Below are 72,089 nucleotides of genomic sequence, written 5' to 3' on the forward strand. Positions count from 1 at the left end.
TTTTTTTTTTTGTTTGTCAAGCTTATTTTTTTTTATAAAACATAGAATTTGTTTATTTTAAGATTTCAATTAGTACTATTAAAATAATAGTAGTGCCACACTAAGTATTAGAATTAAAGTATGTAACTATACAATTTTATAAATTATGAATTGTACAAACAATATAAGGAAAGAAGATAAGAAATCAAAAGTAGTTGATAATGATGATGAAAATGAAAGCATTTATGACGAACAAGAAATTCAACAAAATTATGACAATTTGAGTAAACATGATAAGGAATCTATTAGCTATGAAAACGACAGTATAGTTAGCAACAAGCGAAAAATTGTTGAGAACGCAGTCAACCATCAATTGAAAAGATATACCCGTGAAAACCAATTGAAAGTAGGAAACTGCAAGAATTCCAATGCATATTTGGCTGACAAAAACTGTGTACGCTGTAGGCAACCCACTGAATATTTTGATAGAAAGTTTATGGATGATAGTTACCATGGAAATAGATTAGCTTTTAACAACAAGGATCCCATGGACAACAGAATGAATTTTTATAACGAAGATGCCATGTACCACAGAATGAATTTTAACAACAATGATACCATAGTCAACAGAATAACTTTTAACAACAATGACACCATAGTCAACAGAATGACTTTTAACAACAAGAATAACATGGACAACAGAATGAATTTTAAAAACAATGATACCATAGACAACAGAATGACTTTTAACAACAATGATAACATGGACAACAGAATGAATTTTAAAAACAATGATACCATAGACAACAGAATGACTTTTAACAGCAATGATAACATGGACAACAGAATGACTTTTAACAACAATGATACCATAGACAACAGAATGACTTTTAACAACAATGATAACATGGACAACAGAATGACTTTTTATAACGAGGATGCCATGTACCACACAATGAATTTTAACAACAATGATAACATGGACAACGGAATGAATTTTAAGAACAATGATCCCATGGACAACAGAATAACTTTCAACAACAATGATACCATAGTCAACAGAATGACTTTTAACAACAAGAATAATATGGACAACAGAATGACTTTCAACAACGTGGATGCTATGGACAACAGTGATCCGAGAGAAATGGGTCCAGTATATGGAGCTGAGGACAGAAGATTAAATTTTTTTTATTAAGTAAAATATTTAGACTTTAGTAAATTAAACAATGACAGCTGGCTGTTTTTTGTTTTTAACAGTCGTATTTATCAATGTCACTCAAAAGCTTAAAAATAGTTTATGTAAAATTTAGATATATTAAATTTTTGAATTTTTTGATTTAAAAAATGCTTGTAAAAGATAAGAAGATAAATCCTAATTGGTTTACCGTTTTAAAACTTATTTTCTTCAATCTATTTATATTTACTGCTTTTTTATCATAAAGACTATGGTAAACTCTTTAAAAAGTTTAGGTTAAGACTTTCTACGAGATAAATCTCAGTACCGTTTTGAAATTCATAATTATTAATACTTTGAAACAAAAAAAAAGAATAAAGTTATTTAAATGTTTTTAGTTTTTGATTTAGATGCTGTTTAATTAAGTAAAGTGTTCTATTTATAAAAATTTTTAAATGATTTTAAAATCAATAAACGTTTACTTTTTTGTTACATGAAAACTTTCAACCACAATACAAATTATTTTAAAAAGCTTCGCCGAATAATAAATTCACTACTAAACTAATAAAACACTTTTAATTAAATTTACTTTTAGCTTTTTTTCAAAATAAACGACAGAAATTTTTACTTATGTCTACATTTACACATGAGTTCTGATCTTTTGTTTGTACAGTTATTGTTTGCTTGTAATATCAAAAGTGCTTCTTTTTAGCAAAGCCAAAATGTGTGTTTTTGCCTGTTTTAGGTCTACTTACTATTTTTATAGTCATCCAAAATAGATTTTAGTCTAAGTCTTGTTGTTTTAGTTTGCGTATTAGCTTTGAAAGTTCTGTTGAATACACATAAGATTATTGGATTTTAATTCAAACTGTTTACTTGTTAGCATTAGTTTAAAAGGTTACATATATACAACAATTACCAGTTTGAAATATTAATATTAGAAAATAGGGTTAGCTTAAGTAGGTTGCAAAAAAACCTGTAAAAACCAAGAATTTCGAACAACTTTTACATGTAAAGTAGTAAAATTTTAATTGACACGAAAAATCTAGTACATAGTTGAAAATAAATTGTTATCAACTAAAATTTTTTTTATTTAAAAACACTTTAAAGTAGCTTTACAGTATCTTTTTAACGTTGTATTACTACTTAAACAGATTTTATCCTTAAAATTAGCTTTAGACTAAAAATAAACTTAAAAACGTGTAATTAAAAAACCGGAAAGAAACTTCTCAAAAAATTTGGTAACCCTGGTTTTATAAACTAAGATTTTTATTAAGAACATTTACGTAACTATTATGGCAGATTATACTACAGCGTAACGTTTCATGCGCCTAGGCAACGATCATAAATAAAACATAAATTTTGAGTTCACCATGTTTATTAAGAAATTTTACGATTATTTTACTTCTAATAAAACTGCAACAAAACAGAAAAATTAATATAAAGTGAAAATCTCAAACTTGAAGCTTATTGTAACTGACTAAAACATTACTTTCGTAGCTTCTATCTTACTTTTTTTTATAACCTATCTAACAGTTCTGCTAAATAATCGAGAAAATAAAACAACGTCAAAAGTAACTTTCCGAGCTTGTATTAAAATAAAGTAACAAAAAAGCAAAACAACTTCTTGATTTCAATTTAAATGTCCATTAACTTTATTTAGCCTCTTTACTGCATCTATTTTCAGACTATTTTTTCAAAACGATTTTTTATTATTCAAACAAGTTCATCTTTAAATAAAAAGAAGCTGTTACTAATTTGAATTGGTTTATCTCTTAGGCCGATTTTAAAGACTAAAATAAGAAAATTCTTCAACAAAACAATTTAAATTAATTCATTTTAAATCAATTTAATACTTTTGCAAACGGTGCGGTACTCTCCATAAATCTTACTCACAGTAGTAAGGGCTAATAGTAGGTACATTACAAATTTCATTCGTAGGGTCCTGCAAGTTAAGCAATCTTTTTTTATATATTTTCGTTGTATTTTTCAGGTAGTTATAAGTTGTACAAAACTGGTGAAAGTTTCTTATTTTTTGAATTAAAATTACAAATCTGCTGTTAAAATGTCAGTGATTAAGCAATTGTGTTAACTTGAAGGTTGAATTGATATTTTTTTATGTTTTTTTTTTTCATATAAATTCACAAGATTACGACGGTATTCAAAGACTATGTCTTATAAATCAGGCTCATTACTTGTAAAAAACTGCTAAAAAATTAAAGTAGTGGAAACAATTAATGGAAAGTTTTAAATTATAATAAGTTGGTTTTGTTTTTTCAAGGATAAACACATTGAGTTTTATATTCGGTAACAAAGCAATTATTACTGTATACTAAAATCCACTGCAGTTTTTAGACTAAAATAATCAATTTATACCTATGTTTAACTAGATATTGCATAATTTTTTTAAATTTAGTTCAACATATAACTTAACTATGTGAAAAGTGTTTATTATTTTTCGTCATAATGATAAAAGGGCCATTATAAAAAGTTTAAAAAAAGTCTTGTAAGTACACCAAAAATTTTTTTTAGTTTTTATAATAACTATTATATTTTCTAATTTTACTTTATGATTATTTCTCTAAAAACTGACACATATGTTTTATATATTTCTTACAGTTAGTATTAAACTATTGTTAAAAACTCAACAAGTAGAAATAAAATAATTTATTTGGCAGTAAAATAAAAAAACTAAGTTACAAAAAATTATAAAAATTCATTTGTCACCATATTATTAAAACTTTAAAAAAGTAGTACTAAACTAAATACTTCTAAGTAAAACAGATACTGAGATTCTACGAAATTTTTGTGAGCTTCTGTAGAAGTCCCACTAAAAGATCTACTTTTTCGTCCAACTTTGAAAAACTTTTTGCGCTCAAAATATTTCTGTTTAGTCCCTGGTTTCCGTTTATCAAAACCTAAAGAATTAGTCCATTATTGTTGTAAATTCGTAGTAGTTTAGACTTGATAAAAAAAAATATATGGAATTTATTCTGTACAACGCATAAATAGCTGTTTAATTAAAAACGTGGCTGGTCAGAAGTTTAAAATTTTTAAGTAAAAACTTAAGTTATAAATAACTTTGTTAAAACAAAATAAATATTTATGAACTAAGTTAGACAGAAAATTCAAAGTTGAGAGAAAAAATAAAATAAATACAATAGTGAATTGATCCTAAAAGCTAAACAAATGTAATATTCATTAAATTTATTTGAAGCACTTTTCCAAGGGATTTTCTATTTGAGAACAATAAAATAATGTTTTTTGCTTTATGAAAAAGCACTGGACTGACAAACGTTAGTGCAACTTACTTGCAATTCTTTTTTTCTGTACTGATCCACACCTACACCTATCATATTTACTTCGTAAGTTTGCGATAGTCTGTTACTCGTTTTTAAATATCGACTGTCTGATGCTCTGTTAAAAATTGGTTTATATGATTAGTTTGGTACAAATTTTCAACCAAAGAATCGACAAATTTTTTTTTGCATATAACTAAATTTACTTTTAGTAAAGCGAATGTCTAGAAAATAATATGATTGAAAGTATAAAAACAAAACATTGTATGTTTTTAATCAAAATTTAACCTAAAAGTTGTCTATGGTATTTATAACGTAAACAAGTCAAAATCGCATTTAATCGTAATACTTTGTAATTTTTTAAAATAAATCATAATTATTTTGAGATTAAACTTAAGGTAACAATAAAAAAGGTTATGTTTAACTTCTATTGTTGTATGCAAGTTTATAAACAGAGATACATAATTTTTAGATGAGTTTATTTCTTTACAAACAGTTCCATGCTTACAAGATGATAGTAGACATAAGTTAAAAAAGCATAAAAGTATGTTTAAGTACGTTTATTTCTTTGAACATTGCGTTAGCGCGAAAAAAGTTTAAAGAAATAAACTCATCTAAAAAATTATGTTTCCTTATAATGCACACTACTCCAATTAGTCTTACTCTTTTTAAACTGAATCTAATTAATTTTCATTTTAATTTACACTTTATGTCATTTTGTTTTGTCTTACATTTTAACACATAAAAAATAAAGAGTTAATTTTTTATTAAAAATAGATTTCCAACATTCTATTATTTATGAAGTACCTAATTTTCTAAATAACTAAAATGTCAACATACGGGTAATTTCAAAGAATATATATCTTGTTTTCTCGTAAACACAAAAACTAGCTTTCCGTCAATCACAACGACGATTGCTTTCTTCGTGCAGTCTCGCAAGAACCGGTGAGATTTCGTCAAGTCCTCCACAATTGCCTTTTCCACGGCGTGCCCCACGTACGCCGTGAAACCGTGCGGTCGTATCTGGTCCATCGAGTCCTTGAAAAAATATTGATGGTCAACATGCCTTTTAATTTATGTTAAAAAATTTAAAACAATGTTTACTCGTTGAATACCTTCGTGGTTAAGCACGTTAAGTTGTTAGATCTAATAATGTTGAAAACATGTTTGTTATGATTAATTAAGTGCTCAAAAGGTTATTAACAGTTTAAATTAAAATATATTGTAAAAGTTTATCAAAGTGAAGAACATTTGTTTTAACAACGATTAATAATCAATGTATCAAAATAGCTTTTTGACACATTTTTCAAAAGCATTCTAATGTAAGGTCTTACTTAGAGAGCTTAAGTAATTAAAAATAAAGTTTTCACTTTATTTAAAGAAACGTCTGGTTTTGAGGTTAACCTAAAGAACGTAAAAGTTTTAAGAATTTAAACTCATTCACTTCGTCAATATACTTATATAGAATAACCTTTAAAAGCTTAAAAGTAAACAGTATGTGAAATACATGCTTGTAAGTTACTTACAGAAAACTCCTGAAAGTTTTGAGGTTGACCCAATGGTATGTGCGTTTCGAAAAACGTTTGATCTGCCGACGTCATTGACCTTTGAAAGTTTTTTTAGTTAGTTTAGTTTTATTCAAATTTAATGATCAGACTTAGTATATCTGAGCACTTTGTTTTTTAAGAAAAAGTTTTCTGTTCAAATAAAGTTTATGCAAGTTATTAATTTACCTTTCCAAGCGCACTTGCACAGGTGAATATAAGTATTGTTTAAAATTTTAAACTTTTAGAGTTATATTATGAAAAAAAATTATAAAAGTTTTTTTCATAATGTTTCTTGTTCAATAACTTTTTAGCTCGCTTTAATAGTGTTTAGTAAAAATCATTTGTTTAGTTGTAGAAAAGTTTTGATACGTTTATTTTAAAGGATAGTATAAGTAAATCATAAAGCTGTTACCTTTTATATTAAACTTTGTTAGATTATGTACACAAGTTTTTTTTGATTAGTTTATTTACTAAATAAAAAACTTGAAAAAAGCACATAATTTCAAATCTAATTTTAAACCGTTTTATTTTTTAACAAGCTATACAAAATTAGTTTAAAGCTTTACTTAAATAAAAATTACCACAGAACATTTATAAACACGAACTACTTTTTAATTTTCTTAATAATGTACAATTTACGTTACTGAAATACCTCCATTTAAACCAGTGGGAATACTGCATGACACCGATTTGATGCTTGGCGAAGTCGAGTTGCAGAGCGCTCTTCTTAACGAACTCCTTCTGCAAGTTGAACTCCGACTCCGTGAGCGACCCGGATCCATCCAACAGGAACATCAAGTCCAAGTTGTACCCGCTGCACCCTTGATTTTAGTTTATTAGATTAAGATTTTTATTGGTTAATTAGAATTAGTATAATCTGTTAAAATAGTTTAACACAAAACAACAGAGTTAATAATTCATCTCAATATTAAAAAAAACTGTAAGTTTGTTTTGATTATACATTTTTTAATGAAACTGAGCTAGTTAGACCTACTACGGTACACATTAACAAAGTATACTTTTTCAAAAAACAAAAGGATTCTTACAGTCTTTATTTTGAAAATTTATATTTATGTAAATCATGTATGTTTACTTATTCTGCGATCTACTTTTGTGAGAAAAGTTATCAATTTGACAAGTAATTAAGTTAAAAAAACTAAAAAATTCAAATAAAATACAAATAATTTAGTAATAGTAGCATTATAAAAAACTAAACTTGCAATTTTGCTAAGCATAGGGAGATTATATACAATTAACAAAAATTTTTATTTTTTTTTTAATTTACTGTAAAAAAAAGTACAACTAAAATAAAAATAAAACATTGGTAACGTTGAGTTAATCTTAAACATTTGAAATAAAATTTCAAACAAACTCCTTTAAACTATAAAAGCACGAATATATACCACAGAATATTTGCTCTTTTTTCTAACCGAAACTCACCGTTTTCAGTTTTTGCTGTTTGTTTCGAGTTGCAAAGCTCCCCGGAGCAGCATGAGATTTCGCACTTTGCCGACGAGCTGCTTTCAAACGAATAATTTCCGATGCTCAAAGTTGGTAAGAACTTATCACATGACAGATCATCGCAAACGTCCGCACTTATGCAACCGCCGTAAGCTAATCTTTCTGTTGTTTATTGTTTTGTTTTTTAACATAGTTAAACTACTAAAATAAATAGACTAAATTTAATAATGTTTGTAAAATAATACTAACAAAAATTAGATTTTTTTATTTTATTGAGTCTTAGATAACAGGTAAAAGCTTTTATTGGTATTTAGTTATATTTCTTCACGTGGAGATAATTTGACAAACTAAAAAAATCTTGTAAAAGTATGAATAACAGTAACATCTCGAAGAAGTGTTCTTAGAAACTAAATTTTGAACAAAACTAAATTTAAGAATAGGTACCTGAGTAAGTTTTTCTTTCTAAAGAGCTAACAACGTTAATATTTTCAGCTTCAAGGCTCAAACATTTCGATTTGATTGGACAAACTTCATTTTTCTCCTCTTCTAAGCTCATGCTTCCAGCGTTTAAGTTTACAACTTTTTTGCACAAGCTGGAGTAAGAGTTATCATTTCCACCTATAACAAATTGAAAGTTTTACGTTTTTTTTGATTTATTATTAAAATGCTAAGAAAAAAAACTGTTTTCTATTCTGTTTGTTAAAATTTCTTAACAATCAAATTTAGTTAAATAGTAATTTACTATTAAATTAATTTACTTTTGATTTAAAAACGATTTGACGTTAAAATAGTGAGAGCAAAAATATATATTATTTTTTTTTTTTAATAATGTAACTTAGTCAAGTAGTTGTTTAATATTAAATAACAATTAGAAATTAAGAGAAATTAAGAGAAAAATAAATTGTGACATTTTTTTACAATCAAAAAAAAATCACTTAAATAGTACAACAAATTACAGTTCAAAATATTTGCTTTTATTTGTTTCCATATAAAACAACAGTAACACGCACTCAAGTAGTACAATGAGGTGAATCCCCGGAAAGTTCCCGACGAATCGGACTGAAGCGTGACGTGAAGAGCGCCTCTGGTGGATTTGAAAACTTTGCCTTCGCTGCCCACGTGACTGTCGATCATTCCCACTACTTCCCCGTCCACGCTCGTTCCGTCCCGAATCTTCAGTTGTTGGTTGAAAATGTTGTTTAATAAATTTCATCGTAAGTATTAGCCATACTTGCAAAGATTCGGGCAAAAATTCAGAAAGTGCACTTTTAAAGTGTGTTTGTGTGTGAGTGTTGGCTTTAAAGTTCGCAAAACATTGCGTTGCGTTACGATTTAAAGAACAATGGTATCATAAATATAGCTTAATAACATTTTTAAAGTTAACATTTTGTTTAGAATTGTTATCGGTTTTGTCAACTTGACTTTAAATTTAAGAAAGTTCGCTGTGACCTTTATATAAAACTGTTTAAATAAAATATTTGTTGATATCGCAAAGAAAAGGTATTATAGTTAGCTAAAAAGCTCAAACGATTTTTTTAATTAAGAACGGTTAAGTAACCGTTAAAAGTTGTTCACATCATTTGAAAAAAACACAAACTGAATATTTTCTGAAATATCGTTAATAACATCAATTTAGCTTTTACCAGAAAAGTTGTAATTAAGTTTATAAAACTTACTTTGTAAGTAAATAAATATAAATATAAAATCTATATAGCAAATATAATATAAACATACGTAGTTAAGTATACACCACATATGTATATATATTGAACCATATAAGACTTTTTTGATCTATTTATATATACTACTAACAAGGTAAAAAGGTTAGTTTTCCAACAAAAAAACCGTGGAGAAGTTTAAAAACTACATTTTGTTGATAAATAAATTGATACACACATGTATGTTATAATAAATAAATAACAAAATACAAAAACCTGTACGGAGTGTAAATTATTATGTAATATAATGTATTTTATATAATATCAATTTATTACACATGTATAACAAATCTATACAATTACAGATTGATACCTGCACGGAGTCGCAGCATTCCTCCACTCTCGCGTCCTGCACCCTCAGCTCCACCTGCCTCCCCTCTTTCTCCGCCAACACCACCCAGTGGCAGTCCACGTTCACCGGGTAGTTCCCCGGGTAGTTGGGAGAAACTAACGTTTTTATCTGCCCCTCGCTCACATAAGAAGTGAACCCACACGCGTTCGCGTCCCATTGAGGTTGGACTGTTAAAAATTTTTATTTATTTTAATATCTTTTTTAGTTTTTTATCTTCAAACAGTTTTTATCATGTGTTGGTATACTATAAAAGGGTATGTTTTATAAACTTGTTCAAGTTCTTTTTATACAAGTTTTTGAATTAACACAACAGTACAAGTCTGTATAAAAATGCTGATCATTTAAATAACTCAAACTAATGTTTTAAACAATCTTTTTTTATCATAGTTTTCTTTTTAATAAAATGTTAGTAATTATATCTATTCCGTAGGTAAAAAACATTTTTTGTTCAATAAAAGTATTTTTCAGAGCGAAGTAACAAAAACAATCAAAAACGAGTCAAAAAAGAAGTCAAGAGACTTAAACACATCTTTAAGCAAAAGTTTTATACTAGTTACCCGATTGGAAGTATGATTTGAACCCCCTTCCGCCGATCGACCTGTCAGAATACAACCTGACGTTCATCGTGTTGGTGGTGGACCTGAAGGTCATCGTTTTGTTCACAAGCTTCATCTGCCTCACCGTTTCCATCAGCCTCCTCTCTTTGCCGTCCGTGATCTGAGGAATGTTGTGCATGAAGCACTCACACTTTAGTTTATTTCATTACGGGAAACTTAAAAGGTGTTAAAATTTTTGGCGCAAGTTTTTAGTTGAGCAGTTAAGAATAGTCCTCAACAAAAAGCGCGACTGGTCCTGTAAAACTCGAGTTTAGTTTTTGAACTTGAAGAGGTACAAAATAGCTGCCATCACAAAGCTTAAGTTGTTAGAACGAATACAAATTTGACAAGTATATCTTTTTAAAGTGAAACAGCCTAGCATTAAAGAGTATACCCTTTTAAGCTAAAAATTGACAAAAATCGTTAAATTTTGAAAGCCGCCATTTGGCTTGTATTTCACAGCGTAATTTGAATTTTATTTTAAAATCGTTTATGAACACAGCGTCGAATCTAACTTCCAAATAATCACAGCAAGCCTCCAAGTCCAAGTCCTCGATGACCAGTTCGACCCGTTTGCCCTCATTGGCCACCAGCGTCCACGAGCAGTCTGATTGGTGGGGATAGACATCCGGGTATCCCTTTGAAATGAGGGGGGTTTTCACGTCTAGCGCCTTCAACTTCAACCCGCATTCGTTCCGGTCGAGCGAATCTGTTCGTAATAAAGTAGTAATAATTAAATAGAGTTTTAAATCAAGCAATGATTCCGAAATTCTAATTAAAAAGTTTTATTTGTTGTGATTAGTTCATATCACTAAAAGTTTGAACAAAACTTTCAGGTAAATACAGGTTGCATTAACGTGAAAAAGTGAGGTGGATGTCATGTTTAAAGATGTTTTTAGGAAAATTTACATTTACTAAATTAATAAAGTTTTAATCGAAAAAAATAACCTTGAAAAAAAGAACCGAAAAACTTTCCAAATGCTTTCTGCTCGTCAGATTTTAGAACGATGTATAATGAATTAGAAGAAGAATAAAAAAAGTCTTCTGGAATATTGTACTTGTCAAAAGTTTCCATCAACTTGCTGTTTTCATTCGGTCCATCGTATATCTGGTACATAACAAAATAAAAGTAAACATTTTAATCGTTGTTTAGACAAATTTAAAAAAAAAAACAAATTGTTTGTGCGTTTTTTTATATTTAGCTTACAGTAATAATATCATAGAATTTTCAATATCTTAGTTTTTCAAGTTTTCCTTGTATATCACCCGTTGTTTGTTTTTTTTTTGTTTTTATCATTTACCAAACGTTAAAAATATAAACGTCATAAACGCTTTGTATCTTTTGAATCTGTTTAATTTAATGTTATTTCTGTTTTTGTTAAACAACATATTTTAAAACATGTGAGTTCATTTTAAACTATTCATAGAAGTAATAAAATAAAAAGTTCATAAACCAATTTTATAATAAGGATTATAATAAAGAAAATTTACTTACTTATTTTAACTTTAGTCTAAATACGTTTTTGATTAGTATGTTATCTGTAAACTTTAATTATTTAACAAAAAGTATACGTAACAATTAAAGTATTACAGTTTAAACATTTTGAGCAAATTAGTGATAAAGTTTAATTAATTGTAAAAACAAAAATTATTATAACAAGGTTAAAATTGTATGTAATCTTTTGTCACAATGCTTTTAAAAAAACGGAAACCTATCTTAGGTTTCTAGGTTATCTGAGCATTGTCATAAAAATGTTTTTCCCTTTGATTTGTTTAACTTTTGCAAAAGTTTCATGGATTATACTGATCATATAGTTAACTAGCCATATCTAAAATAAATTATAACACCTATTTATAACATAAAACAAAAATTAGATTTCACAACATCAATATTGAAAGAACTCACATTTACAGTTTTAAAACCAGCAGTTTTTTGTTTAAAAAACCAGTTAAATATACACAAATGCCAAAACAACTGTTCAACAAATCACCTTAATTTCGCTGCCGGCGTCCTCCATTTCGATCTCGTCGAAGAAGAAGCTGACGATCTTCATTGGATCCTCGGTCCGGATCAGCCAATGGCAGTTGAGATTTTCGCCGAAAGACAGGGGATACTGTGGGGAGAGGAGGACTTCCTCCTCCTTGTCGACGGTGATCGTCGATCCGCATCCCTTCTGCTCGAAAGTGCTGTACGTTGCTGTGATTGTTTATTTTCATATTTATAATTTATAAATTAAATATTTGTTTTTTATTTGTAGTTATTGTAATTTATTTTTTAATTTGCATGATGCGCTTTTAATATAATTTTCAATTTGTTTTAGATACAATTGGTTGTTGTTATCGTTATTTATTTCTTTAATTTTAATTTTTGATTAAAGCTGTTGTCTATTTTTGCTGTAATTGTTTATTTTTGTTTTTAATTAACTAATACATTTTTTACTTTTTGTTAATGTTAGTTGTTGTTTTTAAAGTTTGCACAATACATTTTTTTATGATAAAAGATTTTTCTTTTAACTTTAAAAACAATTGTTTGTTTATTGTTTCAAGTTTTCATTAAACACGTACATTGCTGTATCATATATTTTTGGTTGTAATTAAGGTGAATTAATTTTTTCTTGAATTGCATGCTGAGTTTATTGAAAATAAAATTTTGTTTTATAAACAACAGGGTTTTCTAAACTCATTTCCATAATAAAGGTGTACGAACGAAATCGCCCTCCGTAATAAGATATCGTTCCTTTGAAAATTAACTACCCAGTTACTTTTTTTGTCCCCTTTGAAACATGTAAACAATGAAAAAACATTGAATAAAAAGTTAAATGGTAGACAACTTTTAATTTTAAGCAGTACAAAAATAAGTAATAAAAAATAATTAAACAATATAGTTGAATTGTTTTCTTTGTTTTAAAATTTTTTAACAAAATTATTGCTTTTCGATAGCCTAAATCGCTTATTTTAAAAAGACACTGTTGTATACACGGTTTATTTTTAAATTATATTATTATATTTATATATATTTACTTTATATACACGATTAACTGGTGTTGTCATCACCCTTTGTTTCTTCTGTTTTAAGTTTTGATTAAATCAGTAAGATGTTATCTACTTCTCAAGAAGACAAGTTAACTGAAGGTGTTTTGCTTAGCAATCTCTTGAAAAATTAATGTGTATAAACTCATAAAAATAAGTTGCATTCACATAATTTTGTTTATTTTGTTAATATCTTATCATTTTCAAGTTATGAACAACTTTTAAAAATCACTTAAATAACTGTAGTACAACATTTTGTACATGGCTCTACATAATAATCACAACAAGGTTCAACTCAAAGTTTTATACGAAATACCTTTAAAGGTGTTGATGTTTGCAGAAAAGCCCTTGTCGGAACCAGACTCGTCAACAAGCATTTTTAAAGTGATCACGTTTGAAGAAGTTTCGTAAATGTACTTGCTTTCATCATTTGACAGTTTGACCATAAAACGCTCCTCGTAACCATCGAAAAGCTAAAGATAAAACAAAAACTTATTAAAAGCGTTTATACAAGTTTATGATTTCTTATTAGAGTCAGAATTGTTTTTAACCATGTGAACATACCAAACAAATGATTATCATATTTTTATCAACTTTTAGTCACTGTAGATATAAAATTAAACATTAGTTTCATTTTAAATCACCTTTAAGCTATCGCAGCATTTTTCCATTGATATCTCGTCAAACTTAATTCTTAATTGCAGATTAGGATCGTCGCTTAAAATTTTCCATGTACAATTTCTACTAGGATATTCGCTCGGGTAACTTTGTGAAGTCAACTTGATATCTCCATTAGTCGGTATCACAAATGTCTTGTAGCAATCTTCTTCTATATTTGATTTAAACTAAACTTAGTCGGTTGTTTTAACTTTATGTATTTTGTTTTACTTTTTGTATATTTAACAAGTGCATCTTTCTTTTTTGAAAAACAGTTTTACATTAAAGAAATAACTATCTTATATATTAGACTATTTGACAATGGTTAAAAATTAAATATTTTAAATTGTATTAAGAATTCTTATAAAAATTTAGTATAATTCATAATAGCATAGTTATTATATATTCTTAATTTTTAAATCAAATTTAAATTTATAAATTTTTTAAATATGTAAAATATACACTTAATAAAAACATATAATTGTTTTAAAGTTTATCTTTTTTTTAAATCTTTATATAGTTGTTGAGTATCTCACGTAAATTAGTAGTTTTTATCTTTAATTAAAAAATTATTTGTCGTACAGTTTTGTTCATATGTCGCTAGACAAAATTATAAACTTGTTAATTTTTCTACCTGGCAAAATCTCCACAGTCGCAAAAAATCCCTTTAAGTTCACGTTGTGGTCAGAAACCATTCTAATTGAAATGCTGTTACTCATTGGTATGTAGCTCAAACTTTCTTGCAAACTTTCCTGATTGAATTTTGCCAAACGCTTTTTACTCGGTTCCTCAATGACCTTTAAATTTGTTAGTTAGTTTTTGCTATAAAACTTATTATTTCTGAAAATCTAAAAACATATCTCTAACTAACGATAAGGTTTTTAAAACTAATCATACGTTTTAATAGTAAAATAATACTTTTTCTTAATAACTTTTTCATAAAAACTCATGCAGTTTTATATATCTTTAACATCTTAAGTAGACGGAAAGACCATATATTAAGCCATACGATCAAAAAATAATATATACCATAGCAAATTACTAACAAAATTAAATAATTTTATCAAGAGCTATAAAGTAGTTAAAAAACTTGACAATATTGTTTTCTTTTAAACTAACATCTATATAGTCGCAGCAAGGCTCCATAGAGACTTCTGTGAAAGTTATGTTTAGTCTTCTTTTGCTTTTTGTCGTAATAAAAGTTTGACAGTTAAAGTTTGAATAATAAAGGTTTGGGTAATTTTCGGAAGCGATCTGTATTTTTTCATCTTCAACAAATATCGTTTCGTCACATTGTACATCTGTTTGAATTATTAATACTGAGATTAAAAGCTGTTATCCTTTTTGAATTTGTAAAGTTGAAGTTTTATTTTAGTCAAAGGAAATTCATGTAGCTTTTTTTTTCATGCATTTAACAATTTTGTTTAGTTCTAAGTTTAACTATAAAAGTAAACTAATACAAACTATAAAGATAGAAATACTGACATTTTGTTTCCAGAGTAAGGGTTTCATTTTTGTTAATACTTTTTTCATCTGAAGCAACTTCCTTGACTTTTGTTTCGGGTGAGTAAACTGAACAAGTTTTTTTACGTATATTAATCACGTTAAGTTAAATTATGTATCACAAAAATCATTTAAGTGTTATTTAGAACTATCATGCTAAGTTTAGTTCATTTTTCATTTTAAGATTTACTATAATTCAATTATTAGGTTTTAAATGAATTAATTTTGAGTTAATTTTTTAAACGAGTTCTACTAAAGCTGTAAACGAAATGTCTGACGGAGATTGATCAGATTATTTAAGTAAACTTGATGTGCGCAAATTAAATATTTTTTATTTCATGTAAACATAAAAGGGCTATATTAACCTGATTTATACTTTGCCCTAAAACCTTGCATGTTAACACTTTTGTCTGTCTTCAAATTGACTAATACTTGATTTGTGGTGGACAGAACTGAATAAAACTTAATCGTTCCGCTTAAATTTGCTACTAAACTATTGCCATCGAACACCTGGTTGTTTAAAATTTTTAAGTTATTCATTTAGTAATTATTTACCACCGCGGAAAAAGCATACAAAAACGTTATTTAGTTTTAATATAAGTTTTAAACATGACTTTAATATTGAATATTTTTTAGAAATCAAAAATATAAGTAAGTTACTTCAACAAAATCACAGCACTCTTCCGTCTGAATGTTTGTGAAATTGAGGCTTATTTTGTTGTTGGCGGGCGACTTAAGTTTCCAACTACACTGCGAATTGCTGCTGTACAAAAGTTTTCCCTGAGACGAGGAAAACTGTTTGACTTCATTTGATGCTTCAAATTCTTCGTTGCAGGCTTTCAGACAATTTAAAATGTTGCGAATTTATTTAGAACATTTTATACAAGTGCATAACTTTGTGTTTAAGAGGTTTTATAATTGAAGCTTAGATTTTCAAAAACTAAAATATATATATATATTTTTTTTAATTTAAAAGAGATTATAAAAACGATTCTACTGTTTTTTAAAATGTAATATTTTATTTTATGCTTAATATACCTATTTTATTTCTGTATTTAAGTGCAATCTTGCTTTTAGTGGATGTATTAATCTAAAATTATGCAGTGTAAAAAATTGAAACATTTTAAAAACCAGTAATAACATAATTATGTATGTATATATATTGTATTCAACGAGTAAAATCAAACTAGCTATTACCTTCATTAGTTTCTTCCTCCGATATATCCCCGGTTACTGTTCAAAAATTGTTATAACCAGTTTTTATAGACACATTTTTCAACAATAGTCAGTACTTACTGTATTTATATTTAAAACTAAGTCCCTTTTTCTGAATGTTTCTGTCCGAGAAAAATCTTATCACAACGTAGTTCGCTTGGTAGCTTTTACTTTCCGAAACCAACCCTTTCAGTCGTTCAAAACCGTCTTTCCCATAGAAGACCTCCCCGATAAATAAAACAGAATGTTAATTGAGTTTACGAAATATTTTTAAACTAAGTAAATACGTTGAAAATTGGTTAAAGAAGTTTTTTTTTGTTTTTTTTGTGACCAAAAACATATGAAACGAGTTTTACTCCTAATGATAAACAATTTAGCAACTAAAATTTAAAACTGATTCACAAAATATTTGTTAAAACATAGTCCTGCTAAAACGGTGAAATTAAATTTAAGTAACAAGCATGCTGTTAACTACGATTAATTTAACCTTAAAGAAAATTAAATTTCTAATTGCTTAATAAAAATATACAAAATAAAACAAAACCTCTGCAAAGTCGCAACACTCTTCAGTTTCTAGTACCTCGACAACAACTTGCACGGAATCGCTGGCTTCTGATTGGACGATGTACACGCAATCAGTATCTGAAGGGTACGAGTTCGGGTAGTTTTCCGTGGCAACTTGCTGAAACTGCTCGGTCGGTTTCAAGTGAAACGTGCAGTTGTTTTTACCCGTAACTGTCATTAAAATTCACATTGTTTTGAGAACACACCTCGAACTCGGTTTTATTAAAATTTTAAGTAACATCAGTACCAGCAGCGTTTGAAAAATGTTTAGAACTTTTTGTGATTTTGAAAATGCTGCCTTAATTTAGCTAAAACAAACATACAATGGAAATACTAAACTGAAGCTGAGCGAACCTTACAACAATAATAATAATAACAATAAGATTCGAATAAAAGCTTACCGGGTACGACAGTGTTTCTTGATTTGGGCTTCACTGAAAAATACTGGTTTTAGTCATTTTAAAAAAAAGTTGTTTTTAGTAACTTGATACCTTGTCTATACTCAAGCAAAAAGCCTTTTTGATTTCGGTTGGAATCACTTTTAAAAGAGATTGTAAGCTCATTTCCGTTTGATATTATTTTGTTAGGATTTGCGTTGTTTCCTTTGTACCTTTGGGTTTCATTTCCACCCGATATCTAAATGGTTTATAAAAAAATAAAAGGTTTATCATTTTTAAACGCAAAGCTGAAAACTTATATAACACGTAAGAACAGCTATCAGTTCAAACAAAAATATTTGCTTAGATCTGAAAATTTTAAATTTAATATAAATCGGCTACTTATCGACCAAAATATTTTAGAATTATATTTCTCATGTTTAGTTAGGTAAATTTTAATAGCTGCCTAAAGTTTTAAAGAGTGTTTAATAGTCAGAAATGTGGTTTAATACAGCTTTTAAATCATAATTATGTTTGAAACCTTAGTTGTAAAACTTTTCTGCACAAACAAAATTGCATTTATGAATACATATTGTATAACATATCCTACTTTGTAAAAAAAAACATTTCTACATAAATGAAAACATTTAGTTTTTATACGTTGTAATACTAGTACTAATGGATTTTTAAACTTCGTTTACAACTTTTTGAACATTACCTTTTTTTAATTTCATGTTATTGTTAAAAGCACAAAACAACAAAAACAATTCTTAAAGATCTATTGAAAAAAAACTAACAATAATATTTGCTACAAATAGATAATTTTTTGTTGTTTGTAAAAAGAACGATTTCATAAGTTTCGACATTGTAGTTTCACGAGACAGAATAATTAACATGTAATTTCAATATTATAACATATTAATTTTTATATAACATTTTTTCATTAAAAAAATGTTTACTAAATTGAGAATATTTTTCAAAAAGTTTCACATATGAATTAACAAAAGGTTCGTGTTTGATGTTTATTAATACTTAGTATAATGAACTTGTTAATAGATTTTTAATTATTTAAGTTTTTGTTTATTTACAATTAGTAATAACAGACAAAAATACAGCTGATATCAACATAATTTTTTGTAGTCTAAAGTAATATAAGAAAAACTTAATTTTAAATTACTTAAAAGTATATTCGGTTTCTTACTCAAAACTAATGAATGTAAAAAATCAAAGAACTTGTTTTATCTTTGTATTTCGCACTAAATAAATTTTTTCACTTCAGTCTAAAACAGCTGTTTTACACAAAGTTCTAAACACTTATATTGCGAAATTTTTGTTAAGTAAGCCAAATCGTGCTTTAATTATGTCATAAATTGAACATTATATATTTTAGCTTAAGGTAAGTATTTTTTTTTCTTTAAAACAAATTTATTTCAAACTTCTTTTAACTTTACAAACACCATTTAACTCGTTTTTTTGTTTACCTACATTCTTTACAACCACCGAAAAAGTTTTATAAGTACAACGTAACCAGGCAGTTAACATTCAACTAACTTCGAGGTAATCACAACAAGCTTCAATGTCGACTTCTGCGATGAAGACTTCAACAGCCAGGCTACTGTTCTCGCTGCGAAGAACCCACGTGCAGTCCAAGCTGTTGTTGTAGTTTCCCGGCCAGCTCGGTGATGTCAGCGTTTTCGTTTCGTTCGTCGCGAACTCAATTGATCCGCATGCTAAATGTTTTGAAACTAGTTTGTGAGCTGGGCTAGTATGACTTAACATTGTAAAAGTTTTCAAGGTTTTTTTTTGACAGAAAACTAAAAAAAACTAGGTAATAAACATGTGAATAATTGCTGAAAAACAACCATTTCAAACAATAGACACGTTTTACAAATTTAGATGATAAAGCCATTAATCAACATTTTAGCGTTTAAATGCAGCGAAATAAATAGTATATTGATAAAGTAATTAAGTTCTTAGCGTGTATTAAAGGAACTTTTTTCTATGCAAACTAATGCATAGATAGAATTTAAACGAGTGTAATTATCAAAAAATGCTTTGTTTGATTTTGAAAATAAAAACTCTTTTTTTCGTTTAAACAATTTGCATCTACTTTATACTAAATCTGAATAAATTTAAGTTTACTTTTATAGTTCTTAAACCAAAATTAATTTCAATGTAAACGACTAAACAACAAACCGTTTAACTATATTTTAAAGTTTTTAAGAAACACCAACGAATTTAATCACAAACAGTTGTATTTAGTTAATAAGTAGTTTTAAGCAAGCTTAAAATAACTTCTTGTTTTAATTTATACATATACCGCAATCCAAACTAAAAAATTTCTTAAACCCTCTAAATATATTTGCTATTAAAATACTTTTTTTTTGTACTATTTAATTTTCAGGCAAACTTTATACTTAGTTTACTAATGGTACTAACATGGTAAAGTATTGTAAACTAAATTTAAGATTTTTTTATTGATACATATGTAATTTTAGTCAAGCTTGTGCCTAGAGTTAAGTAGTCTTAGTCAATAAGCATTTACAGTCTGCAAAAAAAATCATCTTAAGCTAGAAGCATTCCCAAGAAAAACCAATAATAAAATAAAAATGTGTTTAACTAGTTTAAAAAAGCGTGAGCTCTAACAAACAACAGTTAAGAAGAAAGTTTTTTACTATTAATTATAAAACAATTAAAGTTCTTAAACAAGTTATTAACTTCAAATCAACAAAACCTGATACAATTGCAGGTGTCTTTTTCTTTTTTGTAACCTTTGGTTGATTGGCTTCATTGGACACTGTTGATACAATTTTTTTATAGTTTAGTTGTACTTTAACGAAAAAAAATAAACTTTTTTTTGTTTCTTTGTATCTTTAAGAAAACTGACACAAACGGTAAGTGGCTCTGAACCCTCGGCGTTGATCGGTGCCGTCGGAAAAGAAGCGGAAGAGAAACGACTTGGCTGTGAAACGCCTCGATGTGGATATTTTTCCTCTCAGCCGGTCGTATCCTTTCTCATTGTCGAGCAAAAAGACCTTTTGTTGTGAAAGTGTGGTTTATGTTAGATATTTGCATGAGTACTTAAACCAGTTTAAAAAAAGTAAATTACCTTTTAAATTTCTATAAAAAAAATAACATATAATAATGTTTTTTACATCTATTAAAGCACTTATTTTAATATGTCGCATCTAAGATAACTGAAGTGTAAGTTATAAACTTTTTTTTTGAAGTTCTCAGTTGTATCAGTACTTATTCTGAATAAAAGGTCATAAAAAGGTGAAAAACATACTTAAAGAGTTTACTTTTTTATTTGGATATATGACACTGACTTATTCAACAAATCAGAATAGTTCTTGTTTCTTTCAAACTGAATTATTAAATAAAGAATATACGAATACAACACGATTTTATTAGTAAACTACCAAAAATAAAAAATTAAAACTGACGTCAAGAAAATCACAGCACGGCTCCGTGTAAAGTTCTTCGATTGTGACGTCAACGATGCTGACGTCATCGTCTGATTTCACGCTCCACACGCAGTCGGTGTTGGGGGAGTAGGGGTAGGGAAAACCCCCGGTAGAGAAGTTCTGCGGTTGGTCGGTGGCAGTCAAGTGGAACTTGCAGCTCCCCGCGCTTTCTTGCAGACCTTCAGCATTGAAAATGTTTTGAGTATTTTGAAACTTGCTATGTATTTTTGTATTTGGAAACTAGTAATGAATTATGTTGTAAATGATAAGGTTTTCAAATGCAGACTTAGTTTTTAATTTGAATATTTTTAAAATTAGTTTTGGATTATATTCCTTTCGTAGCTGTTAATCTTTTCAACAATCATTACATTTTTTTTTATCACTTCAGCTTTATACTTGAGATCTGCACGACACACATTTTTCACCAAATACAAGTTGTAAAAGTAGTTTAAAACTATAAAGAATTCTTTTGAATAAAATTTGAAAAGTTTTACGAAGTCATTAAGTCACCTTGAAAAAAAACAGCATAAACTTGTTATTAAAACATAAGTTGATACAGAAGTATGTAAAAGAAATAACTTGTTTTAACTATTCATACAATTACATCTAAAGTAACCTCTCCCTTATTTACGCACATTGTGCCCACAGAAAAAGTGCGTAAAGATACGAGAGATCGTAAAGGTACGAGAGGTACCAAATATACTTACTATAATGGCTGTTTTTGGATATTGCTTCTAGTTAAAAGCAGACTGGGGACTTTTCCACTTTTAAAAATTTGTTTACTTTATTTTTAAATATGAAAAAAAAGATAAAACTATACATTTATTTAAAAAAAAGGATTTAAGTTTACATAAAATAACAATAACTGTAGATTAATTTTACTAATTTTAACAATAAGTAGGTTTTATCTTTATCTTTATTTATATGTTACTTATTTGTTACTTAACATTTATATTCTATTCTACTTAGAAAATTCAATTTATAACTAAGCATTTGTTTACAATTTAAAAATGGTGTGATGCCTATATACAGTGGTGTATTATTTATTTGTGTTTTAAACTTTCATTATTTCATTATATTTTCATTATATGACACAGTCATATTTCTTTCAGAATTTTAATTTAATCTCTTATTGTTAACGAAATTTCTGATATACTGAGGTATAACTAAATGTTTATCAATTAATTAAGAAACATAAGTTTACAAAGTTTAAAGATATGGAGAGGTGACTTAGCATTTAAAAACATATTTCAATGTAAAAAAAACAATAAACTTAATTTATGCAATATTTAAAATAAAAAACTTTTGAATTTTTTAGAGTTCTAAAATGCGTAACTAAACGAGAGTGCGTAACGTCACGAGTGCGTAAAAATGCGAGAGGTTACTGTACTTAGACTTATATATTTAAAAAAAAACTAATTTGTTACTAACTTGTTGCTGAGATCCTGTTCGATTGAGCGTCAACTGAAAAAGTAATGATTTTTAAACTATTTCAACTGAGAAATGAACTGAATAATGATACCTTGCCGAACGGTCGCTCGGAAGCCCTGGAAAGAGTTGCTCTTGTCCGAGTAGAAATACAGGCTCATGTGCCTGCTGTTGGACAAAATTGTTCTGCTTCTTTCCAGGTTGCCTTTCAGCCTCGTCGTACCGTTGCTCGTCGATATCTGAGGTGGGTTTCACACAAAGAAGTTTAGGAAACAGAATACAAGAATGTTTGTTCACAAAATTAATTTATGTTTGTTCAACTTTTGATTTTTTATGTTGAAATTTTATTGATAGCACCAACAAAATGTAAAACACCGTAAACTTTATGGTTTCTAAAATCTAATTTTGAGGTAATTTCTAAAATGTGTTAAGCTGCTTAAAAATGTGGTTGTAAATTAACCAGCAAATGTTATTTAATGTTTTAATTGTTTTAATCAGTCTTACTATGCAATTTTTATCAAAAATTTAAATACTATTTTTTGGTTGTATTTTTTAAGCTTTCATACAATGTAAACATTTTTAGTCAACTACTTTTTGTTATCACTAGATTATTAAATCAATACACATTGCAACCTGAAGAAAATCGCAACAGGCCTCCGTGGTCAGATTGTGCACGGTGATTTCAATTTCCTTGTACTCGTTCTTCGTGGTCAAGTTCCAGTAGCAGTCCAGGTTGGCGTGGTAGTCACCGGGCCAGTTCGGCGACGTCAGTTCCCGAGGAGTCTCGCTGACTTCTATGTCGAAGAAGCAAGTGGCTGGAAAAAAAATATTAGTCTACAAACTCTGTTGACTTTTGAGACTCGCTCTCTTTTTAAAAATCTTACCTTGCGTTCGTAGAGGCTTTATTGTTCCGTCCTTGGGTACTGAAATTGATATATGTTTATATAGTTATCAAATAATACAGATTTATATTTTAACTCAAAGAGTATTCAGATCTGTTTGTTAAAAACCTAGATACGGTTTTTATTTAATATTTCGTTGTTAGACTTGTTTAAAAAGAGTTTAAAGTCGTTTGAGTAGTAGCTGTTATAGTAAAAAGATATTATTTTTTTAGCTTTTTAAATGGTTTACAGCTGTACAGAAACTATTTTGCTATCGTTCCGCAAAATTCGTACTACCTCTTTTATATATAGCATGGAAGCCACCCATGTTCACAGTGGAATCCGAGCGAAAATTGAGAACGAAGCCACTTTCGTTTGCGGACACAAAACTTCGGTCCGTTCTGACGATTCCCGCCAGTTTGACTTCCAACTTCTCTGTTCCCCATATCTGTTGATAGAAAAATAGTCAATTTTTTTTTAATACTAAATACGGAATCATAATTGATAAAAAAATTCTTCAGGTTTAAAACTATTTTTAAAGCTCTCTTATTTGTATATTTTTTCTTTTTACTTTCAACTTATCGCAGCAATATTCGGTTTGCAGAAAGCCGACGGTCAGCTGAACGAGGTACCCTTCCTCCGCTCTTATCCTCCACCTGCACCGGGAGTCCGACTCGTAGGAGTTGGGAAAATGAGGGGAGTTGAGCGTTTTGATCTCGTCAGACGCGACGTCATCAAAACCACAAGAATATTCTATAGAAAAAAAATAATTATAAAAACACTTGTTTATAAAATAAACCTTAGTTTAAGGGTTTTAAATCTATGGGCTTAAAGTTGTTGTAATTAATGTTATTTCCAATGATTAAGTTTATAGCTAGTTATTTATGTTTTCATACAAAATCTAAACGACAAACTTTAAAGAAGAAAACGTTTTGATTTACAACTGCTTACAAAAACTTTTTTTTAACTATTGTACTTAACCTTTTCGTTGAATGGCCCAGGGAGGTAGGTGAAGACAAATATTTTCATTCTCAGGAATCGGACAAACGAGCTCATCTAAATCTGTATAGTTGGTTTTTAACAATTAAAACGTATTTACACTTTAAAAAAAAAAAACAAAATATAAGTACACACAAAATTGCTTCGTTTTTTTGCATCAGCATTTTTATTTTTTTACACTTTTTTTTACACATTACACAATACGCATGGCTAATCTATTTTTGATGAAAGTGTAATTACCTGTAGCAAGGTGCTCAACATTATCAAATTTCAACGCAGTGTAATTTCTAACTGCTGGAAGCTTCATTACGGTCGTTTTTGGAACCACTGTTGGAAAATAAATGTGTTTTTTGTAACTAAAAATTTAATTGCGTTGCATTGCGTAAGTATTTTTGAGTTTTGTTTAAAGTTAGTGCTTTTAGTTATTTTAGTTGAAACTTATGAAATATCTTTAATGATGCTTAAGCTCTTTTTTACCTTGCTTGAAGTATCCGTTAAATCCTTTATTGATGACTGAGCTGTCAGAGTGGAACTTGACTTTAATTTTTTGATGTGTTGAAGTGTAAACAAAGTGCTCATTTATTTCGTAAAATCGATGAACTGATGTGTTTGTCTCGGAAATCTGAAAAAGAATTTAAACACATTTTACACAAAAATTAGTTTTAAAAATTCTTTAGCTTTAATTTTTTTTTTGATTCATTATTTTTTTTAATTTGTTTGACCAGCTGACATTATTTCTTGTTTGATGTAGTTAAGGTTAATCTACGTGACTTAAAAATGTGTAAAAGCTCGTTTAACATATTATATGTTTTTCGACTTTTTCTAAAATTTGTAATGTATTTAAGGAAACAACTAATTAAAAGTATCAAACACATTATGTAATTAACTTTCAATTTTTACAAGTTAAAATTCTCAATGCATTACAAACATTTTTTTTTATATAAAAATGTATGACATGCTATTTATTAAATTTTATTTTACACTTAGATATTAAAAAAAGAAACTAAATAAATTAAACAAGTGTTTGTTAAAATGAGCATTTTACAGAAAACTCAATATTAGTCAAAGATAAAATAGTTAATTTAAAGAGCTACAGTTAAAGTGTACATATATTGTAAACATTAATTATAAATCACTAGAAAAGCAGTTTGCTAAGCTACTGTTTTAGCTTTAAAAGCTTTTGTTGTTTACATAAAACACAAAACGACTTACCGCTGCAAAAAAAACAACCTAGTATCCGAGGGATAATAAATTAAAGATTTCAATTTGCTAAACTTTAAACTTATAGCAGCGCGATTAAACACGCGGTACCCGACTCACTTCCAAGTAATCGCAGCATCTATCCATCTCAGTCTTGTCCAATTTCAACTGCACGACATTTTCACCGTCCTCCGCAACAATGTCCCATTCACAAGTAGTATTTCGGCTGTAATAAGCGGAAGGCCATCCGGGCAGCTCTATCCTCCTTTCTTCATTGTTTGCCACGAAACTGCCGGAACACTTATCTGAATACAAATTGTTATTGCCAATAAAACTTTTTATGAACTTAATGGCTTTTGAGAAGCACGGAAAGTTTTGTACAACCAGCGCTACAATGGGAGGCATTATGTTTTTTGTGAATATTAAGTCGTTTCGCGAAAGTTTGCAGAAATTGCTCAAGGCGAGCTTTGGAAGCTGGTAAATCCGACGCTTTAAAACCGATTTGCGCGTTTGGATGTAAGTGAAGTTTTAAATCACGTTTTAAATTGCTTATATGCCTGGACTTACAAAATGCGCAAATTCTAAATAGACTTTTTTTTTAGTTTTGTGTTTGGAAGTAACAAATAAAATATATTTTAACTTACCGTAGTAGTCGAATGGCTGGTTCGCTTCAGATGGTGAAACTATAAAAGTTAATAATATTATCATAACTATCTAATTTTTGTGCTAAGATATATAAAATTTATTTTTTCATATTTATTTTATTTAAAAAAAATATAAATTAATTACATGGCCAATTAAAAATAAATTATGCTTTTCAAAAATAGTGGTATACATTTTAAAATTTTCTTACCACTTCTGTAAAACGCATGGAACCCAACATCAACAACTGAAGCGTCGGATTTGAACACAACTTTAAACCCCTGAGAAGTTTTTGACACGAACACTTTATCCTTGTAGTTTCCGCTATTGAAAGTTTCAATCAGTTGGTTGCCTTCTCTAAGCTATTTAAAATTTTCAATTAAATACCATACAATATTGCGTGAATTAAAAAGACTTGAAGATGTTTTATTTAATTTTGGGTTTTATTTCCTCATTTAATATTGCATAACTACTTAATAGTACAAGGTTTTGTAAACATTTCTTTAAAATCTAACTTATTTGAACTTTACACTAATTTAATCTATGTTGCCAACAACACAAAGCAAAACCACATGATTTAGAAAGTATAAACATAAGCTTCATTTTGTTTGAGTTCAAATAAAATTTTTATTACTAAAATTAAATGTGTTTACTGTCAATTTTATTACAAACTAACCACTCTAAACGTAGAACTACTAAATTAAGTGTACAAAAGTAAGTAATTCTTAAACTGTCAGATAAAAACAAATGTAGTTTTTTTTTTCTATTAGCACATTGTATATTATCTAATTTTACTCGTTTTTTAAATTTTTTATATATAATATACTTTTAAAAATTGTCACACTTAAATAAAAAATATTAATCTATAGTCTTACTTTTAATTTATGCTTTTTGAAAATTTAGTTTAAGTAGAAGATTTTTTTTTAATTTTGAAATAATAGATAAAGTACTTTTCTTGTTATACTTAAATACATTTAGCTTTTACATTATTTTACATGATTATAAAAAAGTTTTAAATTTTGTTTTGTAAGGTTGAAAATTATTCATTCTTAATATTTGACAGTAAGTGGATTGTATTGTAGTCTTGTATGACGTTTGAAAGTTTAATAAACTCTTTGTCTATAAGAAGTATTTATATGGTGTGCAAACATTTTATCAGCGATCAAGTATATATATAATTTGTGTTGCTACTTAAAACATTTGTAATTCAGATAAAAACCATTTAAAAGAAAACTTATACTCTATTATAACTACTCAAAATCTTTTTTTTTGTTATTTCCTACTACTCAGCTTATACGCGAAACTAAAATAAAAAATAATCAAGATTGTTAGTTTTCGGTACAAAATTAGTTGTCTAACAATATTTCTGTAGAAACTGCTTTGAACCTATTAAAACAAAAACAAATAGTTATTAAAACTAAACATTTTCGTATTTTAATATTATTTACAACAACTGGTGTCCAATATTGACTTTAAGTTCTGAAAACCAAAAACTTTTACTTAAAAACCGATGTTTTGTAAATCTAAAGTACGTAAGAAGCTGCCGATGTTTAAAACTTTTATCGGATTATTTCACAACTGACCTCCAAACTATCGCAGCATTCTTCAACTGCGAACTTGTCGAAAACGATCTGCACTAATTGATTCTCAGGAGCGGTTATTTCCCACTTGCAATCCAGGTTGTTCGAATATGAGTCTGGGTAGTTAGGAGAAACTAGATGCTGCTTCACATCTGATGCCACCAAGTTATTGTTCGCGCAAACATTTTCCGACTTAGAATCTAAATTTGAAAAATTGCTGAAAACAGTTTCTAAAATAAAAGTTTTGATAGTACCAAAAATATTTCAGATTAATATTTGTGTCCAAAAAATTATAAAAATAAACATTTTGTGTAACTTCAGCTAATTTTATCAATATTGAATTATTTGGTAAATTAAAATATTTTTTTAACGAAAATTGTTTAATAAAGTTTTAAACGTTTTAATAGGCTATGTTATCATTTTTAACGAAATTACGTTATGTAAAACTGTTAAGAAAAAAAACGTTTAATGTCAGAACATGACATTTAGCTGACCTATCACTTCGACCTTTAAACTTTCGTAATCCCTTAAATTGCCGTCGACAAAGTTCAAAGCCATTGCATTCGAAGGTGAAACAAACGAAACAATATCCCCACTTTTAAACGCGTCTATTCTCAAGCTTTCGTTTTTAACTGCGTTCGCAGAGCTGTAAACCTATAAATTAAAATATTAAACATTATTCTGCTACTGTACTTTATAAAAACAAACAAAGTCTTTTACTAAACACAAGTATATTTCAACAATTTTCTTCTGTGTGTTACAATTGTTACAAAATAAATTGTAAGTAAAATAAAAAAGCACTGTAAATTAAAGTCTTTATTCAGTAGCGAAGTTTGCCGCATCGCGATGTAGAGAGCTTAAAAAACCTTTTGCGGTTCGAATGCGGCTTATCGCAGTATTTATCGGCTGACCGCTTAATACGGCAGTTAATTAGATTCACGTGCGAAAATGAATTTTAATGCTCAGCGCGGTTTAATTAACTTTATCCGACCATCTATGCAGCTATATATGAGGTAGCTGTCAACTACTGCTTTTTTTAGATAGCGCTGTTGTTTAATGTTTACTACAAGTAAACGTTTGTTATTTTTTTCATTTTGAATAGGGAGTAAATTAATGCTTAAGTTTAAATATAAACTACACTTTTTGAAGTTAGATAAAATATGTTTTGTTTTTAGTTATACTCAACTATAATTACACTGAAGCTATTTTTTGCTTATATGTAAAATATTGAACTAGTTTTTCTCAGAAACTGTAAAGTTGTTTAAACAAAGGTTTAAATGTTGGTTTTAAAATTGTGTTTTAATGCAGCGAATTATTATTATATATGCACACGAAGGTTTATCAGATGTATCCTTAGTTTATATCGTATTTTGTATTATAAACTCATTAAGTTTTGCACAACGTCTACAAACCGACTTTAAGTTGAGCTAAAAAAAAAAATTTTACAAAAATTCGTTTTATCTGGAAAGGTTTTATAGTACATACACGCAAAAATGAGGTACAAAGTTCATCAATGTTTATACCATAATTCCACCGTCGCCGCTCATGTTTCCGACTGTCAGCTTGATCTGTTCACCACCACCAGAACTCACAATCCACCAACAATCTCGCAATTCACCTTCTGCAGCATCTTGTAAACTAACTTCTTTGTCAGCCTCAACTGTTACGTACTGAGTTGGGCATTCGCCTGTGTTTGAAGGTAAACTTGTACAATGTTTATTTCCAATACTGTTCTGAGGTCAAATTTTTTAAGTTGTTGCACGGTGATGTTGTTTACCGTATTTAAGATTAAGTAGATGTATGCAATACTTCAATGATATTAAGTACAACTGAAAAACTATACTTTTAACGATTGACATTTAGCATTAAATGACAGCTAAAATTTACTTGAGTTTAGTTTAGCTTCTTAAAAATTCTTATTATATTTTGTAACTATTCAGTATTCATATTTTAAATCTTATAGTTAAAAACTATGGCTTTAAGTACGTCTCAGAAACGTAACAAAGTATAAACATGATCAATAACAGTGATTTTACTTAAATTTAATAAACTAACTTTGTATTGTAGTCGATGCAAGACTAAATATGATGTACAGCACAAGTAGCACACCAATTTGTTTCATTTTGCTGTATAACCTATCAGTCAAGTGCTTAACTTTAAGTTACAGACAAATGTAAATTTTATCTTTTTCAACTTTATGCCAATCAATCTAATCAATTTAACCTAAATAGGTACTATTTTATAAACGCAAAAAAGCTTTATTTTAAAACCCATAAAGTTTTATGTATGATTGATTTGAAATGATAATTTAAGCTAAGTCAAAACAAACTAAAATTGGTTAGCTTTATTTTCTACTTTAAGACCACATTGAAATATTTTTTATTAAAATAAGTAGAAATGAAAAAACATAAAAAATATTTTTGAAATTTTAAGAAAGATTAATTGTCTTTCATTAGTGTTCTCATATAAACAATGAACCAAAAATTTTATTTTTTAAATCTTTTGTGCACATACAAAATCAATCACAATAAAAAAAAATTCTCGACAAATACATACATTACAGACACTTAACGTTTTTATTTTTTTATTTATGCAATATACATGAATGTTACAAGTTTAAGGAAAGTTTTTTATTTGTTATGTTTTTTGGTAAAGTTGATGAAAAAAATGTTAGTCAATTTTATGCAAAATGTTTTAAAATAAGTATCCTGATCCTAAATTAACTAAAAAACCTATAAAATATAAGTCATTTAATTAATACAAAATTTTAAAACGCAATTAATGATAAATTAATATATTTAAAATAGGGCTAAAATATTCTAGTTATATCACGGAAAATATTGTAAAATACTTAGAGTTTAAAATCAATTTGAAATTTTTGTTCATGTTTACATGTTTTCTAAACAAAGCTATATAAACAAAGATAAAAAAAATCTTAATTAGAAACCTCATGTTTTTAGATTTTGTAAACAAAATTTCGACAAATAATTCTTTATTAAAAACCTGCATACTTTACGCAATTTTCTTAAATTTATAGTACTTCTGGTTTGCATAAACTTAATTTTTATTAACTTACTAAGTAGAAAAAACAAATTCATCATTATTTAACAATTCTAATAAGTGTTGTGGTTAACATTTTCAGTGCTAAATTTAAAAGCCACGAGTTATACGTTTACTGAAAACATGTAATAATACATAAACTATGATAAACTAATATATTACACACAGCTTCTTCTAAACACAGATTGATTTTGAGCATAAAGTACTGAAACTTTAATCTAAAGATTTTGTTTATATTAATGAGCAAAGTTCAAACAAATTTGTCTACTAACTTAATCTTCTAAATATTAAAACAGAATTTTGTAGACCAAAAAATTAGTCAGGTTAAGAAATCTTGATAAAAAACGTCTGAAAAGAAAACTATTAGACAAAAATTTCACGATTAAACTAAAAATAAACCGTTTCAATAAAAAAAAAGTTCAAATTAAATAGATAACGTCATCTACTAATAAAACTAGATAAATTTAAATAAACTAAATCTACTTTAACTTACCGTATCATTCAATATACAACTGAAATTTATTTCGACTAGTAAAAATTAGCTTTTAAAGATTAGAATTATACTTATCGTATAGTTTATCAATATAAATATGAAATACTGTGTAATTTATTTTTCGAAAACCAAAGCAAAACTGTCTAAAAATTATATCAAAAAAAAAGTCTCTTCTTACAGAACGTTTATGTCTGTTTCCAAAACAAACAGTAATTTTTTTGTGTTTTTGTCTAAACACAGACAACTTATACGTGCTGGTAAAGTGTATTTTTATAAAACTTTTTCAATGATAAATATTTTTGTTTAATGACAAAGCTACCCAGTCCATGCTATTTCAAATGCGTCTGCATCGGAAAACTGAAGTTGAGCAGAATTTTTTAAAGGAAAAAAGGAGCACCTAAGGCGACGCAGACTACTGCGAAAATTCAACGGTTGAATTTTCCAACTGCGAACGTTTTGCGCTTGTAAACACATTTTTGGATGTTAAACAATTTTACATAACAGTTTGAAAGTTCATGTGACATGTTCTACACACTTTGAAGATATGTTTTAATATATATCAGTTAAAAATCTTAATTATAATTAAGTCTAAAGAGTAAAAGGTAGTTATAAAATTATGTTATAGAGCATGCATAAGTTAAAACTTTAAGTTTGTTTTTTATCTCAGTCTTCTCTCTGTACCTTTTTTTCATAAAAGCTTTTAAAATACTAGTATCTTAAAAAATATATCAAAAAGTAAAAGGTATTTATGGAGTTTTTTTGATAAAAAACCATTAGCATTTCAGTCTTTGAATAAATCAAAAATTTATTAACATATTATTTAAATTTTACAACAAACTAATACAAAAAACGTTCTAAAAAGATAAACTCAAAGTTTCTTTGAAAACAAAAGAGAATTAAGTATAGTATTGTTTCGTTTTAACATTTTACTTAATTGGGTAACATAACATATAAACAATTAAAGTCCTATATGGTGTTTGAAAAGTTAATTACATATTTTAACCAGGACTATAAGTCTACAAAGAGAACTAACTTTATTTATAATTTGAGTTTATACTATGTAAGTTTATCTAAAGTAAAGTGAGCTCATTTTTTTTTAATGACAAAAACTTATTACTCATTCGTCCTTTTAGTAAATGACAGCTAAAGTTTTTTAAATATGTCTGGACGACAGTTTTAATACTTAGTAACTAATTAATTCAAAAACTTAAAGTTAAAAACTGAGCCATCATAAAAAGATTTATTGAAAAATGTTTAAGAGTATGTTTTTTTCAACTAACTATGTTTGAAAACAACTTGTAAAGAAATATAAAAGCAATATTACACACTTTTTCTAAAACGTGTCTTTTTTGTCAATAGGTATTTATGTTTTGAGTAAAATACTAAACAGTTTCTAGATAATTAGTTTAGTATTTAGTAAATAGTTTCTAATTCTCACAACCAGTAGATGCTTAAGGAATTCATATAAAAAGTTAATTACAAATTAAATTATGTTTTGTTTGTTAAATAAGACAAAGATATGAAATTCGATCATGCTAGATTGTTTTTACGTTAAAGTTTTCAGTTTAAAAAAAAACACTTTTTTATTTTCGGGGCTATGTGATTAATCTGTTTAAACTTTTGTTCTGAAGTTTCTGAGCTAATTCACAACCAAAAAAAAATTTCAATAGCAGCCACACTGTAAGTTTCAATATTTTCAATATGCAACTATTTACTTAATTTAAGTGAAGCGCTGAAAGTCGGAAACTGAAACACATCTCAAAAATTACCTTTAATTTTTTATGAATTTGAAAAATTAAACGCTTTTTACCAGTTCATAATCAACGAGTGCTGATGAATTAAAGTATTTTTATACAGTGTAGAAGGCTCAGGTTGGGTTCATTCTGAAACGCACCTAAAACTATTTTAAATTTAAACTAGGATATTTAAGTATGAAATAGTTTTCAGACTTTATATTAGGCGTGCTTTGTGAGTTGGTACAGTACATACTATATCATAAAAAAATTATAAAAAGTTACATTTTAAATCTAAAAGCAAATTTTACAGACACTAGTAAAATTTTATGGAACACTTGTTTGTAAGATCTTGTTTTTAATTTGGTTTTAATGCTGAGAATTTCAACTACCTCAGTCAATATTTTATCCCTAACAATTTCTATTTCAAAAGAATTGTTATTAAAGTGATTGACTATAAATTGCTAATATCTTACGGGCATCTTAAATAAATAAAACGGCTAAATATTGAGCGCTGTAGTAACTTAATCAAGTTTGTCTTTAACATTATAACTAAATTTTTTAGTTGGAGTCATTTCGAGAATTATAGAGTATAAAAGTAAAATTAGGCATTTTATTACTTTTTTTGATAATCATAGTCTTTTTTTATGGTTTCAATAGGTGTGTCCAATAGATAATTGCCGTGTAATTATTGTAACAAAAACAAACTCGGTTATTATTAATTGCGTGTGTTTTTAACCAGTGAATTTCTTATGCAAAAAGCAAATAGTAAAAAAAGTTTAAACTAATTTGATATAAAGAACTAAAAAAAAAAAATTAAAATATAAGATTATATATGATTATATTTGGTTTAAGTTGTACAAAGGAATACTTAACCTTGTTTTAGTTTTGTTCTAACAGCTTTATGTTAAGTGAAAAAAAGTTACTAAAAAATAAAAAATATAAACATAAACAAAACATTTTTATACACATTAGCAACCATCCTGTAACTTTGTATCTTTAAAATATACAACATATAGTTACCTTAAAATTCTACACTGAACTTTCACTTTGAAAGTGTTACTTTTCCCAAGTATGAGTTTGAGAATTATGATTCTTTTACATAAAAACATAAAACTTAAACACATGATTGGGAAACAAATATTATTAATAAACTGGTTATTTTTTGGTTAATCATACTTAACTTAATTTACTAAAAATGTTAGCTATTTTAGTAGCCTTCTAGTTGAAAGAAACGAAGGTCATTATTTAAAACTTTTTCAAATTAACGATTTCTTGCTAAATAAGAAAAAAATATTTCTTTAACGTATATTGTTTTGTTATATAAATGCTATGTGCAAAAAAAAAGACCTTTTTTCATTAGCTGCAACCATAAAATTATTTGTAATCATTTAAATGATAGTTTTATATATCAATTTATATAAAAAGGCATTAGATCTTAAATATCTTAACCACAGATCAGTAGCCTTTATTGTAATCTTTACTCGCGGGCCGCAGTTATTCAGAATAATCAACATCAAAATACTAATCTAAAAATTAAGTTAAACAATAATACTAGTAAATATTAATTATTAAATATATAACTTAATTATAAATTTTAGCTACAAAATCTTCATTTATGTTGTATCATAGTAGTTTGTTTATGTCAAAAAACTACTTCGCAAGCCGCAGATTTCTGCTTTGAAGGACTCATTTGGCTCGCGGGCCGCAGTTTGCCGATTCCTGCTCTATATACATAAAACAAGATATATTGAGTTTAATATGAATCTTTTTATAAGAGCTGATAACTACGGTAGGGATGTCTTAAACTTATGCTTAAACTATATTAGGTACATATTTCTAAACTGCTGTTTTAAATACTAAGTTTAATTAGGCACTCACCATAAAATCTTAAATTTTAAGCAAAAACATTTCACAATCGAAATATTAGTTTTCAGTATTTTAAAAAGAAACTTGACAAAAATTATTGTTACAGGCGAAGATAACTGAAAGTTTATAAACTTTAATTTTCTTTCGTAACGAATGTTACCGAAAACAGCAAATAAATAGTAAGTAATTTATCTTATCACATTGCAACAGGATCAACGTGTAATAAAATAATCGGGTATGGTATTTTGTATTAAAATGTTCAGTCATATAAAAGATTCAACCTAAGCGTTGAAAATATAATTCCTAAGTACGACTGTTTTTCAGTAAAACTAAATTAATATTTGTTAAGAAGCTAATAAAAACTTTATGATGATATTTGATTAAATTTTGTTGACATAAATTAGTTTTCTGTTTATATTGAAGACAAGAAGTTATTACCTTCTAGATATAGGCTGAGGTATAATTTAACTTTAATATATTGATAGCATTATGTTTATACTTATATTTTGTTAAATAAAGTTGAACCAATAAAGTAAACTTTATGTTTTAAGAAACATCAAAACTTAATAACATGGCAACAATTCGGCTAACCAAAGCTGAAATATTTTATCATTTTTACAATAGACTGCATTACATGACTATCAGTTTCCGAAGAAATCTCTGACAAGTCCTGTCTTAGTTAGGATCTATCACGCAGATATAGTCCATAGATACTAGTCCAGAAAAAAATTTTTGTAGGTACATTCTTAATAAAAATACAATCTAGTCGTTCGCAAATGAATACCTGAGAAAATATAAGTTTTGATCTGAGGTTATAGTTAACGCTCGTGTCACTAGCTAACAAATGTTTTTTAGAAATATGCCCACACTGTATATTTTTAATATATTTTTTATTTCTTTTATTTTAAGGAATACGTACTTGAAACTTTATCATGATATTGACAAATATTAATAAAACAAAATTAATCACTGATTTTCAGTTTGAGTTTTAGTTTGAACAATTTTCACAAATAGTCCTAATGGATAACCTTTTGATGGGAATCAAACACATAAGATTCATTTTTCATAAAATTTTAATCGGATGATTTTCATAAATCTTTATTTTTTTCCTTTAAAATGGGGAAATAATATTTTAGGAAAGGTTACCTTATTAGCTACCGCTTACTGTAAATATTGCTGTACAAAACCAAATTAAAATTTTAGGACTAAGTAAATATCTAGCGTTTTTTTTATACTAGTTTAGATGTTTTTATATTAGTACTCTACTAGTAAAACCATTTTTTTGTTTTTTCTTACTGTATTTGGCATAGTAAACAGCTAAATTTTTATATCTAACATGTCTTTAAAAGTTAAAATAGCTTTTTTGATAAAATATATTTTTTACATTGTTATAGAATAGGACTGGGTGTTATACGGCCCGTTTCAATACTTTAGCTAGAAAAAAAAAATTGTGTTTCAAATAGTTATAATTTAATTACCATTCCGAAAAACTTATTCATACTATATGTTCGTCCTAAGATAAAGTTAAACGCTCTGTTCAAGTCCCCTAACTATAAAAGGTGTTTAACAAAGTTACAATGCAATACAACGGAAATCATACGTTTAATTTCAACCGTTGCAATATATTTAGTATTATAGTTTATTGAACTACAAAATAAGACGCTTAAAATATTTGGTCCTTGGTGCACGAAGAACTTTTTGTTTGTTGAATCGCACACCACGGATACCTTTTAACGTCTTGTTCAGGACAAAATACAATAAATAAAAGGATTGACTGAACTTGGCTTAAAGTCTCTAAAATAAAGAAGGTGGGTATTTGATTTGCTTTTTTTTTTATTGTAAATGGTAAACATAATGTCTTTTTTCATAGTTTTTTTTTTTATTTTTTGTCAATAATGATACTTATTGAGAGTAAACGATAAAAGAAATGTAAAAATACTTTTTAAAATAGCCAGTTGCAAAATTATTTTTTCAACAGAACAAGTTTTTTTTTTTTGTAAATTACTACAGGATATAGCTTTGTGTGAAAGGGTAGAGCATTTTCGACTCTCAGTCGACGTAGACGTTACAGACTTTGCTGATTCGGTCATGTTCTAAGGATTGATGAATGGTATCCTAAACTCTCTGATGTATGGTCGATGGCAAATTAACCGAGGTCTACCAAGACTACGCAATTTTAGCCAACAAAAATTTTTGAAATACAAAGTAGGTGAACAATTAAGTTTTGATTTTCGTTTTAATTAGTTTTAAGTATAATATTATGACAATTGTTTTGTAAATCGTGAAAAATTTTTAGTAATAATATTACTCGTTATAAAATTAACACTATGAAAACACTATATTTTTAAAATATTTTTTTATGCTTGTTATAATCTAAACTTTAATAAAGGTATAAAAAACGATAAAAATAAACAGATTAAAAAATTATTTTAAACATGATCACAGGTGGGTTTTATCTTATTTTTAATCATAACTAAATTCATTGAGTAAAAAAATAATAGTTTCAAGAGTAAGAGTAACCTGTTATATTTTACAAAAAATGTTAAATTGACTTTAACTGAAGACTTGACTAAAAAACTTTTTACATTAATTATTTTTAGAATAATTAGCAATAATAATTGAACTTTTGAAATAAAAGTTATTAATAAAGTATACATTTATTTGTTTAAACTTATACCTGCAAACTTGGCTTATAACCACAAACTTTACAAGTTGTCATTGTTTTTTTCACGAAAATCAGAGTATAACATTTGGTCCCATATTTCTAATCGTCTGTCTGCATGTCCATAAACTGGACCCATTTCTGTCGGATCACTGCTGTCCACTGCAACCTTGTTGTTGAAAGCCGATCTGTTTCCATTGTAACTTTCGTGGATATATCTTTTCAATTGATGGTTGACTGCGTTCTCAACAATTTTTCGCTTGTTGCTAACTATATTGTCGTTTTCATAGCTAAAAGACTCCTTATCATGTTCACTCAAATTGTCATAATTTTGTTTAATTTTTGTTCGTCATAAAAGTCAGTACTTTCATCATCACGATCAACCTCATTTGCCTTTTTATCTTCTTTTCTGGTATTAGTTGTACTACTTTATACATATACAGTTACTTACAATTTAAAGTTGTTTAGTTCGTTTAAGCTTTTTACAACAATCGAAATTAACACATTTACACAATGTAATAAATGTCATTTCTAATAGAAAAAGTTTGTGAATATTGGGTTAAATAAATAAAGAAAAAAACTAACTTATTCTTTTTAAGACACATAATTGTACAAACTGCTATTACTAAAATCAAAACTCCGGCTGCAACTCCAACCGAAATCCACAAAATAATACTGCCACTTGGTTTTTCAGTTATTTCTAAATATGTAAAACACGTTATTTTTTTTTTCAAAGTTGAACTTTTCACCATCTTAAATATTTTAAAGCAAATAAAAATACTTAATGGTCTAATTGTTATGAAAACTGTAAAAACCATGGACAATGAAAACTAATAATTTTTACCTTCACAAGTATGATCACTCATCAACATCACATCATTTTCTGTTCCGTATGTTTGTAATTTACCTTCAATGTTGTAAACTCTTCTAATGCATTGTTGCGTGTTAGGAGAACATTGACAAAAGTGATCTGTAAAAAAATTTGTAACAAACGTTAAACTTCGTTTAACTTAAAAAGAATTCTTTTTTTAGTACCTTCACTTATTATAAACGAATACAATTGTAAATGCTTAAACTTTAAAACTTTAAGAAGTAGATGCTTAGATGTTTAAACACGTTTTATTGTCATTTTGTTCCAAATTCAAAAACGACAAACGATTTTTTTGTTTAAAACTGACAGTTTTTTATCAAATTAAGCTAGATTTTTATTTTAGATGCACTTTGCTGCATATACTATCTTGATCATTACAAAGTATTACCTGCTGCAACTTCCTTCTGAGGTTTTACGCAATGGTAACTAGTGTGCATCAAAATATTTCGATTTTTCATTTCAACTCTCAAACATGTTTCATTTTTGCTACATTTGCTGCAGTGCAGTGAATCTGATGTTATTACGCAATTTGAAAAGTATCCACTTAATAAACTAACTGAGATGTAGTACCAATTGAAAAATTATGTTGCACAAAAGCACCAAGGTAGGAATGACATAATTAAAATTAAAAGGTACTTTATGCTTTAAAATAAAAGAAAATCCACATGGTTCTATATAGCGTAAACGTTGATAGTTAAAACCGATGACTTAAAAACAAATTTCACAAGTTTTTTTAAACTTCCTGAAATTTAAAAGTTTATAAAAGTTATTTTAAAATACAATTCTTACTCGTTATTTATAAGTATAAAAAAGTAAGCAGATAGACCTGTACAATGATTAAAAATTAAAGAAAACTTTTTTTTTCTTAATTTGAAAGCAACGAAACTAGAAAAATGTTACTTGCAAAATAGATATAGTAAACTATAAAAACACCTTATATTCAAAATTTTTGAATATAGAACACACAAATTTTTAAAATAAGTCTTCTAAATAATAATTAAATAGGTAAAAATATTTTTTTTACAAGATCATAGATATTTTTTTTTTAATATTTAACAATACAAACCATGCGGAATGTAATAAAACTTATGACACCCATCAAATCCTGTATCGGCATTTCTAAGGCACTTCTGGTCATCCTTACAATTTTCACAATACTGTTTGTCCTCGTCTGTTAAAAAAAATTGTTCTGTAAAAATGTTAAGCTTTTCAGATTGACTATCAGTGTGTAAGATACTGTTTTGAATACTTTATTTAGAAATCTAAGTAAATATTTTATTTGTTTACTTTAATTTTTTTTCTATCTTTATTTTAAACAATATTCGTTTATGTTACAGTTAAAGTTTCTTTTTGTCGGGTCAATAGTTTCTTTTTCAACTTAATTTACAATGAAACATGAGGTGTAACTTTGCTTTTAGTTTAAAAATACAACCTCAGTTTGACAAATTTCCAAACCATAAAGTAAAGCGTAAAAGTAAAACTCACGCTCCGAACAATCGTTCCCACGAATATGCTCAGGACAAAGGCAGAACAGAGAGTCTAGGTCTTGTAACAGTGGATTTTCACTCGGTCCTTTGTACACAGTTGTAACTAAAAATGTTGAAACCTTTTCTCCCCGTTTGTTGAACTTTTTCACTTCGTATCTGCGAGTATTGTTCAGACATTCTCCCAGATGACAGTGATTCACATCGCATCTGTGCTCGTTTACTGGGAAAAGTACAAGTGTGAAAAGGACGATGCATTTAAAATGTACTTTAGAAAACAATTATGTTAAAGTAAGTTTTAGGCTTGGTGTTTGACGTCAATATAAATTTAAAATAATTTTGATCATACCAACTCGGTCATCAGACCACAAGCCTTCGGTAAATTGAGACCGGTTTCGTTGTAACAAAATATGTATTTTGTTGCTTTTTAAAGGACCGCAAGGGGGCGTTAGACGATTGTTTATCAAATCAACACACAATAAAACTTAAAATATGTTTATTATTACGCTCAGTTAAGCCATAAGACCGTGCGAGAGGCACAAAATTGATTATAAGAACTTTTTATTATTTTCATTGTATAAGATCTTGATGTTTATTTCCATTATCGTATTATATTGTGCTTAGTTTAGCCATCGTTGTGCATGAAGCACGACATATATTAAGACTCTGTATCACTAGTAGTATTATTAGTATGACCTATTTTTGTATTTTAAGATTGTAACATTCAGAAACTTTAAGAACATTATTAAGACATTTTTATTTGTAGAATTTGGTGTTTACTTGTTGTGTTTATATTCGCAGTTTTATTCTACTGATAAATTGGCTGCTTTGTCATTTCTACTTCCTAATTTTCACATTAACATGTTTAAGCATTAACACATAAATTCTCTTCATTAAAGAAATTATTTATAATAAGTTTATTACATACTTATTAATTACTAAGTTAAACCTAATGAGTAAGGTAAATTCAGTAAAAGCCTTAAGAGCTAAACGAGCTAAGCGTTCAGCACAAAAAAGGGGACTTTCCCCAACTAAAGGTAGTTCCTACCTCAGGCCCTGGAGGACTTGATCGTCGTTAACAGGATTCATTAGTCAGTTACAAGTGTAATACTTGCAGTCATCAATATAAAAACGGTTTCTAATGCTATTACATAAAGCAACCGTTTGCTGGTTTTGATCAGTGACGTCAACATTGTCTTTTGCCGTAAGACAAGCGTTTTCGTTGATTGTCAATAAAACTATTTGTTTTAAAGTTTAAGTTTAAGTATTTGAATAAGTTTGTCTAGCTGTGTGTTTGCTTACTTTAATTAATGCTTGTATTATTTTTAAACTTCAAAGTTCTTTAGGCAAACTTATGTTTATTAAAATATGTAAACTAAACGCAAAATATATCATTATTTTAATTTAAAAAGAAAAAAAAAACATTTGGGCACAACGGGAGGAGCTTTAAAAAAAGAGATGGTACAGCCATATCAGTGATTTTAAAAATTGTAAAGAAAACGGCACGGAGTTATCGAAATACATCTAGAAACTTAATTACATCAATATTGATTTTAAAATAGACGGGGAAATAATCTACAATACTAGTAGAGCCAAAAACCCTCACGATATTTGCAGTCCTTGCTTAATTGAAAAATGCGCAACTGCCAAAACCAAAAGAAAGAATGTAATTAGTTTTTTAAAACCAAAAAAAAACCATAAATTTTTGGTCCTAGTACCTGGTGCACAAAGAACCTTTTGGTTATTGAGTTGCACACTTTTTAGATACCGTTTCATGTCTTGTCCAGAACTAGATAGCCTAAATAAATTATACGAACTCTTCTATTCCTGCACACTCTTCAAAAAACTATATTTTAAAACATATTTCTTAAATTGTCTGTAGTATTTATTCTATGTTTGTTCTTAAGACGTTTTATCAGATCTACTTGAAACGTATCTACTATTTTCAACAAACTAAAAATAAAAAAAAATAAAAACATTCAAGCAAAGTTTCAATTTTTTAAATGTATTACAAGCATATTTATTTTTTTGTTTGCGATAGCTACGTCATATTTCAAATTAACTACATTAGAATGTATTTTAACTTATAATTCTTTTAATATTAACAATTACAATTGCATTTAAACAACTTTTATTTTTAAAGATTGTAAGATGAAAAAAGAAGCCTACTTATAAGTTTATAGTACAGTAGACTACCGCTTAAGTACGCAAATTGAACCCGACCAAAAAGTGCGTACTTAGCACGGGTAGTGCGTACTTTTTGATGACATAGTGTAATATGAAATTTACTTGTTTGTTTTCTTTTTTACAGCTAGCCACCAAATCATTAAGCCAAATAAACAAGTCTTAAACTGTCAGCTCTCTAGCGAAGCAGCACTTGGTATAGCTCCTGAGCTCTATCACAAGCTAAAAAGTACCCACGAAAAATATCAACGTTTGCTAAACAAAGCAGCCTTATCTGAGCAGGACTCGCACAGAAAGAAACCAAGCAGCTCACACTTTTTGACGTGATGAAATAGAGCCAAGATTTTTTTTTTATTCTGAACAGATTGCTAGTCAAGCTAAGTTTAGTTTTATTTATTACTTAAAACCATTTTTCTGTTATTTGCTATATTGTTTCGGTTTAGAATAAACCTAGTTTTTTTTTATAGCTGAGATTTTTATTAAACATTTAATTTAGAAAGTAATACATTTGTTTTAATTTTCCATTTGCTAAAAAGTTTTGATTTTTTTTTGAAATAAAAACGTTTCAGGACTCTTTTTGTAAGAAAGTTTATATCAGTAGAAACATTTATAGTATAAGTGCACAATGATAAGATGCTCGTTAATTTTTTTTCAACTTAAGTTGTTGTTGTTGTTTCTTTTTATATGTTTATTTTGACCTTATAAAATATTTAACTAGTTTTTGTGGTTAACTAGTTTTTTATTATGTCAAATTAAAATTAGCCTTTCTTTTGCAGATATTCTGAAAAAATTTGAATAAAAATAAATTTAGAAATTTTAGAAAAACTTAGAGAAATTCAGAAAAATGGATGAAAAGCGTCAGAAAATGACTCTATGGAACAAGTCTAAGGATAAAGGTAAAGTTTCACCACCAAAGCCAACATATGTCTCCCGTGATAATATGAGGGAACTTCTTAGGATTTTCAATGCTGAAATGAGAATGGATTCTCGATTTTGTCTTTCTGGATAAGTGCGTACTTAAGGCGTGGTGCATACCAAAAAAAGTGCGTACTTAAGCGGTAGTCTATTGTATTTTTATTTCAATATATATCATTTCAACAAATAATTACTAAGCAGAAACTTAACTAAAGTTAATATTATACTATACATTGAGCCTTAAGATTGAAACTTGTTTTTTTTAAGTAAAGATTTGTTTCTGTTTAAATTTTTAGTTTTATTGACATACTACTTTCTATGATTCTTAAACACTCCTTTCTAAATTTTATATAAGTACTGACAAGGTCTCTGACCGAAACTTAGTTTTCTAATTAAATTCTCAAAAGAATAAACTATACTAATTATTCTCTATAGGTAGAGATCTTTGTAGATTAATTTTAAAAATAAAGACCTTTATTTTAATAATTCATTTTTTAACAATATCCGAAATAATAAAATAAAATTACTTCAATTTTTTTTTCAAAAAGGTGTCTTAAAGCTTTAACGTTAAAAATTTTGTACAAACGCCTTAAAATCTAACTTCTGTTTAGCAACTTACGTATACCGCAAAATTTGACCCTATCATTTCCGTTTACGTCGTAGTGGCAACGCGAGTTCGGGGCGTCGTATTGAATGTATGTGAGAGCATTTTTTCTTGGCTTGTTTGCATCTAAAATATTGTTATACACTGAATTTAGAATATATTAAGAGTTTATCATAATTTATTCTTTGTCTTCAAAGCAGTTTTAATTATAACGGATATGGTGCATTGAAATACATGCTTTAGTTATACTATAACAGACTATAAAAGTCTCTAACTAGATAATAGTAAAGTGCTCGAACAAACGTGAGCGATTATAAAATGGTAAACGTTCAGAACAAACGTTTATTGGTATTACTGAGGTTTTACTGATAAGCAGCTCTTCAGGTATGATAATAAACCAACAATCTAAAGCACTTTATATATATAGAGGTAGGAAGGTATTTAGGGGTGATTAGTACTACTTTAAAAAGTATTACTAAGTATTAGTAGTTTTAGGAGAAAAATTTAAGCAAAACACAACTGAATTAAGTATTTATGACGAAATTTAAATTAAAATCTAAATGAACTAAGTAAGTTAAATGAAACGGGCGATTAAAAATAAAATAAACTATCAATAAATAAAACAAGGTCAAATTAACTTAAAAATAGAAGTTGGGCACAGGGTAGCAAGCTCTGTTCGCTGATTCAACGATCTTTCTCTGTTAAACACTGCGATAGCAATTCTTTCCAAGTTGCAAATTGTACACGCTTCTGGTTTTTGCATGAAGTTTTGTACATGAAAATTCAACTATTAAAGCACACAACAAAAAAGTGCTACCCGTACCAAGCCCAACTGACAAACCTTGTAACTGCAGAAACGCTACTTAATGCCCGTTCAATGGTCAATACCTGCAGAAAGGAATCTACAAATCCCCAATTTCGCACTAAAGTATAACTAAAGAATACATAGGCTCAACTGGTGTATCCTTTAAGACCAGATATAACCGGCACAAATCGAGCCTAAAACCTAACGAATCCACACAAACAACGTTGTGTGCATATATAAAGAAATACAACTTGAATCATACTAACATCTTATGGACTATCATGTACAAAATTACATGCAAAAATCTCCCTTTAATCAAAAACAGGTACTACTGTTGCATAATGAAAGAATTGCTATCGCAGTGTCTAACAGAGAAAGATAGTTGAATCAGCGAACAAAGCTCGCTACCCTGTGCCCAACTTCTATTTTCAAGTTAATTTAACCTTATTTTATTTATTTATAGTTTATGTTTTTTGAATTGCCCTTTTAATTTAACTTAATTATTTCATCTAAATTTTAATTTTGTCGTAAATACTTAATTCAGATGTATCTTAGTTAACTTTTTGTCCTAAAACTACTAGTACTTATTAATAATTGTAAATACTTTTAAAGTATCACTAATCGACCCTAATTACCTTATTATGTCTATATATATATAAAGTGCTTTAGATTGTCATTTTACTATTGTACCTGAAGAGCTGCTTTGCAATGAAACCTCAGTAGTACCAATAAACGTTTGTAGAGAACGTATTATAGTTATATACTTTAGTTATATGTATTATTATAGCTATTGAACGGCACAAACGCGTAGGACCTTGTGCACGAAAAACCTTTCGCTTATCGAGTCGCCTACAACGGATACCTTTTAACGTCTTGTCCAGAACAATGTCGTTTTACACTTACAGTTATAACAACTGTTCTTACAAGTTTTAAAAATTTCTTTAAACACATGTCTATTAAAGATTTTAACTTGTAAAAACAAAACTACTTACAATTTTATTAACATTTTTAAGATTATGCCATTACCTATTTTCTTGTTTTCACCATAAGGTAACAGCACTAGCAGCAATATTCCATTCGTAAATATATTTTTTATTAAGTTCATCCTCTTTGAAGTTTTATTACTGTTACTCACTATTTAAATTTAAACTATAGTATGTTATTTATTTAGCTTAAATGCTCTATTTTAAATAAAAAATCTTTAAATTTTATTTTATGTTTTTGATCAGTTTTTAGTAGTTAGTATAGTAAAACATTTATAACCTTCGTTCATAACGACTGTAAATTAGTTGCTCATAATATGTAGTTAATTATTATGTTATAAGTTTTATGTATGTACCAATAAAAATTAAACAAGACTACAAATACAGTAGACTACCGCTTAAGTACGCAAATTGAACCCGACCAAAAAGTGCGTACTTAGCACGGGTAGTGCGTACTTTTTGACGACATGGTATAATATGAAATTTAGTTGTTTGTTTTCTTTCTTACAACTAGCAACCAAATAGTTAAGCCAAATAAACAAGTCTTTTTATTTTAATTATAATTAAATACATAATTCTAATCTGCAAATTTTTTTAATAGATTTTAAAATGATTTATTTTTTTTATAGAAAGTTTCTACATAGTTAATACATACATTTAATATAAAAAGTCAATGTCAGTCAATGATATAAAAAAGAATTTTAAGCCATATTTTCCATATTTTGTTTTGTTAGAGGGAAAGTACCAAACTACATTGTGTTTACCAAAAGTTTTCAAAACATCAATGTGTGTACATTTAATTAAATTATGACTTAACTATTTTGTATTTGTAGGTTTTTTAACTTTGTCATCGAGATTTATTTATTTTATAGCATTACAGCTCAAATATCATTATTCTTTTCACTTTTGGGTTAGTGCGTACTTAAGGCGAGGTGCGTACCAAAAAAAGTGAGTACTTAAGCGGTAGTCTACTGTAAAACATTAAAAGCAAGTACATGCTATCAAATCAAAAGTTTTACCAAAACAACAAAAAGAAAGGAAAATTATGTATGACAACTTCCGAAATAAACCTGTAAACTACAAAACAAAATATACAAAATAAACGTTCAAAAATATAAAAGGCTAAAAGCTCAATTGTACCCGCTGACAAAACAACGAAGTCTAAACTTAATAATAGTACATTATTCACATTTAAACCTTATATCTCTACCATTTTACCCTAAAATTTAAATTAAATAGTACATTTAAAGCGATAAAAACAGTTAATGATAAAATGACTTAACAATTGTTATTTTCAAACCAATTTTATGCTTAAGTAACAAGTACGCACTAACTAATAAATGTGTTAAAATATTGTAAAGTAATTATAAAATGCCTGTTTTATATATTCAAACAAAATAAAAGTTGTTTTAAACTTCATAGTTTAACTATTTTTGTTGTTTAGTAGCTGTAACTTTTGTTTTGTAAAATTTGTAGTTATTAAAATAAGCGTTAAATTTTCTTATGATATGATATGTTTGACTATTTTTATTTACATCAGACTTTTCTACTTGAAGAAAAACTTAGTTAGCTCATTTGACTTACTTTTTATTTTCATTTATACTTTGGCACAATAATTTTAGGTAAACAAAAGTTTCTCTTTGTGGAAGGTTTTTTAATACTATAAAAACGATATTAAAACTTTATCATTTTAAATTTTTATCAAGTATTAATGATAAAAACATAATGGTTAAAAAGACTTATAGTTAAGATTTTCAATTTAATTAGTGCTCTTCTGTGTTATTTTGATGTTGATTCTATTATAAATGTTTAATATAAGTTGTAAGTATTTTTAAACAAAACATTAAACTAACTACAATATTTTATACAAAATCTATCAAAAAAACAAAACTACTTTAACAAATTATAAATTCAGTACTGAAATTTAATTTCTAAAGTATTTAAAAAAACTACATTTATTTTATTGTTTTTTATCAATAAATTTTAAAATAGATAAGTAACTATTTGTGAAAAGCCACAGTGCTTTATTATGTTTTGTTGAACAGGCTTTTAGAATAGTGCCTTTAAAATTACTCTTGCTAATTTAACTAATTAAAATAAAACTTAAACTGTCTGTAAAATTTAAAAAAAGATAACAACTAACAAAGTTATAGTTCATTAATCGCTTTTAATTGGTAATATAATAGTTGCAGTAAAAAATTAACTGATTATGCCATTATAAGTACTGGTTGCTGTTTTACTACAGATTATTTACAAACAAATTATTTGTGTATATTTTCAAAATAAACTTATTTGTTTGGCTAAGTGTAATAGTTTTATTAATGTAAATAGTTAGTTTTGTAGTGTTATAATACCTTAAAAAAACTATATCAAAATTTTTTAATTTACAAAATTAATATCGCTTATTATTTTGCGGACCGTAATTTTACCTTTCAAGAGTCGCATCCCATTTATGATAAAAAGCATGATGCCGGGCCGCAGTTTGCTAACCCCTGGCTTACACCTACGTACACTAAGGGTGTACTCAGGCATCAAAATCTGAGCAACTTAAACAGGACACACAATCAAAAATGAAAATAAGAACATTTATATTCAACAAAAAATAAACATAAACAAAACATCAAACATAGTTGAAATTGTAAAAACTCATTAATAAGTTTAAACTTATTTGAGTGATATAGAAGGCGATAATTTTAGACTTACAAAAATATTTGTACAAAGTTAATAAAATTATATTGATACTCCGTTAAGGGGAAAGCGTAGGGAAAAAAGCTAATTAATATTACAAAAAAAAAATAAAGTTTGATTACTTTTGTCGCTTAAAAACTGTAACTTCTACTTTTGAAAACTTTTAAGTAATAAAAAGCATTTTTTTAGACATAGTTTGTTCAATATCTTTTCAAAAACATGTTAAGTTACACCTGAAACTTCATTGTCAACGAAAACATCTGCGAAAAAGTACGGAGTCTAAGCCTAGAGTTTCGTATGCCGAGAGACAAGCTCAAGTTTAACATAAGGTTTGATTATTCCAACTTGATCATCGGACCACAAGCTTCGGTAGACTGAAACCGCTTTCAACTTATTAGGACTCACAAGTTAGTAACAATCGAAAAACGTGCAGTCATCAATATACAAATGGTTTCTCAAGCTTTCACATAAAGCAACCGTTTGCTGGTTTTGATCAGTGACGTCAACATTGCATTTTAACTTGCAAGCCCTAATAAGGACGAAACAATTCTCAGTCTACTGAAGGTTTGAGGTCTGATGATCGAAATAGTATGATCAAACCTTATTTTAAACTTGAGCTTGTCTCACGGCATAGAAAGTCCAATCTTAGGCTCTTTAGACTTTTGCTGATGCTTTCGTTGATCGTATTCAAAACGAGCTTACCAGCTGTCTTGCCTAGTTTAACGTTGAACGGAAAAAGACAATGCTGACGTCACTGATCAATACCTGATCAAAGCTTGATGTGAAAGCATAAGAAACCGTTTGTAGATTGATGACTGCAGGTTTTTATTTTTGACTAACTACTGAGTACTAATAAGGACGATATCGGTTTAGTTTACTGAAAATTTGTGTTCTGATGATCGAATTGGTATGATCTAACCTTACAGTCGTTTAAGAGTTATTTAATGACAAACTTAATTTTTAACATACGGCTACTTATTTTGATCATTAACAAAAATGCTTTTGATTTGAAGTTCAGCTCATAATTAGTACTTTATTAAGAATAATACTAATCGTTGTAGCACCAAAGCTTAAATTAACTTGAGTTGGTAGTTTATTGTTTAATGTTTTAAGTTTCTATTGAAAAAAAAACTGTTGTTTATCTAGAGTCCTGTAGCACATACTAATTTGTATAACATCATTTATATACTTTACCGATATTGTACTGCACAAGACATTAAAAGGTATACGTGGTATGCGACTTGATAACCGAAAGGTTCTTCGTGCACCAGTTCTTATGATAAAAGTTTTTTTTATCACTTAATAAACTAAATATATATAAAGTCTTACATATTTAAAAAAATTTAACAATTCTATTTTACTACTTATTTTAGTAAAGTTAAAAGTTCAAATTTTTTTCTTTTGATTAATCCCATGATTTACTGAAAATTTTGAAAATTGTAAGTTATGAGAAAAATGACGTTTTAAGCTCTGTTAAAAAAAAATTGCTTGTATATACTTATAAGTATTTTATCTTAAAATAAACAACATCAAAATATATAAGTGTTATGTTTCAGATTAACTAAGTAAACCTAGTTGAAAAGTTTATGACAATAATGCTTCAAATGCTATAAGTTAAATGATGCTAACAAAACTTTAAAAATATATGTAATCATCATATAATTCAATTTACACTAAAAGTTTTATTTTGCTATAAATACACTTTTACACGATTAAAGTTATAATACAAAACAGTTTAAACATTTGATTTAACCTGGAACTTTCAAGAAAAAGTAATTAATAATTTTGTTTTAGTTCAAAATAGGTTTTCAGCTTAATTTAAAAAATTTTGTTAGAACAACTAGTGTTTACTTTAAAAATAAGATTTTATGTGTAATTAAATATTAATGCATCTTTCGTAAATGTATACACCTTGTTAAACTTATTATAACAAAATATAACTTAAATTTGTAAGTTTAAATTGATAATTGTGTTAACTTTTTCAGAAGTGAAAACTTTTTAATTTGAACCTAAATTAGAAATTATTGGATAGATGATGAAGAGTAAAATAATTATTTTAAGCAGATATAAAGGTAGTTTTTCGAGAAATCTTGTCGAAGAAAGCCATATTTTTTTTATTTCTTCAAAGGGGGCTTTATGAAAGAAATTTGGAAACCTGCGTAAGAATTACACGCAAGATAAGTTTTGTAAATAAATGAAAGGCGTTTTAGTGCAGCTTATTTAAAAGTCTGTGAATTCACAGTCATCTTTAAATATGCAGAATCTTCCGTGTATAGAACTTCAAACTGTGTAATCTATTGAAGTTTCACCCATAACTGTGTCAAATGATATTTTTTAAACTTATTTGTGATGTATACAAATAGTTTTTTTTGTTGTATATGTCTATAATTGTTCTTAAATGTTTGTAAACTTATTGTTGATGTATACATAAAATGTTTTTTTTGTTGTTTATGTCTATAATTGTTGTTTACTGTTACTACAAATTTCATTACTGTTAGTAAAAGTTTTTAAAGCTTTTGATATGGTATTTTTTATCATATCCTTTAACTTTCTAGATATACTTTATTATTTACGTAACTTGGTGATTTTTAAAACAAAAGTAGTATATATATATATTTTTTAAATTCATAATCTAAGTTCGGAATCAAAAGCATAGCAAAGTATTTGGAAATTTTAACAACTTTAAAAACTAATTTAGAAATTATAGGTACAAGTGTTAAAATAATAACTAACCCTAAAAATATTTTTAGTTATAAACTCATTAAAACAGTTTTTATTATAGGAGGATTTTTTGTTGCTAAGATATTATAGCTAGTTTTTAGTAGAAACTAGTCAAGCGACTAACATTTCCTCAGAAAAGAGAAATAAGCCAACTTCTAAAACTTACGATCGCGTGTAATGATATTTTTATAGTAGTATAACATTTAATTAAATTTTTTAGTAACTTTTTTCTTGCCTGAAAATTTCTCAACTTTATTTTAAGTTATCGGGAATTTTTTTTTTTTTTTGTTGTCAGATTTCATTTAAATCTTGGTTTTGAAATAAATGGTTTTCAAATTAAAATATCAATCAGTATCCTTTTTTAACTGTATGGTAAAAATTCCAGAAAATAATACTGACAATTTTACTAAAAAAATTTTTGTGGAAACTTAGTTTTTTAGACATAGGTTGTTAATAGATAACAATGAAGCATTTTAAACTTACTTAAAAACAGTTTAAAACTTAGTATACATTTACCAACGTAATATTGTGAATATAGACGTCAATAAGACTTTAATGACGTCAACATATTTTTTTCTAAAGAACTTGCTACCTAACATCCAGATGCCTTGGACTATAATTTTGCTTTTTCAGCTTATCAAACTTCTTTCTTTTTTCTACCCCCAATTTTACCTTCGTTTTCTAGAACTCGGTTTTCTTGTGCGACTCTAACACTTTCTAGTACCCAAGTCTTTTTGTTCAACAGTACTTTTGTAGTAAAGCAGTTTAAGGCTATGTTTTATTAAAATAAGTATTCATTTCGTCTGTCTCAGCGAATTCATATCGACAATTTATTTTTTTCTCTTTTCTAAATATAATTATTCTAAATTACGCCTATAATATTATAGTATTACTATACTTACAATACAATATTTTTATTCTCAAAAGTAAAACAAAAAATTAATAAAAGATAAGCATATGAATTTAGTTTATTAATTTTTTTCTTTATAACAAAAAAAATCATAATCTAAACTTCAAATTATAAGTGCAAATTTGTTTAGAATAATTAATAACCTAAGACTTTAGTTAATTCTAAACAGCGACGAAACAAGTTTTTATTAAAAAAATCTGAAAATTTAATTGCTTTTTTGAATAATAATCGAAAATTGTATAAGTTTTGAATACTTGACTTACTGTTCTGACAGTAGCTTTATCACAAAGAGAAATACTTTAAAAGCCTTTCTGAAACCAAGGGTGTATTTTTTATTTGATTTTTGAACCTTACATATTATTTTAAACATTACGGTTGATTAGTTCTTTTTTTTTATTTACTTGAATTGGTTAAAATTTATTTTGATCTTAAATTTATTTTAGTGACAAGCATAGAAGGTACACAAACTTTAAATAATTAGACTTACATACATACAACAATTAAAAAAGTTTACATATCTAAAACAATGGATAAATTTCGTGTTAGCTTTTTCTTTTTTAATGATTATCTTCTTAATAAAAACGGTATTTCTTATTCTACCTAAATCACAAACAAAATTTATATTTTAAAGTTTTCAAAACGATCGAAAAAGTCAGACTGTTTTCTTCGATAATTCTGTTTGCGAAGAATAGAAGAGAAACCCGATGAAGCGTTTAATGACCGATTATACATTGTAATCATCATATATGCCTGAACACACGTTACTCAGGTTTGGTAGTAAAAGTCGATTTTTTCGTTTGCTGTACTTTTACCAGGCTATCTTTAGAATAAGATTTTTTAACTGTGCTGAGTTACGATATGTGCACTTCTATGGCCCTAGCTGAGTTATAAATGTATCATAAAAGTAAAGATTATTTAAAGGTTTTAAGATTTCTTAAGATTATGTTTGAAAAATAAAAGAGTTAACAACTAAAGTACAAAACAACAAAAAGTATATCTATATTTCATATACTAATATTGAAGCAACCTGTTTTTGATGAGAAGGCTTTGAACTTATGCTAAACTGATTTTTGTTATACGTACAGTAGAAGCTTTATTAACGTAGTTGTTGTTATTTTCGAGTTAACATTTATTTTATAAGTCTCATATCAAAAACGTTGTAAAATGGTTTTATTAGGCAAACATTTTTGTTTAGATTTATCTATATATTTTCAGAGTACATTTTGAATTTATAAAACACTTTTGTTATTGATGTTTCAAAAAAAATACATTATTTATACAACACTGACCTCTAAAAGTAACATTTTAAAAAGTTGAAAAATATAAGTTAAGCTTTAATGTTGTATAAAACGAATGATTAAAAATTAGCTAAAATATGTTTATTAATATATAGCTGAAAACAAATAGTTTATTTATGAAAGAAAGTTGTGTAAAAAACATAATAAAAATGATAAGTTTAATAATTGCTAACAATTCTTGTGATATACTTACTACGAAGTATATTTTATAAAATGTTAAATACAAGTTTTAGTAAAAAACTTAAAAGTTTGTTCTTAAGCATTTTCTGTTAAAAACTAAAGAAATGATTTGTTAAATAGTCAATATAGAATCTTTACTCAAATATATTTGAAATGGAACTGAAAAGAAAGAACTTTCTGTTATTAGCTTTTATCTGTACGCTTGTTATTGCCAGTTTTCACCAGTACTCATTTTCAATGGATGAAGTTTTAAGAAATAAAGTTGGGTGGTTTCCCAATTTCAACACTATGACGATTGGAACTTTTGTAAGAAAGGTTTTTTTTGTTGTATGTAATAATGTTATTGTTAGATAATCTATATTTAAATTTTATTAAATTGGAAAACTGAAACAAAGTTCTAGTTGTGACTAAATACACATTCGTATCAATTTGATATAAACAAAAGAAAATTTTTTTTTTTTTAATTATCAATTTTATATTAGATGTTTCCGTTTTAAAATTTATCTTTGCAGAAAAACATTAATATTTAACAACAAAACATCATAATATAAATACAAACAAAAAAAGACCTTAATTTTTAAGTAAACTGTATAAATATAGTTTAGTTTGATGTTATGTTAAGCTGATAAAACTAGTCATAGCTGTTTGACGTGTCTCAAAAAAAGTCTAATACATTTTACACTTTTCAACTCACTACAATTAATAAATTAAAACGAAGTATAACATATGTACTATACATAGAATAAAAGCTTTTACACATAAAAATATGAAGTTTGTGTGTCCACTCAAATTGTGTTTACAATTTTATTTCTTCGATTAGTACTTATTTCGTTTAAGATTTAGTTTGTAAGTTTTAAGTTTAAGTTTTTTCTAATAACATTTTCTAATAATTTAACGACAATAAAGTACTAAAACTATTTTGAAAGTTGTTTTTGTTTAATAATTTTTTGAAAGCAAATTTTAATAAAATGTTTTCAAATCGTATTTGGCACTTTGGAAAATATCGAGATATACGAAACATAAAATAGATATACGAAATAATTAATGTTAAAAACATAGAATGTCATTTACGTTCTTTTTTAAACTAATGAAATGCAGATTTCAAAGAGTTTTAATCAGTTCTGTTTACTTCAGGGCTATAGTTTGAATAATCTAGAACAACCATTGAAACAGCACTTACAAAGCCTAAAGAAAAAGGTAAAATTGTCTTTCAAGTATTTTCATTATCAAATTTATTTAAACCTTGTAAAATTTTTCTGTTTAGTTTTAGTACACATAACGCTTAAAATCAAGTTTAACCATAGTTTTCATTTGCAATTAAAAATAAGTTTTCATCATCAGCGTTTTTTCTTCAATAAATTTTTGCATTACCACAGTAGAAATGGATACTGTTCTGGTACAAGCCCTTCGGTCAGCCGATCAGTCAAAAAGAACTTCCGAGGGAGTGCGGCTACTGTGGACTGACCTCCGACAGAAGAATGGTAAAACGAGTTCAACAGTTTTTTTACAAAAAATATGAAAAATTTTATCTTAGTTTTTTCTATAAAACAGTTTAATGATTCAAGCGCTGTTATCTTCCACTTTTTCGAGCTAAGAAAATCCAACTTGCCCAAACAAAGGTTGTTTAATTTGCATCTGCTACCACGCCTTCGAATTTTATCAAGAAATTAAGAACTAGTAATAAGCTGTTTCCAACTCAAAAAGAATTTTTTACGAAAACCTCAGTAAAAAAAAAATTTAAAGCTTTTAAAATGTGTCTCGACGGTTTTTATACGGAAATATTTTTAAAGGGTTTTACTTTAGCAAAATATTTACACCTAAATAAAATTCAAAGGCGTAAATTTTAAATACATTTATCTTTTAGAAACAAAAACCAGAGTTTTGTTTTCTTTTCAATGGAGTCACCAGCCTCTATGAAGGAGAGAAACTTTTTCTTCAAAGACTTCGACAACTACTTCAACTTAACTTTTTCCTACAGGTAGTTTTTTGAATATTATAAGCATAACATGTAAGTAACAGGTTAGTAAACTAATAATTTCAATTTTGTACACTAAGTCATTAAATGTTTTTATTTTTCTTTAGGATTTTAGTCGTGGGTTTTCTTACAACCATTATATCTTAGATTAAAAAGTTTATCTTTTTTGATTACAATAAAACTTGAAATTAATTTTTCTTTAAGATTTTTCAACTTTAGGCTGGTCATTAGAAATAGAAACTTTAGTTTCAACAGCTCTAAATTTAAAGTGCAGTCGAAGTACTCATTATCAACCATGCGATTAATTGGATTAACAGTTCTTGATCTGTTTTTAATTTTCTTGAAAATTATTGAACTGTGAAGCTTAATCATCTTGAAATGTACAGATGTTAAATATTAAATTTTATTTTGGCTTATTCCAATAATTTGATTATTTTATCAAAAACTAGCGTGTTTGCCCACAAATCGTGAGTGTAAAAAGTATAGCAATATTTACTATCAGTATTTGTCAATTATATAATAAAACTTATTATACTATTTAAACAAAATTATACCTACTATCTATACCAAGAAAAAATTTAAGCGGTCAAAATTTTATTGCAAGTTAAATAAAGATGTGCAAATTAAATATTATAATTACTACCAGGCTTCGGTGGCAAAAGATTGCGTTCTTTTAAAGTATAATAAAACAGTAAACTGCACATAAAAATGTTGGTTATCTATAATGATATTTTACACCTTATTCATGCATGAATAATGAGCAATCTATTTTTACGACAAATAACTTAATTGCAAATTAAATAAAAATCAAAACTTTTATGATTACAGTAGAGAACAAGGTTTACTAAGTGGTTAATTAAAAGATAGCATTTTTGTTTGCACTAAATTTTTGAAAAATATGTTGTAAGCTTTTTGTTTTTTGAACAAACAAAATAAGCTGTTTGTACAAATTTTAAATCTGTTCAAAGAAAAATCAGAAAAAAAATTTATTAGTTTTATTTAGCCTATAAAAGACAATTACTGCTTTAATTCAGTAGTTTTTAAATATTTTTATTAGGATACTTTAATATTTATGCTAGACAAAACTTTTTTTTTTATTTAAAACTGATAGCATTCTAAACCTTTTTAGTTAAAAGATTAAACTTTTACATTTTCACAGGTAAAAAATATTCAAACTAAATATTTACTAGTTGTTTTTCAATTAAAAAAACATAGTCTGTTTAAACGATGTTTGTAAGTAAAATGAACCTTTTTATTTTTTGAGCAGTTTATAGTGTTGTATATTACTACACACTATTATTGCTTTTCGCAGGAGAGATGCGGACGTATACAGTCAGCCGCAGGGAAACTGGTTCAGGGACCAAACGAGAACGGTCTCGACTCTCATTGAAAAGTTCCAGCGAAAATACAACTCTTCTGACGCCGGAGCGCAGCAAGTTCTGCGGGCGAAGAAGAAGCTGCTGGTCTCGTTCGTTTCGAACTGCAGGAGCCGGGTGCGGCGGAGGATGTCGGACCTGCTCAAGGAGTCCGTGATCGGGGACCGCTTCGACAGGTACGGGTCTTGCTTCAAAGAGAACAGGCCGCTGGAGGTCGTCCGGGAGTACAAGTTCTACTTGGCCATGGAGAACTCGTACCACTGCAGGGACTACGTCACCGAGAAGGTTTACAGGAACGCGTTCGAGATGGAAGCGGTCCCCGTTGTGTGGGGCGCCAGAAAACGGGATTACCCGATTCCCCCGAAAAGCGCCATTTTCGTCGAAGACTTCGAGAGCGTGGCGGAGTTGGCGCGGTACTTGGACCACTTGGACAAGGACGACGCCGCCTACCTGGAGTACTTCAGCTGGAGGAAGTCGGACTTCAGGGAGCAGCCGACTCACAATCAGGCGTTCCAGCAGTGCCAGCTGTGCCGGCTGATGCACGGAATCAATGTGGACTATCTGAGGTACGCTGGGGACCGGCAGGACGTTCAAGAGCTGCCGCTGTTCGGGTTGAGGGAGAGGAAGGTGGCGAGCGTCAACGATTGGGTGTACGGCGAGGAGAACGAGGAGTGCGTGGAAGGGAAAGTACCGAAACCGAGATGATTGTTGCGTTGTTGAGTTTTGTCGACACTAGGTTTTAATGCCGTGAATTTTGTGACACGTTTGAACGTGCCTGTTTATCGTAAAACTTTTGAGTTGATCCATCAAGCGCAATTTTAAATTTGATTATAGCTGACATGATTGTTTAGGGTACTTAATTAAAACTTATAAAAAACTATGCACAAAGTTTACTACTTGTAGTATACAACCTTTTAAACATTGATTTTTTTCATAGTACTATGCTTTAAATGCTTTTCAAATATATTTCAAAAAGAAAGGACAAGTAATATATTGTTTGAGATATTGGGTTAGTAGACGAAATAAAAAACAATATAGTTTTTATAATTTTGTACGTCTGTTTAATTTTTAATATCTCAATCTAATTTAGCTAAGCTTGTTTTGTTTAAGTTTAACTTGGATGTTAATAACAAATAATCGCTTTCAATGTAAATATAGCTTCTAACAAAAACAAAAAAGTTATTGTTTTTAAATTGACAAAAAATATATTTCAATGAAGACAGTAGTTTATATAATAATTTTGTAGTCACGACTAATCAGTTTCTACAAATAACAAAATCTTGTTACATTATAAGTTTTGTTTATATTAATTACTTTTTAATCAAAGTTTTTTATTAGAAAATAAAGTTAATCGACAGTTTATTATTAAAACTTATAATATAAAGTAAGAAAGTCAATGTTGTTGCAAAATAAGTAGTGTATACTTCTGAAAATTTCAAAAACTTTTTGTTCATTTCTGTAAAATAAAAGTCAAATTTTCTTATCACCATTTTTAATATCTACAAAAATACTGACATTGTGTTGATACTTTATTTGTTAACATAAACATACGTTAAATAAAACTATTACAAACTGTGGTTGTGCAGTTATTGATATAAAGTTAAGTATCCAAAATAAAATGAAATTATAAAAACGTAATTTGTTTTTTGCATTTTTTGCATTTATGTAGAAATATGTCATTTAGGGCTGATAGTGTAACGGTTAATATCCGTTACTCAGTGTGATAGGTTCCGTGGCCAATTACCAGCACAAGAACATTTTTATTCGTTTAGAAAGTTTGATTTCTTTGAACATTGTTGTAATTTATTAGATTTTTGTTCGTTTTTAAGTTTAAAGTGTTTAAGACATTGAAAAATTAATTAAAAGTTTCAAAATTAAATTTTGACGATAAGCAATTTTTTGTTGCTTTGCGAAGTAATTTCAATATAAAATAACAATCTTTGCTGTTTTTGTTATTTATTTTCGTTAAATTTTTTATAGTTGTTAGCAGTTTCGTTTTACAATTTTTGGTGTTGTTTAAATAAATTATTAACTAAATAATATAAGTATTTAAGAAAATTTTGCTATTTTACAACTATAAAAAAATTGTATAATAATTTTATCAAAAAATTTTACAGTCCTACTAAAAAATGAACTGTTAAAAACACCATTTCATATTTTAAGTTCAACCAGCTACAAACCAAAGCTTAATTTAGTATAACATGTTTCTAGAATTTTAAGTTATTTAAAATACCACAAATTAAATAAAAATCGTGTACAAAAAAAAGTAATTAAATTACCAAAAATTTCTTAGAGAAACATTTTCACAATACACAAATGTAATTTTGAGAGCTTTTAATAAGCAACTTATAGGTACGTGCTTATTTTTAAGCCGTAATTGCAGACTTGGTAACATTCTAAAGGTTGCTTTACTGCTCTGATGAACATTGTAAAGAAAAATAGTAATGTAGTATGGAAAACCTAAATCTTCGGCTTAAGTGATAAAATAAAATAGAATTTAAGCACTTAGTGCTAAAAACATTTAACTTTTTTTATCGCTTACAAGGTTTCTTACTTATTATAATCGTTTTTTTTTTTGGGGTAAAAAAATTAGATGGAGTTAGTAGATTTCTTAAATTGTACAATCTAATTTAGACTTTAATTAAAACAAAATTAACAGTTCGAATCTTAGAACACAGGGTTGTAGTTATTAAAACTTAATGTTTTATTAAGAAATAAAAGGTATTATAAACATACTTGTTTGGATAAAAGGTGATTAGAACAAACGTTTTTGTTTAATAACTCTACTTAGTAAAAATATTAAATTTAAAGTTTATTTAAAGTATGCATTTACACGATATTTTTTTATACTTTTTCAAAACTTAGTTGCAAGAAAAATTCGGTTGTATAATAAGTTTTTAGAACTCGCTTTTTTTATACATTATGTAATATTTATTATTATTATTTTTTAACATTTAAATAACTAGTTGATTATCGATAGTAATTTTTCATTATTCCTTGGGTACGTTTGTGACTTGGAAGTGTATCAAATTTGATAGAACACTTTCATTACAACCTTACTTACAAGTTTTATAAACTTCAAAAAATAAATTAATTAAAAACGTTAAAATTGTCTCAAAATAAAAACTGAAAGTGTTAAAATTATAACAAGTGTTTAAAATCTTTTCCAATGCTATTTTATTGTCGAAAAAAAACCAAATAATACATCAAAATTAAAGTCAGTTTATTGTACTTCTGCAGGTATAAGTTAATATAAAAAATACCACAAGTGAACAATTTGAACACCAAACTGATAATTGAATTCACTTGTATTACTAAGAAAAATATTTCAAACTGTATACAGGCACAGGTGTGTAACTTTGGTAATTGCAAGCTTTATGTCATAATAAACTTCAATTCACTGCTCTGCTGAACATTATATGGAAAACAAGTTGTAATTTTATCGGCTTATTAGTAAAAAGATGCAATTCTAAGCACACAGTGCTTTAAACATTTAACTTTTTTACCCGATTTAAATATTTTTTAATAAATTGCTTTACTTTTAAACTGGTGAACTTGAGTACAAGTACAAGTATTAGATTATATTTTAGAATATGAAAGTATTTAGTTATGTAGATAAAATGATATTAGCAACTACTAAAATCAGCCTAAACTTAGTCTTTTATGTATTTATGAATCGAGTTTTTTTTTAAGCGGTAGGAAAAAATTTCACGTCGTGATTATTTTAAGTGACACCGAACAAAATAAAATTTTAATTTTAAGCAGTCAGCTTATTTTTAAAACTGTTTTACTGTACAGGTGTTTTTAATTTTGCAGTCATGTTTTTTAATTTTTTTGTAGTTTTTACGTTTACTAAACATTAAAAATAATTTTGTTATACCCAGAATAAACTTTAAATTTTATGAAAACAGATTAGTAAGAATGAATTTTTCAGAAACGATTTTACATTCAAAAAAATTCTCACTTTTGTTTTACTCGCAGCGGAATTAAAAAAAAAACATTTATTAAAGATCTACATTGTTTTTTTTTTATATAAAATATCAGCATAGCAATTTTTGTTTTAAATGTATTTTGTACGCAAAAATTATTTAAATAACAATTTTGTATACATAACTTAATAAAACTATATATAAACTAATTATAAACGAAGGCAACAAAAATTTTATATATACAAAAGCAATTTGTAACTTTAGTAATTTATAACACGTATTACCTTTCAAATAAGAGTATTAACTATGAAAAAAAAAATTATTGTGTTTATTATTATCAACGAACCAATTTCAAAGTTTATTATTTAACGTGTTTCATGCGTTATGCAAACAATTTTTCACAAATAAATGAACTCAATGTTCTACCTATTTGTTTATTACTACAATTTTGTTCACTTTAGGCTTCTAAAATGTTAGAATTTATCCTAGGTGTACAACATTTATAAAACAATTGACATAGTATTATATTTATTCTTTCAAAAATTTATTTTACAAACTAAATTTCGGTCAAAGACCTCGTCAGTGCTTAAATAAATCTAAAAAAAGATATGTGACAGTCATGGAAATTAGCATTTAAACAATTAAATTAAAATAATAGTATTATGTGTGATAACTCCTTTAATTAACAAAGTTAAGTTTGTTCAATAAAACTTTGGTCGGCAGCTCAGGAAGATGAACTTCACATTATTTATGAAATATTTTACTTTAAATTAAAAGAGTATAGATGTAAAAGAGTAATTTTTTAGCTAAATTAACATAAAGGTAGTCAACTCTAAAGAAAAAATAGATTGTATTTGTCAACTTTCATCACAAAAGTTGTAAAACTAGCTTGTACTGTTTATTTGTTTTTAACCTAAAAGCATATCGCAGGCTAAATACTTTTTCTTGGTGGGCCACATTTAGCCCAGTCTGCCCACCTCTGGCCTAGCAGTTTTCTTAATTTAATAATTTTGACGTTTAAGCTTAAGAAAAAAGTAATTAGCAAAATATAGCTCGAGTTTTTATACGGTAAAATTAGTTATAAACTAGTTTTTTTTTGTACTTTCCAACCTATACTAAACATATAGATATATATTGTAACATATACAAAATTTTCTTGTTCTTATTATTGGTAGAACAGAATCAAAATTGATGAATACAGTTGTACAAAATTAATTCTAAATTTGATGTGTTATGTAAAAAAGTATATTTGTATGTACTTTAAATAAGTTTAAGAATAAGAGTTGTAACTAGTAAATGACATTCAATAACTTTATTCTTGATATCTAACAGTTTACAGTTTCTATTTTTATACATAGCTATATATAAACATACAATTAAAACGATCAAAGAAGTTTTTGTGTTAAATTTAAAAAGTCATTTATTAAAAAATTACAGACACTTTTTATTAATATTTTTTTTTTAAATCACAGTTTTCACAACAGCAGTGTAACTCGCACAGTAGATAAAATTCACAGAATAAAAATACAGATGTAATAATTTTCTTTTGAAAACATTCAAGCTTCGAACTGCATGACTCTTGTGGGAGGAATTTCAAGTTCGTTGTTTACCTGTAATTTTTTTTGAAATTTTAACACCTCTTTACAAATCAATATTTTTAATTTTTTGCTCCAAAAAGCGGGTATGAATGTTTTAAAACTATAAGTGTAACATAGTTCAAAAAACAATTCACAAGTTTCTTATAGTATTATTAAAATGTGTTCAAACAAAAAGAAAAGCATTATTTAGTTGCAAACTTTAGATGTGATGTACTGATGCAGGAGCATTCTCAGCTCGGCATTTTGATTTCTCAGTTTCTCGTTTTCAACAATCTTCTTTGATCTCGCATCCAGTACTTTGCTGAATTATTAAAACTTTTTTTTGATTTGAAAACTTATATTAGTAGGTTTTTAGGGGCAATAGCATAACTGAAACTAACAAATTCGTTTAATTTATTTTTTAATTAAAGTAAGAATTTACATATCGATTAGTGACGAACACAATCAAGAAAATAAGTTAGAAAGCTACTAAAATTTAACAAGTCGAAGATTACTGTACAATAAATAACAACAAACAAACAGTTTTAAACCTTATAAACTGTCATAAACTTTGTATTTAAAACTATAGAATAAACTAAAAAAGTTGTACCTTATTTAACAACCGTATAGCAAGTAACATAATTATATAATTCAGATATCTAAATTGTTACGATCAGAAAAAATACTGAAATTTCAACTACATATGAAACAAATATTTCTAAAATATTTTCAATGTTGAAATTTTAACATTAAAATTGAACCTAGTAGACAAAATTACCAAGCAGCGCAAAAGTAAAACTAGAGTGTCATTTGAAAACAACAAACTGACTGGTACTTTTCAAACGAGCCGAGAATGGCGTCCCACAATTTAAGCTTGGACTCGCCAATCACGTTGGACATGTCCTTCCAGTACTTCTGGTCCATCGAAGTGTCCCTGTCCAGGCTGGCCGCGAACGACGACAAAAGGGACTTTTTCTTCGTTTCCCTTTGAAATTTTTTTATGGTGGTGAAGTCAATTTGTTATGAAATTACCTTGCTAACAAATCTTTCATTAAAACTTATGCTCTAATTGTTTATCTGAAGAAACTCTGATTATTTTTAAACAAACTAACTTTAGTATTAAAAGTAATCCTTTAAAATATTTACAAACTTGATTTAGTTGAATATAAAATAAACCATATGCTTTGATGTTTATATACAAGTACTTTAATTGAAAACGTACAATTTGATTTCAAAAAAAAAGTTCTAAAAACTTAAACTGACTTTTTCGGCTTGATGTAGTCATTAACGAACTGCCTGAGAACATACAAAATGTTGTTTTTATTTATTGACACTTCACCGTCTTCCAAGTCTGTGACGTAATAATAACTGTTTAAATGCAAAGAAAAAAAAAATTGTGTATCATCAAAATAATATTCTAAATACATAATTTTGTACCATTATAAAAAAAAATCTTCAAATTCATGCAAGAATACTTAATAATTTTGGTGGACGTTAAAAAATTACATTTTTCATTGTAAAGAAAAGTATGTCAAAACTTTAATTTAGTTTAAAGATACACGTAACTCAAATTTTCATAATAAAATATACTTCGTGCTTTACTCTTCAGTTTTTTACTAAACAGTAAAATAAAGTTTAAACTCCATCTTCTATAGTCAAAAGGTTATCAATGTAAAAGTAATAATAATGAGCAAATGGTAATTAACAATAAATAAGTAATTGTAATTACAATGAAACTAAAAATAAATAAAACATACGTAACACTTTATAAAACTATTTATGAAAATAAAGAAACAGTATAATCATAATCCTTATGTTTACACAACTTAGATTTTTTAATAAAATACATATAGCCTGAAATTTAATTTAATAAAAAATTCTATAACAGTTTTTAATAATTTTAAACCTTTTTAAATTATAACTACTTGCACAATCAGGGTTATTAACTAAGTGTTCTGCAGTAGTAGATCTTTTTGAAGCATTTACTACTCTTTTAGATTTATTTTCTTTATTACTCACTTTACAAAATTCATCAATACTTTTTAGAATATGTTCTTTTATCCTTTTACCAAATTGCCTTGAAGTCAAACCGACATAACTGTCTTCACAGAAGCAGTTAAACTGATAAACTACCTTATTTTTTATATTCTAATATCGGATCTTTGCCCCAAGGTCTAATTAATGGTCTAGATATGAAATGATAAGGTTTTGATGAGTGATAATATTTACTTATTAATTGGTTGATATTTTTCTCTATAACTCTTCAGTTCTCATTGACATAAAGTAATAATAAAGTAATCGAACATTTTTCCGGTTCTGCTGGCTTTATTTTGTTTAAACTTTTAATTTGTAAATTAATAACTTTGTTTGGTAGTTCTCGTGGATAGTCATTTTTATTTAGTATCAATTTTATCAGATTTATTTTACCAGCATAATTCTTTGAAAAAATTTTATACGCACGATGGCAGAGCGTTCTTATCAAACTTCTTTTCCTTTTCATACTACAAAACGAATTAAAATTTAAATAGTTTTCAGTAAAAATTTTCATTCTATACACAGATGTCAAATATTTATTTCTGTATTGTTTAAGTAAAACGTCGAAAAAAACTAATTCGTTGTTGTTAATTTCTTTTTCTGGTGTAAATTTTATTGATGAATGTGTTCTGTTCAAAACACAAAAGAGTCCATCAATCTATTTATCATGTTTTCCTAACACAAAACAGTCGTAAACATACCTGAAATAAGTCAAATTGTACTCAGAGATTACTTTTCTTTCTATAAATCCCATGAATATATTAGACAAAGTTGGCCCTAATAGGGAGCCCATGGCTATTCCACCGTTTTGGGAACACATTTGTGAGTTAAATGTAAAATGTACTCCACTAGTTGATAACTTCATCTAGTGGTACATTTGTAAATAGACTTTTGACATCAAAAAACGCCATACATAAACCTTTACTTTTTATTTGATCTGCAAAAGTAAATGAATCTTTGAAAATACAAGAAGAGAAATATTCTAAAACAAAATCAAGTTATACATTCAGAAATTTCGCTAATTTATGTTGAGCAGCGATAACCATGGACAAGATTGGTCTCAAAGGTACAAGTATCTTTGTTACGTAAGTATGTTTGTACTAATCTTTTTTATGTATCTTTGGCAAGCCATACATTCTTGGAGTGATAAAACTTACAGTCTTTAAAACAAAAATAAGGCTGATGTAAAGTAAATACAAATAAAATGGAAACAAACGCAAGCTGACGTTGTCTTGATTGTCCGAGTTGCTTGAGACGCTCGAAACGGAACTTTTAGATGAAGCCTCGCTTGCAGTGTTTTCAGCTAGAAAAAGATTTTATCAGTTAAAATAGCTTTAAGACTACGAAAAATTTGTTTAAACATTGTAAACAGTTTTGAATGGAAAAAACTATTTAAAGTTTGAAAAATTACTTGAAATTCTTTTACCAAGGATTAAAAAAGTTAACAGTACTTTTGATTAAAAAAAAGTTCAGACAACCTTCATCTCCCCTGAGCATCATCTCGCTGCGGTTCGGCTGGAAACCCAGCTCTATCGCCCTCAAGTTGCGAATGAAGTATGACGTCATAGTTCGCACGTCCTCGTCCGTCGTTATGTGCAGCGCCTGCGTGCGGATATAATTTATCAGCCGTAAATAGGTGAAAAAAATGAACAAAAGTACAGTGAAATTCTCAAAAAAGTATAAGAGACTGTCTTAGAACAAGTAAGAAATCTTTTTAAAAACACAAAGTTTAACTTTATTGTTTCATCTTAAACTTAAAAATATTTTAAATCATCATACAACGTTGTACACGCTGTGGGTACTAAGTAATTATTAAGCAGAAATATAATAATTTAATAAAAAAGTTTTTTTTCCAAGGCAAAATCGTTTTTATTAAATGCTACTTAAAGGGAAAAAAAAGTTTTTAAGTCTTAAAAACATAACTATTAAAATGTTTAGAAATCACACTAACACCCACCTAATTGTCAAGCATTTTTACAATTTAGTATCACAGGTAATTTTTTTTCTCATTATGATTATAAAAATAAAAAATTATTACAAGCAGTACAAAAATGAACTATAATCGGTGACTACATATCAACTCCATTTTATCAGCCAAATTAATTTTTTTACGCAATAAACTCCGTACAAAAATAAACTAAAAACAGAATGCTAGTTAAAAAATCAACAAAAAAGTAACCTTGAAAATGGCGTCCATTTTGATGAGTGACTTTTCACCGTTCTGCAGTGGGGCGAGCAACTTTTTCAGCTTGTCCTCCACGAGAAAACCCCCTTCGTCGCAAATGACCTCCAACAGGTTCCTTATCACGGAAGCTGAAACCTGCAAAAAAATTATGAGGGTGGTAACTTTTTTGATATTTCATTGTAAAAATCAAGAAGTAAATTTAACAAAGACATTTTTAAAAGTTGTTTTTTTAAACATGAACTTTGTTTAGTTTTTGTTTTGTACAAACTGATTACCTACTACCAGGGGCGTTGCGTGGGGTTTTGCACTGCCGCAATTGCATCACATTTTAATTTTGTAAGATAAAATTAAGTATCAATAACGTTTTCGTTATTTTTTAGAACAAAGTCTCTTATTAAACTCCATTTAGAAAACGACCATTTTGCTCACTTCACTGCCGCAAACTCTTACCTGACTGCCGAAAATGAAATCAAAAAAGCAAAACTTCATCAAGAATTACCGCAAAATCAATATCTTGCGGTAAGTAAGCTAAGTTGAAAACTCCCTAAAACAGTACAGGCTTAAGTATCATTCCACAAGCTTTGTAAACAAAAATGAAAACAAAGCTAAGCAGAGCAGAGGTAACTCGAGTAGAAGCAACACAAGCACAGGCGATTCGAGCAGAAGCAACTCGAGTAGAGGCAACTAGAGCAGAAGCAACTCGAGTAGAAGCAACACAAGCAGAGGTGATTCGAGCAGAGGCAACTCGAGCTGAAGCAACTCGAGAAGAGGCAACTCGATCAGAATCAACTCGATCAGAAGCAACTCGAGCAGGTACAACTCAAGTAAGGGCAAATCGAGCACCGGCAACTCGATTTTTTTTTCTGCACCACCTAGGAAAAATACCACGCGACGCCACTGCCTACTACAGTAACCTCTCGCTTATTTACGCACATTGTGTCCACAGAAAAAGTGCGTAAAGATACGAGAGATCGTAAAGATACGAGAGGTACCAAATATACTTACTATAATGGATGTTTTTAGTTAAAAGCAGACTGGAGACTTTCCCACTTTAACAATTAGTTTACTTTATTAATAAATATGAAAACAAAAGATAAAACTATACATATATTAAAAAAAAGGATTTAAACTTGTTTAAAATATTAATACGTGTAGAAAATTTTTTTAAGTAAGTAGATTTTATCTAATTTTAAATATTTCTTATATCATACTTAACATTTATATTCTATTCTACTTAGCCAATACAATTTATAACTAAAAATTTATTTACAATTAAAAAATGGTGTGGTATCTATGTTAGATTTGTGTTGCTTTATTTATATATAGGGCAAGAGTAGTGTATTATTTATTTGTGTTTTAAACTCTCATTGTTTCATTATGCTTTCAATATTTAACACAGTCAATATTTCATTCAGAATTTTTATTTAGTCTCTTATTGTTAAAAACATTTCTGATATACTGAGGTATAACTAAATGTTTATCAATTAGTCAAGGAACATAAGTTAACAAAGTCAAAAGATATAGAGAGGTGATATAGCATTTAAAAACGTATTTTAAAATATAAATATACAAAAAACCCAATTTTTGTAGTTTTAACAAAACTTAAATTTTTATTTTTAGAATTTTTATAATTCTAAAATGCGTAACTAAACGAGAGTGCATAACGTCATGAGTGCGTAAAGATGCGAGAGGTTACTGTACTATATTTGTAAAATTTCAAAATATCATATAAGCATCTTACGTTGAAGTCCTGGCTTTTACCGGCGATGACCTGCTGCACGAACTCGCTCGCGCTCACTTCCTGTTCTTTCTGAACTTTCACTTTGTTCAGCGGACCCACGTTGCTAGCGAAACTCCTGTTAGTTTGAAAAAGTTTTATATGTATGATGTAGAAGTAATAGTAAAAAATATCTTTGTTTTCAATATTTAAAAATAGTTAAAATTACCGAGCGTGTAAAAGTTTTGGCAGCTTTGAGAAAGTTCAATTAAATAAGTTTTAAATTTAAGAAGAAAAAAATTCGGTGCATAAAAAATATAATTGTACAACTAACTTTCTTCTTAGAACTTTAAAAATAATGCAAACAAAAAAGAAAAGAAAGTACAACAGAATTTGGGATTTTATAAACCTTTAATCAAGCCATGTAAAAATAACGCTAAAACTTCAAATGTTTTTTGAAAACAAAATGGTATTAAATTTGAAAAAAAAAATTTTGAATGTAGCCCATGGACCGCACTTTGCCGACCCCTTCTAGCCAGTGCTCCAGCTACAAGTACCCATTAACAGGACACGATCAAAATCCATTCAGTAAATTTTGATAACCGCTTACCGATCGAAGGTAAGGGTAAGGGGTTTCAATGATAGTGCAAAAGAAATAAAAAAAACAAAAAAAATAAAAATAAAAACACAAACACGAAACATATATAAATTAAATTAATAAATAAAGAAAAAAAATAGGGTGGATTTTGATAGCATACCCCAATTAACATGTAGCATTTTCAACCAGCATATTACTCACATGTCGGGTTGCTTCCACTCCACGCCGAGCTGCTGCTCGTGGATGCACTTGTCCGCCATCACCACCTTCTCCACCAGCTTCCTCAACTCCGCCTCGTTCATCAGCCAGATGTCGCAGAACCTCTTGTAGTCCATCTGGCTGAAGTTCCTGCGAAAATACGAACGCCGTGAAAGGTTATTTTGTTGAAAATTATTTCAGTGTCGAAATTGTGAGTTGTAGAAGTGCGTTTGAAGGTTTTTTGACGGTATGTCAAAAACAGGTTTCAACACAAATTTTCAATAAAGTTTTCTCTATACATACCTTAGAAGTTAAATGTACTATTAGTTAAAGCTTGAGTGTAAGTTGAATTAAACAATTCCTATAAAAACACAATAAGGTTCGTGCGAAAAACACTTAAGTCGCTTTACATATGTACTTCTTAAGTAAAAAATAAATTATGGAAAATCTGCATTTAATTATAATCTGCAGTAAATAAAAATTGAAAAGATAATGTAATGCTACTTTAAATTTTTTTATAACAAATAAAATTCAAAGTAAAACATTTTTTTGTTTATGATCGATTTTTGTTATCTTATCTAAATTTTATTATTTCAATGTAAAAATTGTTGAAAATTCCACAATTTTCTGTTTTTTTTTTTGTGATTTTTGTTCAAACTTACCGTTTTTTTTAATTTATAAAATTCCAGGTTTTTCCAAGGTACAAGGTTTTTTGAGAACCTTTCGCTTTAGTATTTGAGTTGTGGGTTGTAAAATTACATTAATACTTTTAATGTTTTTTATTCAATTATTTGTCAGAGAAATTTCAACAACAAAAGTTGAATAAAATTTGCTGTTAAATATCCTACACCTAAGATTTCTTCAAGGTTTTCTGAACTATTTCCAGGCTTTTGAAAGTACACGTTTTTGAGTATATTTTTAATTAAAAATTAAGTTTTAAGTAAAAAACTGTGTTAAATAGTATAACACCATTGAAAACATAGTACTAAGCTACTTTGAATGTGTTTTTTAATAAAAAAATTTTGACAATGAGAAAAAATTTTCATCTATATTGTAATATACTTTTGGTTTCAAATCGAAATTTCACTACTTGACATTTAAAAATTGTTTTAAGTTTAAGGTTTTTATTTTTTCAAATTCTATGTTTTTCCATGTTTTTTAACCTAAATTGTCTAATTCCAGGTTTTTCCAGGATTCCAGTATAAGTGGCCACCCTGGCCTTAAATATTTAACATCGTAAGATTAATTAAGCTATCAATTTATTTAAAGTAAGTACAATTTGTATTTACTGTTGGGTACAGATAAATCGCATACTAATCAAATCGATCGTAGCTCAGGAGTAGGTCTAAAACATTAACAAATTGAAAATGTTTAAAAACCTATTTTTAACTGGTTCTTATAATTAAAATAAGGGGCAGATTTATTTAAAACGATAACCTTAAAAATTCAAAATATATGTCTTTTAGCAAATTAAAACACTTAATAGAAATTAAGTTTTAATGTGGGGCCACGGCAGTTTGCTGACCCTGGCTAAACTAAACTAAACTACTTATAAGGGTGCTTATTTTTACAGCTACTTTTGATTTTCCTGCTAGAAAAAACTTCATGTTTCGGAAGTACCATAAAAACACTCTGTGCAAAAATTTAGATGATTTAAAGAAACCTTCACCTTCGCACCAACCGATATTTTAAAAACCACACCAATGCAAAATGTATGGGATCCGAAAATTGTGACCTTGGAGTTTTAAGCTCAATATTTTTTACATGTGGCTAGTTGTCACACAAACACAGCGTGAACAATTTAAAACGAATAAAAGAAAGTTTTATGGTGGAATTTCTAGATTTTATGTAATTTTTTTCACTTTTTTTTTTTTTTTTTGTTTTTCCAGTCTTTTTTTAAAACAAGAATTTTCACCATAAACTTTGTTTAATTCGTTTGAAACTGTTCACAGTGTGTTTGTGTGACAACTAGCCACATGTAAAAGAAATTTGAGCTTAAAAATCCAAGGTCGCAATTTTTGGATCCCATACGTTTTGCATTGGGGTGATTTTTAGAAAATCGGTTGGTGCGAAGGTGAAGGTTTCTTAAAATCATCTAAAATTTTGTACAGAGTGTTTTTATGATATTTAAAAAATATATAAATTTTCCAGCTGGAAAATCAAAAGTAGCTGTAAAAATAAGCACCCTACTATTTATAAATAAAAATAAACAGTTAAACAAGTTAGTTGACTTTTCCAACTACAAAATTTTCAACAAACACTACAAACGAAACCTCATTTTCTTATGAAGGTCCTTGTACTGCCTGGCTATTCTGTGGTACTCCTCGGTCAGCATTTGATTTTCGTCTTTGTAAAATTTCTGCTGCTTCCTCAGTTTAGTGTTCAGCTTGTTGGCCTGATCTTGCAATCTGGCAACAACATTTTTATTCTTACAGCTTTAAAGTTTTTATTGCTTGTTTCATTTTCAATAAGCTTAACTAAACTTGCAAATGATAAGTTGACTTATCAAATGATAACTAAACTTGCAAAAGTAAAAAATTTACTGAGTTGATAAAAGGTAAAAAATGCAATTTTGTGTTTAGCTTATTGTAAGCATACTTGGTTATTCTTCTTTTTTGTTGATTTTTTGTTATCATGTTTTCTTCATCCCTCTTCTTTAAAACTTGAAAGTTGTACTCCAATTTTTCTTGATTCAGTTGGTAAGTGGCTTTCATTTGTTGTAATTGCTGCTCTAAGATCTACATGTTTGTAAAATATTAGTTTGCGTCAAAAATATTTAAGAGTTCTTTATTCATTTAGTAGTCTAGTGCAGTATATACTGTACTTTAATAGACCTTAAGATACAAAAAATATTATACAAACTATAGATTTTTTCAAGCTAGCAATATAACTTTTCATAATATAAAATTAACCAAAAGTTTATTTTTAAAAAAATCACTAATCTTTTCTTTACAAAAACAACAAAAAAGTTCCTAAAGCAAAATCAAAACTAATCTTGTCAACTTTAATTATGTTAAAAACATAAAATGATAATAAATCCTTATTTATTTATTCAAGCACAACAACACCCACCTGAACGTCGGTTTCCAGCTTGATCTTCACCATGTTGTACTCTTCCTGATCGTTTATCCGCAAGGTGTCCAGCTGGCGCTCGCAATCCTCCACTCTCTCGAATCTCGACCGCATCAGCTCCTCCTCCTGCGCCTCTCTCGTTTTCAGCAGCTTGTCGAACTTGCGCCTGTTCGCCTGCAGCACGTCCGCCCTCTCCTCTACGAACACCCTCTGTTCAAAAGTGTGCACGAAATTCAAGTGTGCATTTAACTTACTTAACTTTTTTGAGAAACATTAGAAAAGATTTTGTTTTATTT

The 72,089-nt window shown here is 27.8% G+C and overlaps 3 protein-coding genes across 6 annotated transcripts in view; 1 reads left to right on the plus strand and 2 right to left on the minus strand.

Annotated features, from left to right (window-relative positions):
- Window positions 1–3,808: 3,808 nt before the first annotated feature.
- LOC145841867 (cubilin-like) lies at window positions 3,809–29,884 on the minus strand. 2 transcript variants are annotated; one of them, XR_014370186.1, is made up of 45 exons: window positions 29,728–29,884; window positions 29,196–29,359; window positions 28,167–28,326; window positions 27,676–27,872; window positions 26,304–26,454; window positions 26,095–26,133; window positions 25,571–25,755; window positions 24,728–24,872; window positions 24,491–24,577; window positions 24,233–24,313; window positions 23,823–24,004; window positions 23,549–23,699; window positions 23,255–23,293; window positions 23,004–23,185; window positions 22,465–22,609; window positions 22,374–22,406; window positions 20,922–21,121; window positions 20,363–20,510; window positions 20,210–20,272; window positions 19,027–19,205; window positions 17,590–17,734; window positions 17,500–17,532; window positions 17,079–17,269; window positions 16,616–16,757; window positions 16,517–16,552; window positions 15,980–16,155; window positions 15,685–15,829; window positions 15,302–15,388; window positions 14,936–15,117; window positions 14,451–14,613; window positions 13,804–13,988; window positions 13,476–13,632; window positions 12,121–12,326; window positions 11,078–11,237; window positions 10,645–10,838; window positions 10,091–10,250; window positions 9,495–9,700; window positions 8,474–8,636; window positions 7,908–8,081; window positions 7,443–7,625; window positions 6,655–6,823; window positions 5,982–6,060; window positions 5,296–5,493; window positions 4,468–4,573; window positions 3,809–4,074 (listed from the first exon to the last, which is right to left on the minus strand). XR_014370186.1 is itself a non-coding variant. In XM_082949154.1 (45 exons), exons 1-45 carry the CDS (start codon window positions 29,792–29,794, stop codon window positions 3,952–3,954), a joined length of 6,309 nt encoding a protein of 2,102 aa, XP_082805280.1. In that variant the 5' UTR covers window positions 29,795–29,884; the 3' UTR covers window positions 3,809–3,951. The 2 variants fall into 2 exon arrangements, 1 of the variants encoding a protein (XP_082805280.1); XM_082949154.1 differs by having other exon boundaries at window positions 5,348–5,493.
- Window positions 29,885–53,256: 23,372 nt separating this feature from the next.
- LOC145842145 (3-galactosyl-N-acetylglucosaminide 4-alpha-L-fucosyltransferase FUT3-like) lies at window positions 53,257–57,637 on the plus strand. Of its 3 annotated transcripts, none has more exons than XM_082949536.1 (6): window positions 53,257–53,447; window positions 54,231–54,329; window positions 54,512–54,613; window positions 54,684–54,751; window positions 54,997–55,110; window positions 56,420–57,637. In XM_082949536.1, the coding sequence occupies exons 1-6, from the start codon at window positions 53,286–53,288 to the stop codon at window positions 57,186–57,188; spliced, it is 1,314 nt and encodes a 437-aa protein (XP_082805662.1). In that variant the 5' UTR covers window positions 53,257–53,285; the 3' UTR covers window positions 57,189–57,637. The 3 variants fall into 3 exon arrangements, with proteins under 3 accessions (XP_082805662.1, XP_082805664.1, XP_082805663.1); XM_082949538.1 differs by having other exon boundaries at window positions 54,267–54,329; window positions 54,509–54,613; XM_082949537.1 differs by having other exon boundaries at window positions 54,267–54,329.
- Window positions 57,638–61,810: 4,173 nt separating this feature from the next.
- LOC145842029 (dynein regulatory complex protein 1-like) overlaps window positions 61,811–72,089 on the minus strand; it is a 13,388-nt gene continuing 3,109 nt past the window's right edge. The window contains exons 5-16 of the mRNA XM_082949377.1: window positions 71,794–72,003; window positions 71,320–71,459; window positions 70,995–71,129; window positions 68,725–68,871; window positions 67,950–68,064; window positions 66,203–66,343; window positions 65,502–65,625; window positions 65,240–65,326; window positions 63,253–63,340; window positions 62,819–62,974; window positions 62,209–62,311; window positions 61,811–62,022 (exon numbers count right to left, since the gene is read on the minus strand). Coding sequence (XP_082805503.1) covers window positions 61,969–62,022; window positions 62,209–62,311; window positions 62,819–62,974; window positions 63,253–63,340; window positions 65,240–65,326; window positions 65,502–65,625; window positions 66,203–66,343; window positions 67,950–68,064; window positions 68,725–68,871; window positions 70,995–71,129; window positions 71,320–71,459; window positions 71,794–72,003 — 1,500 coding nt within the window. The 3' untranslated portion in view covers window positions 61,811–61,968. The remainder of the gene's footprint in view (window positions 62,023–62,208; window positions 62,312–62,818; window positions 62,975–63,252; window positions 63,341–65,239; window positions 65,327–65,501; window positions 65,626–66,202; window positions 66,344–67,949; window positions 68,065–68,724; window positions 68,872–70,994; window positions 71,130–71,319; window positions 71,460–71,793; window positions 72,004–72,089) is intronic.

The sequence above is a fragment of the Thalia democratica genome, chromosome 8 (assembly GCF_965202585.1).
Source record: "Thalia democratica chromosome 8, ktThaDemo2.hap1.1, whole genome shotgun sequence".
Lineage (NCBI taxonomy): Eukaryota > Metazoa > Chordata > Thaliacea > Salpida > Salpidae > Thalia > Thalia democratica.

Excerpts from the sequence above, each read along its gene's own strand:
- LOC145842145 (XM_082949536.1), top strand. The coding sequence starts at position 53,286 with ATGGAACTGAAAAGAAAGAACTTTCTGTTATTAGCTTTTATCTGTACG. Across the intron at positions 54,614-54,683 it reads TGACCTCCGACAGAAGAATG|TTTAATGATTCAAGCGCTGT; the intron begins GTAAAACGAGTT and ends TCTATAAAACAG. Across the intron at positions 54,752-54,996 it reads TCCAACTTGCCCAAACAAAG|AAACAAAAACCAGAGTTTTG; the intron begins GTTGTTTAATTT and ends TTTATCTTTTAG.
- LOC145841867 (XM_082949154.1), bottom strand. The coding sequence starts at position 29,794 with ATGAAACAAATTGGTGTGCTACTTGTGCTGTACATCATATTTAGTCTT. Across the intron at positions 22,610-23,003 it reads CCTGTTGCGATTTTCTTCAG|ATATCGACGAGCAACGGTAC; the intron begins GTTGCAATGTGT and ends AACCCACCTCAG. Across the intron at positions 10,839-11,077 it reads TTTCGGTTCTTTTTTTCAAG|ATTCGCTCGACCGGAACGAA; the intron begins GTTATTTTTTTC and ends TATTACGAACAG.